This window comes from Capra hircus, chromosome 2, assembly GCF_001704415.2.
Source record: "Capra hircus breed San Clemente chromosome 2, ASM170441v1, whole genome shotgun sequence".
In the NCBI taxonomy this organism is placed as follows: Eukaryota; Metazoa; Chordata; class Mammalia; order Artiodactyla; family Bovidae; genus Capra; species Capra hircus.
In genome coordinates this window covers 19,672,505-19,744,593 of record NC_030809.1, presented here as the reverse complement: position 1 = coordinate 19,744,593, position 72,089 = coordinate 19,672,505, and the positions used below count along the sequence as shown (strand labels likewise).

General features: G+C 41.3%; 1 protein-coding gene across 1 annotated transcript; it reads left to right on the top strand.

The window, feature by feature from the left end:
* On the top strand, positions 41,125 to 68,770 carry DAW1 (dynein assembly factor with WD repeats 1). The gene is made up of 12 exons (XM_018038266.1): positions 41,125 to 41,193; positions 43,055 to 43,199; positions 44,782 to 44,840; positions 45,564 to 45,686; positions 49,977 to 50,076; positions 54,262 to 54,369; positions 56,655 to 56,761; positions 58,449 to 58,551; positions 59,477 to 59,591; positions 64,054 to 64,130; positions 65,927 to 66,089; positions 68,360 to 68,770. Exons 1-12 carry the CDS (start codon positions 41,126 to 41,128, stop codon positions 68,392 to 68,394), a joined length of 1,203 nt encoding a protein of 400 aa, XP_017893755.1. The 5' UTR covers position 41,125; the 3' UTR covers positions 68,395 to 68,770.

Below are 72,089 nucleotides of genomic sequence, written 5' to 3'. Positions count from 1 at the left end.
CAACCTGAACTACGTGGTAATGAACTACCTTCACGTCTCAAGGCAGAAGCTGACACACATGTTCTTCCCTGAAAGCAGGAAGGTTACCATTGAGTTCCCCAACTCTGCCCCCAATAACAAGAGAGGCAGGAAACTCTTTTTCTCTCTGTGTTACAGACCTCAGCTGCCTGCCCTTGGCTCAGTGCATGTCAGGTGGTGGCTCCAGGTAGAAAAGCCAGGTGGCATGCGTCTCCTTTAGGAAACCAAGTCTTAGGCAATTGCGGTGAGTACCTTGAGCTTCTTTCTTCACCCCAGGGGACTCCCTGCATCTGGTGCAGTTTCCTCTGGCCCACAAGATTCCACTTCCTCAGTTTCTACCCTCAGGGTTCCTGCCCACCTCTTTCAGCATCACCACCCTGCTTATTCACTCTGACTTTGTCTGGACTTGAACGACCCACCCCTCCTCTCTGCTCCACTGTGAAAACTGGCTCACAACCTTTAAATGTGAAACCTGCCTGCAAATGAGTCAGCCCAGATGGAAGTGTCAGCTGGAGTAAAGGATGTTTTTCCCTTTTACAATTTGGGGGCGGGGAGTAGAAATATTATCTCCCTTCAAAATAGAACTGTGACAACAAAACCCCTGAATTTCACGTTTTAACCTACGATTGAGGAAGAGGTTTTTTTGTTTTTGTTTGTTTTTTAAACCCATAAAAGCACTGTGTATTAGAAATGCTATGGAAGTTAAGGGAACACATGGGTTCTGCTTGGGACTTGCAGAAGGCATCTGAGATCAGAAAACACAGGAGCTAAGCATGTGAGCACGTGTTTCAGGTGGGGATAGAGACATATGTGCACAAACACCCACATGCTTGTGTGTGTGTGTGTGTGTGTGCGCACACGTGCTCATTGCAGAAATGACTGGAGCTGAGGGTGGAAAAGGAAGTAGTCACTTTAAGAAAGTGACATTATCCCTGAGACAATGAGAAATCAGTAAAGGGATTCTAGCAAAGAGTGATGAGGTCAGACTGGGCTCACACCTCTCTGAGGATGGCTATCTCTCTTCTTGCCACTACTCACATTTCCTTGCATCTGCTTTTCTTTTAAATCTCACCCAGTCCTCAAATTTTTTTGACTTTTATCTTTTCTTTTCTTTGATCATCAAGTTCTAATTCTTCTCCAGTCAGCCTAAACCCCATGACAGTCATCAGAACAATTCTCCTGCTGACATCCTTGTCCTTTTGCTTCCTTGGGTCACATCCAGGCTATAAAACTCCACGTGGGGTTAAGTTCAGTGCTCCATCTTCTTAATTTGCAGATGGCTAAGTCCTGGTGGCAGAGTTCCACCCTCTGTGGTTCAATGCTATTGCAAGTTCATGGTCTTCCAAGTCAGCTGGGCTGTCACTATGGCTGTCAAAGCAAAAATTGCCCTGGACAAAGTTAAATAAGCAAAGATGATTTTGTTCAAGGCTATTGCAATAGGGGAGAGAGAGGGCAGAACTAAAGTCTGCATGCAGTTCCACTGAAACAAATGGCAAGAGGGTATTTAAGGACTGTGTTAGGCTACTACAGTCCATCTGCGTTTGCTAACTGACTTTACCTAGACAATGTATTACAAAGCAGAGATATCTCTTTGCCGATAAAGTCTGTATAGTCAAAGCTGTGGTTTTTCCAATAGTTATGTACAGATGTGAGAACTGGACCATAAAGAAGGCTGAGCATGGAAGAATTGATGCTTTTGAACTGTGGTGCTGGAGAAGACTCTTGAGGGTCCCTTGAACAGCAGGGAGACCCAACCAGTTAATCCTAAAGGAAATCAACCCTGAATATTCTCTGGAAGGACTGATGCTGAAGCTCCAATACTTTGGCCACCTGATGTGAAGAGCTGGCTCATTGGAAAAGACCCTGTTGCTGGGAAGGATTAGCAGGAGGAGGTGAGGGGATGACAGAGGATGAGCTGGTTGGATGTCATCACTGAGTAAATGGACATGAGTTTGAGCAAGGTTTGAGATAGTGAAGGAGAGGGAAGCCTGGTGTGCTGCAGTCCATGGGGTCTCAAAGAGTCAGACACAACTCAGTGACTGAACAACAACCCCCCAAAGTAAGCTTTCTGGTACCTTCATTGCATAAAACAGTTTTGTAACCTGGAACGAGATGCCCACTGAAGTTAGGCTTCATCCTTCCACAGAGGCTGGGAGATAGGGGTAGTCATTGATGATTCTATTTCACAGAAATGGTTCCTAGGTGCTTGAGAAAGACATTCCTGAGTTGTAAAACTGGCAAAACACTTTAAAAAATGATTTATATTTCAAAGATCAAAGAAAGAATTAACAATGACAAGTTTTCTATAGTAGATGCTCTAAGAAAATGGAGATCAGGAGCCTAGAGGGAAGAAAACACAGGTCTAAAATTTAGTCAGACTCAGGCGGAAGTGGTAAGGCCCTCTTTGGTCACTGCCAAATGCCCCTCCTTTAGGCAAACTCAGCAGCTTCTCCTTGGCATGGACTCAAGGCTGGGGCTTGTTTTGGAGCTGCAACAGGGCATATGCTTTCTCACTGCCCTCGCCTCTTTCCTGTGGCTCTCATCACCTAAGAGGTTTTCCAGCCTCTAATCTCTTCCCGTTTGAACATGCCCTGTGTATCGTTGCCACATCCTCAAAATTTGGTTTTTAACATTCTGTGGTTTGTAAACAGCTCGTGGGTTCCCGTCAAGTCCCCCGACTGGGGAGCAAGGCTCTCCATGATCCAGTCCCTTCCTGCCTCTTTGAGAGCATGTGTTCTACATACTGCAGGCACGCTGGCTTCCTTTCCTTTTGGCTGTGGCAAACTTGGCCATTTTCTATTTTCACATCTTTCTCTATGCTTTATTTAGATTGCTGCCCCCATCCCCATCTAGAACAAGACCCAGTCATGGCCTTCCTCCTTCATGGACCATCTCCAGCTCAGTCTAGTTCAAGCTATGCCCTCGTCCCCCTGATCCTTAGCATGCTGAGTCTCTGCCAGTGGTGGAGCAGGCATTCTGTTCTCCCATGAATTGCGCCTACCACGTGTGCGTCATCTCTGTACAGTGCTGGGCTCTCCTTTAGGAAAAAAGTGTCACGCTGCTTCTACCTCTTTGAATTTCTTGCAGTGCCTAATATAGGGCTTTGTACCTAGAAGGGGCTCTTCAGATAACTTTGAATGGCTAGGATCAATATCAAACTCTGAGATCCTGGGACTTCCCTGGTGATCCAGTGGCTAAGATTCCATGCTCCCAATGCAAGGGGCCTGTGTTTGATCCCCAGGCCTAGATACCACAGGCCACAACTTAAAAGAACACGAATGCAGCAACTAAGACTAGGCACAGCCAAATAAATAAGTAAATAAAATAAAATAAAGCTCTTGAGATCCCGATACCCTATTTATCAGATGCAGAATCTGTATGAAGTTGTTAACCATGAACAGAGCCAGATAAGTCTCATGTTATTATTTGCTAATGTCAATTCTCTACCCTAAAGGTCAGATCAGGTGATTTCTGTGGTATTTAACTATATCATTTAGTCATTCAGATTTATAATTTTCAGATAACAATGTAGTTGATACCCAAAAGAGAGGTGAGCTACTGAAAGGAATTTGGGGGGAGCTGTGGTTTACCTCTTTAATCAACTGAAAACAATATTCAGTGAAACTACCAGAGTCAGAATCTTGGAGTGGTTGGGCTTTCCTTTCCAGTTGTTTCTCAGGCTCTCAAAGGTGATGTTCGAAGAGACGCTGCCCATTCAACTTGGCTTTACAATTTACATTCATTGTATGCATAACCATAATCTCTGGTCTCTTTCAAAATTACAGGTGTTTGTTATTTTCTGCTATTTTTTTTTGCTCTTTCTCATCCGCCTTTAGTCAACTTTTCAACTATGTATGTTAGAGTTGGATCCACAGAAGGGATGAAATTAATGACCATCTCAGGTAACACCTCGGTGACAAATAAGGAATGAATAAGTAGGGAAGAAACATAAAGTGGCATTTATTTGAAAAGAATCGTGAATGCCATGTGAAATGCATTGCTCCTTGCTCAGCCAACAACTGAGCAAAAGACCAAGCTCAGGATCTCTGGAGTCACTTTTTTCCAGTGTCATTAGTTTTGAGTTGTACCTCCCACTCTAGATCCCTGTTTTAAAACAGTTATCTTTAAGATTACTTCTAATCTTGTATCTTGTGAGTCCATGATCCTGAGAGATACTGCTTTGAGATCCTGTTCTGAAATATTAACAGTATCGAGAATGTGCTGGAAGCTGATAAAAATATTCTTAAAGAGCTTGATAGTATGCCAGACTATTAAAGTTTAGCATACATTCTGCAAAGTGAAATGTGGAATTTTAAAGCCACAAGTTAGCTTGGGTATTTCCTTTATTGCACACTTTTAGAAGAAGTTATTTCATTCTTTCTGTGAAGTGGCTTTGCTCGATAGTTTCTGCCAGGTTGAGAAATTATTGCAGACTATAATGTAATCTATAGGAGAAGAAGATTGGGAAATATCAAAATGTCAGCACTGAGATTCTTGCATCACTTGGCAGATTGGGTCTCATGATGTCTACAAGCCTTTCCATCTTAAAATCCTATGTACCTGTCCATGGATTTCCATGCTAGGAATGTTGCATCATAATCACTTGGGGAGATTTTAAAAATATAACCTAGGCTCCACCTAGGGAAATGTTTATCCTGTAGTTTCGGGTGGAGTCAGGTAGTTATTTTTTTCTCAAGTGTTCAAGGTGGTTTGCTGTCCCAGATTTTGGAAACCCTGCCCATGGGTAAGTTTCAGTTAAAAATCTCTTATTTTTTTAAGATGCTTGTTTCTCAGACTCATGCAATTTTATTAGTCAGAGTTCAGTGTGGACAATGAAAACCACTCTAGGCATTAAAAAAAAAAAAGACTTTAAAATGAGAAGTTGGGTATTAGAAAATCATTGGAAGGGCTCATAGAATGGGTTCAAAGTTGGATGGCCCTCCAGGAATAATTCTAGAACTGAACAGAGCTGACCCATCACGGGAGCTATGCTAAGATCAAGATTATTGATGGAATCACCAACTGGTAGTGGTAGCACTGTTGCCTCCACTTTGGCCACCTCTGAACTATCAAGAAACTGGGAAAAGGGGAGTCTGGAGCTGCAGTCCAAGGATCTGAAAGCCTCATCAAGAGGTTCTAGTGACTCATTATCCCTTGAAGCTAGAGATGGACCTGGAGTGCTAGCAAAGAAACCTCATGTATTACTCATGGCTTTGCCAGAAAGCAAAAACCAGAAAGAAGGCATGTAAATATGGCCTTGCCTTATTTCTACATGCCAAATATTGAACAAATATATCCAGGAGGCAGATCCCATCACATCCAGCTCCCTAGCTGAACAGGAGTTTGAAAAATGTTGCTTTCGCTTTCCAGCCTCTCCAATTAGAAGAAGGAAGAAAGGGCAGTGGTCGAATCAGTCATCTCCAGGCTCCACGATAGGAGAACAAAAGACCCTTTGATATAAAGGGTGTTTCTGCAAAGTGGAACAAAGTTATTTGTCTGATTATTGTGGGGAATACAAATAGGAGTCTGTCAGAAGGCATGCAAACTTAGGATTTGATTCTAAACCCCTGAAGGATAAATAATATGACCTGATCTTTTCTGAAAGCTCACTTTGGTAAGCTGGATCAGAGTCGACCAGGAGTGGAAGCCAAGTACACTTGTGTTACTCACTGCAAATAGAACCACAGTTTTGTTTATATCTTCCAATAATATTGCATATATTTTGGTTTGATACTGTTATTTTTTTTTTTAATTTTTATTTTTGGCGACATGTAGGATCTCAGTTCCCTGGCCAGGATGGAACTCATGCCCTCTTCATTGGAAACACAGAGTCTTAACCACTAATCTGCTGGGGAAACTACTGATAACTGTCATTTTAAAATTATACTCCAAATTTTAAAAGATTATTTTATTCATTACTATTCATTTCTTTTGTTAACATTTTTTACTATAAAAGCTTTCAAACATACAGTAAAGTTGAAAGACTAGTATAATGAACACCATGTACCTAGCAATTAGTTTCAACACCCATAAACATTTCGTTATGTTATTCTTTTGTGTTCTCGATCTTCCTCTCTCCAAATTATTTTGATAAATTATTCAAAGTAGTTTGCCAACATGGTGTTACTTGACCCCAAGAATTCAGCAAGAATCTCCTAAAACAATGAAATTCTCTCCCATAATGAATAGGTCAATATGATACCTAATAAAATTAACAATCATTCGCTAATATGTCTAGTCCCTAAATCACATTATATGTCCTCAAATTGTGCTCCATTTAAATTTCTGTGCTCAAATTAATTTCAGACAAAACTTCGCACATTACAGTTCTTGACTGATAGCTTTTGTAGTAGAGAAACTGTGCTAGACTCCCCTCTTGCTTCTTTTCATCTTATTGACTGAACTACTGTTTTATCAAATTGTACATTCTGAATTTGACGATTGTTTCTTTTAACTTGTTGTCCGTCTCCTGTATTTCCATTAGACTGGAACTTAAGTCTATAAGTTGATTAGATTCAGATGAAATGTTTCTGATGTAACTTCATAGTTGAGGTTCAATTTTATGCTTCCCTTCGCCAAGAACACAATGCCAGTTTGTTCCATTATTAGTGATGCTAATTTGGTTGCTTGGCTAAGACAATGACACACATCTCTCGTATTTACCTTCAGCAATGTGAACAATCTGTAGGGTAATACTATGACATCATGCCAATATTCCCAATATAATTTACATGGTAGTTTTATATCCACTGAAGATCTTACATGAATCAATTGTTACTTTTGTGGTTGAAAATACCTTATTCTTTGGACTGTAGCCTGCCAGGCTTTTCTGTCCAGTGAATTCTCCAGGCAAGAATACTGGAGTGGGTTGCCATGCCCTCCTCCAGGAGCTCTTTCTGACCAAGGTATCAAACCTGGATCTCCTGCATTGCAGGCAAATTGTTTACCATTGAGCCACCAGGGAAGTATCTCCTCTTTCAATGTTATTAGCTGGAATTCTGCTGTAAAAAGCTTTCTCCCAGTATCTGGCTTGCTATATAGTTCTTCCCCTAAAGTTACTGCTTTTCAGAGGAAGGATTTGACATAATCAACACTGCCAATGATAACAAATGTCTCCTTTTTTCTTTTTTGAGTAGTATGGATTTTTATTTATTCAGTGTGTCGCACCACTTTTTGTGGAGCCCCAGTGTCCTAAAATTTGACACGTGCCAGTCCATTTGTGAGCATTTCTTGCTTTCTGTAACAAGATATCCCAGGCTCGTCTTGCTCTTTCTCTACCTCAGGCTTGGAATTAGATATTTCTTCAAGAAGCCACAGTTATGTCTGGGGTGGGGTGGGGTGGGGTGGGGGCAAAAATTTTACATACAAACCAAGATCTGCAATATATAAGATATTGATTGTAACTAAATGCGCTGCTTCTAATACCTTCTAGGGAAGAAGAGCTGGGAAATGCATTTCTAAAAATGTGTGAGTCCATATTGATGTTTTCAATTAAAATGTAATATCATTGAGTTTTTACTCAGGCTCTCGGATTTTAGTTTTAATCTCTTATCTTTTCACACTATCTAGGACGAGCACCATCAAAGCCCTTGCCCCTGTGCTCTTTCTGTTCTGCAAAGTCTCTGCCATTTGATCATGTTTTTTCCTCTTTAGTGATGACATTCTCTTCTTGCAAAAAGTTGCTTATTCTTGACATTTAAATAATAGCATGGCTGACCAGCTGGGCAAATGTGTTCATTCTGAGTGATGTTTTAAAACTCTTTTTGTTCCATTGATTCAAAACTATAATTCACTAAGAAGAATTCATTTGTTAATTAGGAAAGAATTTGATGAGGTTTGTAAAGGCTGATAGCTAGACAGATTGAAGTGTGGAGCATCTCTCTTTTTCATATCTCAAACATCACTTTTTTAGAGTGCTACAACAATCTACAAAATTTCTCTAATGGCAAGTATTCTCTTTTCCTCTCAGGCTTTGAGGAATTTCTTCTTAAGTGGAATGGCTTCTCTGATAGGCATGCACGTAATATTCAATTTGAAGAACACTTTTAATTGACATTATCCAAAAGAGGAAGTATTAAAAATGAAAAAAAAAACTTTATAGATGAGAATTTTAAACCCACTTAGCACAGAGGCTCTAACCAAGAAACATTTGTAGACTGTTAACTCATACACTCAGTTAACATTTGAATTAAGGGAAACATTTGTTCGTAGGTGGGGAAATTTTTATTAGCAATACTTCACTGGCATTAAAAAAAATCCTTGAACATGAGTTTATAAGTGACAGTTATTTTATGTTTTGTAACTTTATTCCATATCACTTTTACTACCACTCTCGTAAATGATTCCAGAGAAGTATAAAGATCACTTCTTTTAGTGTAAGAAAGTCAATCTATAGGGACTTCCCAGGCAGTCCAAGGGTTAAGACTCCCAGCTTCCACACGGGGGTGTGGGCTCCATCCCTGGTTAGGGAACTAAGATCCCTCATGCCAGAAGGCATAGCCCCAGAAAATTAATCTGAAAGATTGTCATTTTAGAAAAATTTACTAGTGGGCATGTATTAACACTCAGTGGTGGGAGTTAAAGGGGCAGGGGCTTCCTGAGATAGGTAGGGATGCACTGCCTGTATCCTGCCTCCAGATGCAGGAGAATTCCACAAAGATTCCTAGTACATTCAAGTCTCTTGAATCCAGAACTGTTTTGTGATACAGAGACGGAAAGTCCCCTTCTGATCTCAGGAATGGAAGACTAGGTGGGCATCCTTCATCTCCATCTTAGGGTTGAAGTCTGGCCAGGTGATGGACTGCAGTCTCCCTCACTCTGCTCCATACAAACTTTGCCCTATAGTCCAACAGCACTAGTGGACTAAATCTTTTTCCATATGAAAGAAATTTTCAGAGTAGATGCCATTTATAGTTGACCACAGTCCTCCCAAGGTAGATCCTTGGAAAGTTTTCAGACATGGAATAAATCTGTATGATTCATAAACAGAAGGAAATTTTAGGAATTAACAAGTTCTTGGGAGCTCCGGGCATACAAAGATGAAAATGCCCATCCCTGCCCCAGATGAGCCAAGTTTGGCAAGGCTGTGAAGCAAAAGGAATTCCCATAGACTGGTGAGTGGGAATGGAAATTGCTACCACCTCTTTGGGAAACAGTTTGGCAATTTTTTACAAAGCACAGACATAAGCACATGCTGTGACTCAGCAATGCTGCCCCATTCATACCCTGGAGGCATGTGCGCACACGTGTGTCTAGAGTCTTGCCCAAGAATATTCTCAGGAGCACTGATAATAGTAGCGCCAAACTGGTTCATCAACTTTAGAGTGGAAAAGTAAACTGTGGAATATCGTGTGCAGTGGAGATCCAAATGCAACAGTAGCCTAGAATTTTCTTTTAAAATTTCATGTTGTATTGGAGTAAAGGTGATTTACAATGTTGTGTGGATTTCAGGTGTACAGCAAAGTGATTCAGTTGTACATACACATATATCTATGCTTTTTCAGATTCTTTTCCCATTTAGGTTATTACAGAATATTGGGTAAATTTCCCTATAGGGAACAGTAGGTCCTTATTGATTATCTATTTTAAATATAGTAGTCTGTATCTGTTAATCCCAAACTTTCTAATTTATCACCCTCCCCCACCTTTCCCCTTTGGAACCCATAAATTATTTTTTTCTAAGTCTGTGTCTGTTTCTGCTTTGTAAATGAGCTCATTTGTATCTTTTTTTTTTTAATATTCCACATGAAACAGCATCATACGATATTTGTCTTAGTCTAACTTACTTCACTTAGTATGATAATCTAGGTCCATCCATGTTGCTGCAAATGGCATTGTTTCATTCCTTTTTATGGAATAACCTGGACTCAAACATAGCATTGAGTGAAATAAAAAGCACGAGAGAGAGCAATATATAAGATCTATCTACAGATGATCCCATTTTTATAAAACTCAAAAACAGGAAAATAATTAAACTTCATTGTGTAAGAAAGCATACAAAAGCAGTAAATCTTAAAAAAAAAAAAATGAGAAAGTGATTAGCACAAAGGCAAAGAGAGTAACGAGAATGTGACCAAAACAGGATACTGTGGGGTTTTAGGTAATGCTAACCTGGGTGGAGTTTCTATGAATTTTTATTTTTTAATTTTTGGCCGCACCTGAGGCATGTGGGACCCTAGTTCCCCAAACAGGGATCAAACTCATGCCTCCTGCATGAGAAAGCAAAGTCTTATCCACTGGACCACCAGGGAAGGACTTGAATTATTAAAAATAATTGTTCAGGACACTGTATGTTTGTTTTATGCATCCCTTTCGTATGTTGTTATATGCGAATTTTTAAAGGTTAAATTCATCTTTAACTACTGAAATTCAAGTTATGACCAACCTAGATAGCATATTGAAAAGCAGAGACATTACTTTGCCAACAGAGGTCTGTCTAGTCAAAGCTATGGTTTTTCCAATAGTCATATATGGATATGAGAGTTGGACCATAAAGAAAGCTGAGCACTGAAGAACTGATGCTTTTGAACTGTGGTGTTGGAGAAGACTCTTGAGAATCCCTTGGATGGCAAGGAGATCCAACCAGTCCATCTTAAAGGAAATCAGTCCTGACTATTCATTGGAAGGACTGATGCTGAAGCTGAAACTCCATTACTTTGGCCACCTGATGTGATGAACTGACTCATTTGAAAAGACCCTGACCCTGGGAACGATTGAAGGTGGGAGGAGAAGGGGACGACAGAGGATGAGATGGTTGGATGGCATCACTGACTCGATGGACATGAGTTTGAGTAAGTTCCAGGAGTTGGTGATGGACAGGGAAGCCTGGTGTGCTGCAGTCCATGGGGTCGCAAAGAGTTGGACACAACTGAGCAATTGAACTAAACTGAACCAAAATTCAAATGGCCGAATTTTGATTGACCAGGAGGTAAACCGATGAAGTGATAGAAGCATAGAAGACATGTGACTGACTGGTCTAGGAAGGTCAGGGGGAAGGCGACAGAAAAATCTTGGATGAATGGTGGAGGCTAAGCACAAAAAGCAGGAAAGCGTTTTAGGCTGAGTAAGACCAGCTCAGGAGAGTGAGCATGTGGTCTTGGTGGCCAGATGCCAGGTTTCTGTGTGAAGCTGTGAAGAACGGGCTGGTGAGGCAGGTCTCAGAGGCCAGGAGAAGTCCTGTTCATGTTTAGATTTACTGGAGGGTTTTTGTTTGTTTGTTTGTTTGTTTTTCCTCCAAACTTTAAACTTTGTATTTTGTATTGGGGTATGACAATTAACAATGTTGTGGTAGTTTCAGATGAACAGTGAAGGACCTCAGCCATACATTTACATGTATCTATTCTCCCCCAAACTGCCCTCCCATCCAGGCTGCCACGCAACATTGAGCAGAGTTCCATGTGCTGTGCAATGGGTCTTTGTTGGTTATCCATTTAAAATATAGCAGTGTGTACATGTCCTTCCCAAACTCCCTAACTATTCCTTCTCCCCAGGGCAACCATAAGTTCGTTTTATAAGTCTGAATTTCTTTCTGTTTTGTAAGTAAGTCCATTTGTATCATTTCTTTCTAGATTCCACATTTAAGGGGTGTCAAAGGATGTTTCTCCTTCTCTGCCTGACTTACTTCACTCAGCATGACATTCTCTAGGTCCATCCACATTGCTGCAAATGGCATTATTTCATTCTTTCTAATGGCTGAGTAACATTCCACTGTATATAGGTACCACATCTTGCTCATCCATTCCTCTGTCTGTAGACATCTAGGTGGCCTCCATGTCTTGGCCACTGCAAACAGGGTTGCAATGGACACCCGGGTGCATGTATCTTTCTGGAACATGTTTTTCTCTGGATATACGCCTAGGTGCAGGACTGCAGGGAAAGCTCCACTTCTAGTCTTTTAAAGAACCTCCATACTGTTTTCCACAGTGGCCGCACCAATCCGCATTTTCACCAACAGTACAGGAGGGCCCCCCACTCTCCGTTCACACCTTCTCCAGCATTTGTTTGTGGATTTTTTGATGATACTTGTTCTGACCAGTATGAGGCAACATCTCACCTGTATTTCCCCAATAACCAGTGATGCTGAACATCTTCTCATGTGTCTACTGGCCATCTGTGTGTCCTCATTGGAGAAATGTCTATTCAAGCCTTCTGCCCATTTTTTGAGTGGGTTGTTTGTTTTGATGCTAGTGAGGACATTTTTGCTAGGAAGCAAAAATAGGAAGACCCTTAAGAAAAGAAGAAGAAACTGAGGAAAACTTAGAAAACTGAAGCATAGACAGAAAGGAGAAGCGAGTAGAGCGGATGAGTTAGGAGGGAGTTAGAGAGGAAAGATATTAAAGACATAAAATCTAAAAACATGGGCAAGAGCGAGAGTGATAAAAGGGAAGAAGGAGACAGAGCAGATCCAAGACACTGAGTTGTGAAGACCATTTCCCTCTCAGGTGAAGGAAGGGAAAAATAAAAGAGAGAAATTAGGAAAAAAATTTTAATTTTTGTTTATTAAAGTTTTAATTTTATATTGGCATATAGCTGGTTAACAATGTTGGGATAGTTTCAGAAGCACAGCAGAGCGACTCAACTATACGTGGACATGTATCCATTCTCCCCCAGACTCCACTACCCAGGCGGCCACATAACCTTGAGTTGAGTTCCCTGTGCTATACAGTTAGTCCTTGTTGGTTGTGCTGTGTACATGTCCATCCCCAACTCCCTCAAACAGTTTTAACAGAAAAAAAGAGAGAAATTGATCAGAAATGTCTGATGGGAATGTGAAAGGTAAAAGTTTGCAAGGCAAAAATAAAATGAGGCTTATTTTTAGAAGAACAAACATTTATAGAGAACAAAGGAGGCTCAAATTTCAAAGATCGACAAAACCAAGTAGTGGAAAAACCTTTACAAAAGAAACCAGAATGGCATAAGAGAAAAATCCTAATACTTTAATCGTTTAAATGATAAGGGAAATAATAAGGCGAAAGGAGCAAAAAAAAAAAATCATTTGTGTTATGCGGCAGGTGAAGTTATAGACAAAGAAAAAGGGCAAAAACTGTTCAACTGTCTAAATTTCAGGACTCTTTGCATCTTACTCTACTAAAAGTAAAAGAATAATGGAGGGGAAAGATGAAAAACACCACAAAGCCATCCATTTTGAGTCACTCCAAGTCATTAAAACAGGGGAAAACCAACCATTGCAGGAAGGAATGGGAACCTGGTGAAAGTTGGGAGGAGGATGGGAAAATAAAAGCAGAGAGATGTCAAAATCATGAGTTTACTTTTCCTTGGGGGTGTGACACTCCCTCAACTGGAAAGTCAAGTTTCACTCAAGCTAAGGGAACAGCTAGGAACTGACTTCATGAAAGCCTTCCTCTCCTCTGGGGCAATTTGTGCCTTTCATGATTTAACTCAGACTACCACATCATGACCTAGTTGAAAACTGGGTCAGACCATTTTTTCCTTCAACGGAAGCCTAAAAACCACCCTTCTTTAAACAAATTCATATTCTGAACTGTATTCTATGTTCAGTTTCTTTTCATCTTTTTGGAGATGTTAACAAAAGTTGTTTGAGCCAGCTGAAGACCTGGTCTCTAAATGTATAAAGAACTGAAAAGAAATATGGGATTTTACAAGATAGTAGGATACTTACTCACAGCCCCTCCTTGGATAGCCCTGGGTATTAATTTATGTTACACTTAGCTCATCTTTTGGTCCCAAATTTTCTGAGCAATTACAGAGGTCTATTAATTCCATTTTGGCTCAGAGATTTATATGAGGTGCTGAAGGAAGACAGTGTGGAAGAAGCTGAAAAGTGCAAAGTGAGTCATAAATGAAGCTGCAGAAATAAGTTAGGGGCAGGGATTCCTAGGCAACATAAATATGTTTGAGAGGATTATAAAAAGAGTGGTACTATGTACAGATTAGCATTTGGATGCAGATCAGAAAGGAGCTAGAGTGGCTGCAAAGTGATGTGGAAGAAATTTTCCTGAAGGTCGAGCTAGTAATATGCTGTTCATCAGTGAGCAGACTTTCATCCTGGCCTGGACCATAAATGCCCCTTTGAGAATGCTTGTCTATGCTCTTTTCCCTATCTGGCTGGTTGGAATGGATATGATCTGATCCGCAAGGAAGTTTGCCAGATAAAATAGGGGATACCCAGTTAATTTTGAATTTCAGATAAGCAACATACTTCTTTGGCATTATCATGTCTTCTGCAAAATTTGAAGCATATTGATACTAAAAGTATTACGTGCCATTTATCTGATATTCAAAATTACCTAGAGAATTCCATTGACTGTAAAGTCTATGGGGTTGCAAAGTCAGACACGACTGAGCAACTTTCACTTTCTTTCATAGGCTAAATCTGACAATTGTATCATCAAGGAAGTCTAGGAAGCTGAAAGCAGTAGAAGATATAGTCAAAAGATGAATTTCCATTTGCATGGAATACTTTTTCCATCCCCTGACTTTCAGTCTGTATGTGTCTCTAGGTCTGAAGTAGGTCTTCTGTAGACAGTATATAAATGGGTCTTGGTTTTGTATCCATTCAGACAGTCTGTGTGTTTGGGATGGAGTATTTAATCCATTTACATTTCAGGTAATTATCAATATATACATATTCCTACTACCATTTTCTTAACTGTTCTGAGTTTGTTTTGGTAGGTCTTTTTCTTCTCATTTGTTTTCCTTCTAGAGAAGTTCCTTGATTAAAATAGTATGTTTTATTTATATTATGTGACTTTTACCATAACAAAAAATGCTTTTAAACATTTAAAAAATAAATATAGAGTTCCGGGGGTGGGGAGGAAGCTGGAAAGAGTCTGGGTCTCTGAATCAAAGGCTGCGTGATGAATACACAGGAGGACAGCCTAGATTTTAGGACTTCCAACCTCCAGAACTATAAGAGAAAAAAATCATGTTTTAAGCCAGGAAGGTCATGGTAATTTATTACAATGACCATAGTGAGAAAACACATGATCTAATACTCTGAAATTACTGAACCTCTTTTCATCTCTTTTATTTCTTTTTCTCTTTCTTTGTGTATTCCAGATACACAAAGAATGCCAGAGCTGAAAAGGACATTGGCAATCATAAAAAAACAATTTGCTTGTTTTCAGAGGAAGAAACTGAGGACAAAATCACCATTTAATTCACTTGCAGAGTAACTCTCAGCAATTTTTCCCCTCCCTGCTACCTATGAAGTCTCTTCTATTTCACTTCCTTTTTCTCCCCTTCATCTAATTATCTCCTCTTCCCAATTTCTTCTAGTCTTTCTATTTTCATCCTCTTTCCTTTCCTCCTTCAGTTATCCAGGCTCCATCCATCTATCCAACATTCTTTTCCCTGCTTTGTTCATTATTTCAGAGAAGCATTTTTTCAAATTCATGAATCCCTGCTTCCTCTCAGTAGTCATTTTGATGTGTTACTAGTTATAGATCCATTTGAGCAAAGAAACTTCCTTTAAAAAAATGCAGTATCTTAAGGAGTGGATGGGATGAATTGTGAGATTGGGGTTGGCATATATACACTATTGATACTGTATATAAAAATAGGTAACTAATGAGAGTCTACTGTAAAGCGCAGGGAACTCTGCTCAGTACTCTGTGGTGATCTAAATAGGAAGGAAATCCAAAAAAGAGAGAATATATGTAAACATGTAGCTTATCCCCTTTGCTATACAGCAGAAAGTAATACACCGTAAAGCAATTACACTCAAACAAAAATTTATTAAGAATGTATATCTTTGCCCAGTTTTCATATGCAAGAACCATCTGTGGCACTTCTTAAGATGCAATTATTTTGGAGAAACTCATGCGTGTATGCATATATTCATATATTGCTTAATATACGTGTAATATACATTGTCTATTTGCATACTGTTTAAATATAGAGAGTCCATGACTTAACAATGGCTTGACTTGAGATTTTTTTGACTTTACGATGGTGTGATATACACTTATTAGAGACTGTACTTCAAAGTGAATTTTGGTTTTTTCCTGCGCTAGTGAAGTGTGTGGTACAACCCTCTCTTATGATGTTTGGCAGAAGGAGTGACCTCAGCTCCCCATCAACCACACAGTCATGAGGGGAAACAACCAACAGACTTACAGCTTCTCTGGATCCAGACTACCGATCTGCTTTTCCCTTTCAGTGTGGGTTCCATAAACTACACAAGACATTCAATATTTTTTTCATAAAACGGGCTTTGTGTTGGACAATTTCACCCAGTTGTAGGCTATTGTCAGTGTTTTGAGCTTGTTTAAGATAGGCAAGTCTAAGCTATGATGTTCAGTAGGTTAGATGTGTTAATAAAAGCATTTGGACTTCTGTTATTTTAACTTACCATGGTTTTATTGGGACATAACTCCCTCATAAGTTGAGGACAATTTGTACTTTGAAAGGCATTTTCCATAGGCTGCCTTTTTTCCAGACTCTGGAGTTTCAGAAATCAGTTTTTAAAAATTTTTATTGGAGTATAACTGATTTGTTATGTGTTAGTTTCAGATGGACAGCAAAGTGAATCAGTTATATATATAGATATGCTCGGTCGCTCATTCATGTCCGACTTCTTGCGGCCCCACGGACTGTAGCCTGTCAGGCTCCTCTGTCCATGAGATTTCCCAGGGAAGAATACTGGAGTGGGTTGCCATTTCCTTCTCCAAATAACAACAATGCTGCTGCTGCTGCTGCTAAGTCGCTTCAGTCGTGTCCGACTCTGTGTGACCCCATAGACGGCAGCCCACCAGGCTCCCCCGTCCCTGGGATTCTCCAGGCAAGAACACTGGAGTGGGTAGCCATTTCCTTCTCCAATGCATGAAAGTGAAAAGTGAAAGTGAAGTCGCTCAGTCGTATCCGACTCTTAGAGACCCCATGGACTGCAGCCTACACCATGGGATTTTCCAGGCAAGAGTACTGGAGTGGGGTGCCATTGCCTTCTCCCATACTTATACAAATACTGACTCTTTTTTTTAAGATTCTTTCCCATAGAGGTCTTTACAGAGTACTGAGATAGTTCCCTGTGTTACATAGTAGTTGCTTATTAGCTATCTATTTACATGTAGCCACATATATATGTCAACCCCTATCTTCCGATTTATCCCTTACCTAGATCAGTTTTAAAAAAGAAATGAGGCATTCACAATGAAGGGAGGTTGATGAACAGAGTTACCAATCCTTTGTTTTTCAAGGCAAAGTCATCAAAAACAAACAGATGAACAAATACACTGTAATTTTATTAAAGGAAGGATGTTTCCACACCATAAGTATGGGAAGAACAATTTCAGAATACTGGGAAATCCATCTTAAGAAGCATAGGAAGTCAAGTTATGCTGATATCTAAAATTTTTTTAAAAGAATATATTAAATAATTTGTATAGATAAAAATAAATAGCAATGGGACTGTTTTTCTTACTTTATTTGAGTACACTTTGTTTTATACAAGCTTGTCAATTTGCACATCTATTTTTGGTATGGTGTGACATGAAGTGACAATATCCTACTTCGTCCTGGATTTAATCTTTATCAGTTATTGTTGAAAATCTGTTCTCACATGCATATATTGACAGAAATAGATGCAACTTTCTTAAGGCTATTTTACTCAATCTAAAGCATTCAGGAAAATTATAAAGAAGGGACTTCATGGCTCCAGTCATTTCTCCTGGCTTTCTCATTCTCAGTGACAGAAGCTGCTCTAGTTGGTGATTTTTCTGATTGAGAAGGAAAGAGCCCGAGGTTTCAGAGCTCCCTGCCTTCCTGGTAGCACTTCCCCCAGGGCTGGTTCCCCTTGAGGGGAGCTGAGCTTGAGCACCTGGGACCAGATGAGAGGAGTCTGGACTGGGGAAAACATCATCCCTGACAGATACTGTATCTCAGACTACTTTTGGGGGAACAAACTTTTCATCATCACCTTTGGAACAGTGATGAAAATTTGCTGGCCAGTGGTTTCCCAAAGCTCATTGGAATCACCCACATAGCTTTAGAAATGTAGAGGTCCTTGGTCTCACTTCAGAATTGTGGGATCAGAGTCCCTTGGACATCAAGGAGATCCAACCAGTACATCCTAAAGGAAGTCATCCCTGAATATTCACTGGAAGGACTGATGCTGAAGCTGAAGCGCCAATACTTTGGCCACCTGATGACACCTTACTGGAAAAGACCCTGATGGTGGGAAAGATTGAGGACAGGAAGAGAAGGGGACGACAGAGGATGAGATGGTTGGATGGCATCGCTGACTCAATGGGCATGAATTTGAGCAAACTCCAGGAGATAATGGCGACCCACTTGAGAACTCTTGCCTGGAAAATCCCATGGATGGAGGAGCCTGGTAGGCTGCAGTCCATGGGGTCGCTAAGAGTCAGGCATGATTGAGCGACTTCACTTTCACTTTTCACTTTCATGCATTGGCAAAGGAAACAGCAACCCACTCCAGTGTTCTTGCCTGGTGAATCCCAGGGATAGCGGAGCCTGGTGGGCTGCCATCCATGGGGTCGCACAGAGTTGGACACGACTGAAGCGACTTAGCAGCGGCAGCAGCAGCCAGGAGATAGTGAAGGACAAGGGAGCCTGCTGTGCTGCAGTCCATGGATAGCAAAGAATCAGACACTACTTAATGACTGAACATCAATAACAATATGCATGTATCCACACAAGTGATCTCAAGGCAGAGTTATCAGGAAGAAAGGCCTGGACAGTGGGATTTCAAGGTGGTCTTAAAGGACACTTACAGCCAGCTTCCACTGGGCTCTCTTATAGAAGATGGATTTGATATGCTGGGTCCAGTCTCAAGGGCTGAACTGGTAGTGGATGTCAGCTGAGAATTTATCCTATTAGAAGAAAGTTCTCCCTAACTGCCCTGAGAAATGCATCTGTCTACAATGCAGGAGACCCAGGTTCGATCCCTGGGTCGGGAAGATCCCCTGGAGAAGGAAATGGCAATCCACTCCAGTACTATTGCCTGGAAAATCCCATAAACAGAGGAGCTTGGTAGGCTACAGTCCATGGGGTCGCAAAGAGTCAGACATGACTGAGCGACTTCACTCACTCACTCAAGATAAGCTGAACAATTGTTGAGTGCGGGGGCGGGGAGCGGTGGTTAGTACCTGTCAATATCTTTGGAATTGACCTGTGATTCTGTGAAGATTCCCATCCTCATTCAGTGGTTGAACAGGGCTTATTGTCCTTGTACTAGGCACAAGGAATACAGTGGTAAACACAGACTTGGCAAGCAGAGAGGAAAGAAAAATAAACAGCTTCATTCCTACACTTATGATCACTTGCCCTAAAAATCTGAATTGGAATTCAGATTATTTAGCAGTGTGTTTATATCTTATTTTAGACTCACCGTTTATTATATTTTATCTTTTAGACATTATCTCTCTTGGTTTGTTCATATGCCCTATATTTTTCTCTTCTTTGTCTATTTTTAATGTCTCTTTTCCTCCCCCATAACCATCTGTCTTTTTCTCTCTTTTATTCCTTATTTTCCCCTTTACTTCTTCTTATCCTCATTAATAAATAGGTGGAATTAATACATTTATTAAACAATGTCTAAGTACTATACATATAGAGGTATATACCTAAATGTCAATTCATTGTTTTACCATTCCTGGTTATGTTAGGAGCATCAAATGAATATAATCTGGGAAAAAAAAAAGTAGACACGCAACTCTCTTTAGGCTCCTGAAATACTTTAATAAAAGAGAAAATAAATTTCTTCGCTCCTCCAAAGCCATTCTCAAAGGTGAACTTCCGCACCTCACTTTGGGTCTGGAAAGTACTGAACAGTTTAGAACAGAAAATTCATCATGTATTGCATATCTTGTTACTTAAGAGTGAATAGCTTTCTTGTTCTGCTCTGGATTATCAGAGACCAGATATTGACAGAACAATAGCCTCAGCAAGACAGGCAGCCCTGAGAGGTAACTTCGCTTTGTTGTTTCAAAAGTGGTGGTTTCCACTGTGAAGAAACACAGGCAGAATTTTTATTCTTTTCACCTCTGCAGGTTCAAGCCATGGGTGAATTCTGAGAACAAGCAATTCAAACAGTTCTGCTTTAGCATGAAAGTCAACAGCATGTAACAACATATTTTAGGAACTTTAACTTGGAAAGTACTAAAATTAAAAAAAAAAAAACACTCTAGGCAATTGCTAAGTATTAAATGACACTTCCTGTTCCATGAGAGAACTAAGACGTTAGAGGAATCAGGGCACAGGGGTTGGGGGCTGCACAAAAGTACAGTTCTACCATCTGAAAACTACATAACTGCGAGTGATGTGGTCCAACGTTTTAATGCGATATTGGCCCTACATCCTAATGGGGGCTTTTGTCCAGATAAGCTTCTACTTCTAAAAAGAAATCAGATCCTAGCTGGAGAGATATTTCCCCTGGTGTTATGCCCAGTTGGATAATATCATAGTTGCTTTTCCTTCCCGCGATATCGCACATTTTTCACTTCTTGTATCTGGGGAAAAGATATGACCAGTTGCCAAACTGGCAAACAGATCTGTCAATTGTTAGCAGATGAGGAACCAGCCTTTGGTGATGTGTGCCAGGTACTATACTAGGTGGTTTACACACACGATCTGTCTTATTTCTCACAGTAATTTTCCCAGGGAGGGGTTATCATTATACGCATTGGATGTTGAGAAGGTCAGGAGATTGCCGACATTCTCATAGCATTTTGTAGCAGAGAAAGGATTCAAGCTCCCATCTTTCTGACTTTCATCTCTCTGAACTTTCCACTGTAGCTGAGAACATAGCCCAGACCTGGGTTTAAGCACTTCTTCCTACCCTCCCCCACCTTTTTTTTAAACAGAGGGCTCAAGTGGTAAGGTCACGTGGGAAACCTAAGCTAGAAGGATGTCTGGGAAGTGTAGTCGTGGGTGTCTCAGCCCTCAGCTTGCAACAAAGCCTGATACAATCAACACAAGGGGCTTAGAAGCCAATTATACAGAGTGAAGTAAGCCAGAAAGAAAAACACCAATACAGTATACTAACACATATATATGGAATTTAGGAAGATGGCAATGACGACCCTGTATGCAAGACAGGAAAAAAGACACAGATGTGTATAACGGACTTTTGGACTCAGAGGGAGAGGGAGAGGGTGGGACGATTTGGGAGAATGGGAATTCTAACATGTATACTGTCATGTAAGAATTGAATCGCCAGTCCATGTCTGACGTAGGGTGCAGCTTGCTTGGGGCAGGTGCATGGGGATGACCCAGAGAGATGTTGTGGGGAGGGAGGTGGGAGGGGGGTTCATGTTTGGGAACGCATGTAAGAAAAAATAAATAAATAAATAAACATAAAATAAACGTAAAAAAAAAAAATAAAAATAAAAAAAAAAAAAAGAAATCACAAGCAAATTGAAAATATATGTGTTAGAAATCACTAGAGGAAAAAAAGAGACTTGATCAATAAAACACTTTCCCTGTGAAAAAAAAAAAAAAAAAAAAAAAAAAAAAGAAAGCCCTTGCAGGAATCAATATCCGGTTCTTGCCAGCAACAACAGCTTTGATTACTGGACACCCAAGAATTTCCTTCTTCACTCAGAAACTCTCAAATCATAGCAACAGCAACAAAAAAAGCACCCATTATTGCAATGAAACCTTCGCTCATGCCAATAAGAATACAATTTCCCGCCCAAAACAGAGACCCCAAATGTCTTCAGTTGCAGCACTCCCCTCTGGGCATTGATATTTCCCCCTTTAGTTTAATCATAGTCTTGATTGTTATACTATAACATGTGGAGAAAATTAAGCCCCATGTAAAGTAGGAGAGAAAAAGGAGAGAAAAAGTAAAAATACAACTTAAAATGGAGAGAAGGACTATGTTAAGCACAACAGTGTTCATTTCTGCACCACTTTTTTTTTTGTTTGTTTCTTGTATCTTTGTTACTCCACCACCCATTCTGTGTTGGCTTTGTCTTCAGCCAGCCCGTCATCAGGTTCAGTTCAGTTCAGTTCAGTCGCTCAGTCGTGTCCGACTCTTTGCGACCCCATGAATCGCAGCACACCAGGCCTCCCTGTCCATCACCAACTCCTGGAGTTCACTCAGACTTGCGTCCATCGAGTCAGTGATGCTATCCAGCCATCTCATCCTCTGTCGTCCCCTTCTTCTCCTGCCCCCAATCCCTCCCAGCATCAAAGTCTTTTCCAATGAGTCAACTCTTCGCATGAGGTGGCCAAAGTACCATCATCAGGTTAGGATTCTTTGTTCAGAGTGTAACCCAAACCTTTACTCCTAAAGGGTTTGAATCTTAGGAAGGTCCTTGTTACATTGGTTCTCACAGTCTTCCATTGATTTTTATCACTTGACAGGGCATGAAAGGGGGTCCCTGCAGAATTTCTTGGTTTGAGGAATATTTTTCCATTGTTTTCATAATTTAATAGGAATTTTGTTTCCCCTTGATAACCAATCTACTCTCCCCAGTGAATGTGGCCACCCTCTTTTCTTACTAGTTTATCCAGGGACACAGGGGCCTGAAATGGCCGAAGGGCAGCTCTTAGCTCTGGGAATATGGTTGTGTCTAATTTAGTAATTTTGTTCCCAGAACTCAGACTTCTAAGCTAGCAAAACCACACACTTGAAAAGTGTAATAATCAGACTTTTGCAGGTGAATTATTAGGTGGAATATTGAGAGATGCTGCTCTAATTTCCCATCCTTTGTATGCCAGAACAATGGATTCTATGGGAAAGTCAGCACCCTTTATGGTTGCTGGTTCAGGACAGACAACCAAATCAGGAACAAATCCCTCAAGCTAACCAAGTATTGCTTTCCCCTGGTCCTGGAACTAAGTCCTCTGTTCGCCAGTTGCTTCCAGGTGGTGAGGCTGGTATAAGAGCAGGGAGTCCTCTGGCTACTTTAATTCTTGAGCAGGTACATGGTGCTGTGCTCAGTAGCAACATTGTTTGGATATCACTAAGATACATAGTTTATTCTGTTCATGCTGCTATAACAAAATACCACTGACTAGGCAGCTTATAATCAACAGAAATTTATGTCTTATAGAGCTAGAGCCAGGACGTCTGAGACTAGGCACCAGCATGGTTGAATGAGGGCCCTCTTCCAGCTTATAGCTATGTCCTCATGCTGGAGAAAGTTTGAAGGCAGGAGAAGGGGATAACAGAGGATAAGATGGTTGAATGGCCTCACCAACTCAATAGACATAAGTTTGGGCAAACTTCAAGAGACAGTGAAGGGCAAGGAAGTCTGGCATGCTGCAGTCCATGGGGTCACAAAGAGCTGGACACAACTGAGCATCTGAACAACAACGATGCATGGAAGAAGAGGCTTGGGAGCTCTCTATTTTTTATTTTTATTTAGTTTTTAAATTTTAATTGAAGGATAATTGCTTCACAATGCTGTGTTAGTTTCTGCTGTACAACAATGTGAAACAGCTATACATATATCTCCTCCCTCTTGAGCCTTCCTCCCACCCCTATCCCACCCCTTTCTGACTTCTTCGTAAAGAGAATTAATCTCATTCATAAGGGCTCACTATCATGACCTAATCAGCTCCCAAAGTTCCCACTGTCTAATATCACACCTGGCATTAATATTTCAACACATGCATTTTGAAACTACATAATAAACTACAGAAATGCATGAGGCAGGTTGTCCAGCAGGAGGGAGCATGGTTGGGCAGAGAGGGAAAATTCTTACCCAGCATCAGCGTTTATTCCACTGAGGGCAACTTTCTGTCCTGTCCATCCTACCAGTAAGGAAAAACAGAACTGAGTGAGCCGAGCTGTCAGCTCTGCCAGAGTGGCCAGGTAAGAGTTTCAGGAACAAAAGTACTTATCAGCTGATTAAGTATGAGAAAAAAAGAGAACGGAAAGTCTGGAAAGTCTTTGAAGAGGAGCTGGTTTGGGAAAATGATGCCATTACGTAAACTGAGTTGGAAACGATGGCAACGTGAAAGTGAAACACCAGAAAGAGAGAAATAGATCAGAAAGGCAGGAGGAAGCCAAAGAAGTTTTGAGAAGGAAGAGCCAGTGAGGTCAGAGAAAGAGAAGGGGTAAAGATGTGGAAACTCACCTATGCCGGATCAGCTGAGAGTCAGCTACATTTTCCCAGAATTACCCACCTATTAGTGCTGTTCTGAGATGCTGGGGAGGGGATGTAAGGCCTGAGAAAAAAGAACAACAGTGAAACAGAGCAGCACCCTATGTTCCTTGCCCACCATGTCTTCTGTCTGCCTTTCGTCTGCGGAATTTAGCCAAAGAGTAAGTTTAATCAGAGTACTGAGAAAATGCAGGAAGAAAGGAAAACAGTCCAGGGAGACCAAATAATAATTATGTAGTCACTAAGCAAAGTCAAGTACTTTTAGTTCTTTACCAAGGCCTGTAGACAATCAGTTCAGTTCAGTTCAGTTGCTCAGTCCTGTCCGACTCTTTGTGACCCCGTGGACTGCAGCACACCAGGCTTCCCTGTCCATCACCAACTCCTGGAGCTTGCTCAAACTCACGTCTATCTAGTTGGTGCTGCCTTCCAACCATCTCATCCTCTGTCATCCCCTTCTCCTCCTGCCTTCAATCTTTCCCAGCATCAGAGCCTTTTCTAATGAGTCGGTTCTTCGCATCAGGTGGCCAAAGTTTTGGAGTTTCAGCTTCAGCATCAGTCCTTCCAATGAATATTCAGGACTGATTTCATTTAGGATGGACTGGTTGGTTCTCCTTGCAGTCCAAGGGACTCTCAGGAATCTTCTCCAACATCACAGTTCAAAAGCATCAATTCTTTGGTGCCCAGCTTTCTTTATAGTTCAACTCTCACATCCATATATGACTACTGGAAAAACCAAAGCTTTGACTAGACAAACCTTTGTTGGCAAAGTAATGTCTCTGCTTTTCAACATGCTGTCTAGGTTGGTCATAGCTTTTTTTCTGAGGAGCAAGCATCTTTTAATTTCATGGCTGCAGTCACCATCTGCAGTGACTTTGAAGCCCAAGCAAATAAAGTCATCCATTGAGACTGAATTCCATGATCTTAGGTTTTTGAATATTGAGTTTTAAGCCAGCTTTTTCGCTCTCCTCTTTCACTTTCATCAAGAGGCTCTTTAGTTCCTCTTCACTTTCTGCCATAAGAGATATGGCTCAGAATATGGATATAGACAATATTCTGAGCCATATCCTGTGAGCCATTTTATAGATACTGAAACCCCCCACCAGGTGGAAGAAGTTAACTACATGATGACCGGACTGTAACCATGGCATAAGCTGCCACAATTCTGAGAACTGGCCTCAAGAAATGGGAACGAACTAACCCTGGGATTGAAAATTGAAGTGAAGTGAAGTCGCTCAGTTGTGTCCGACTCTTTGCGACCCCATGGACTGTAGCCTACTACACTCCTCCATCCATGGGATTTTCCAGGCAAGAGTACTGGAGTGGGTTGCCATTGCCTTCTCCAGAGGATCTTCCAGACCCAGGGATCGAACCCAGGTCTCCCGCACTGTAGGCAGACGCTTTACCATCTGAGCCAAAGATTAACTGTACCTAAAACAATCAAGATGACTCTGGGCAGAATACTGACAGCCAGTTTTAAGATGATGGTCAGAACTGACTGTGCTGTGTCTGCATGTAGCCTCCTCCCTCAGCCTATAAAAACTCTTGCCCACTGATTGTCAGCCTTCAGACAGACATCTGCCCTCCACCCTGGTTGCTAGCATCCAAAGTGAAGCAAACTTTCCTTTCCATCAAACTGGCCTCTTGGGTGGCTTTTGAGCCATGAACAGCCGAACCCCACTTTAGGTTATAATAGAAATGAGAGCAATAATAATAGCACCATAGAGTTCCAAAGTTTTTGTTTTGAAAAGTATTTTTGTATATACTCCGATGGAAAATGAAACAACATAAGAGAAGATGGATTCTCTTCCTGTTTTAAAACATTACTTTTTATCAACTATGCATTCACTTCAGTAGGCACAGGTAAAGTCAGAAATCCTGGCTGAGAGGTAGGCAAGCCCTCATGGTCTTGCAGTTTTTTTAGATATGATACAGTGAGCCCTGCAGGGACCATAGCTCTTGCGTTGGCACAGACTCAGCTCAGGAAAGTAGTATTATGAGCAGGTCTTCATTTGTGGTGAATGTGTTACTACATTCTTTAAAAAGAGAGAGAGAGAGAGACAGGAGAAAATAGAAATTTAGGATTTTTTAAAAATTAAAATTTTAGACTAAAAGGCAAGCAAAAAAAGTTGGTTAAGTAAAAGGACTATTTTAAAAGGCTATAAACAGAGAGAAAGAAGCTCAAACTATCTTACCATCTCAGAACCTCAGTTTCTTATCTGTAAAATGGGGATCGTTTCCATCATGGAGGTTTTGTGAAGATTAAATCAAGTAATAATTTGTGCAATGCACTTAACCCAGTGCGGCACAAAGCAGGCACTCAGTAAATGTTAACTGTTATTGTTCCATTGCTAGCATATTTGCTTATCATTAACATTGCATAGCATTATCTCACATGTTTTGATTTCTTATAGTTATGCATCTATGGGGTTTCCTAGGTGGCACAGTGATAAAGAATTCACCTGCCAATGCAGGATCGATTGCTGGGTTGGGAGTGGGAAGATCCCATGGAGAATGAAATGGCAACCCACTCCAGTATTCTTGCCTGGAATGTTCCATGGATAGAGGAGCCTGGCATACTACAGTCCACGGGATCGCAAAGAGTCAGACACAGCTGAGCACATACACATGCCACCTATATTTATCACTATCATTTTATTATACATTCAAAAATTGATCTTTTTTGTCACTCTCAAATATATTAAGTGACAAGAATACAGCAGTAACTTATTAGGAAAGTTAAGTGCAATAGAAAACAACAAACGTCTATTGCACCAATTTTGAATATTCTTTCAAGACAAGAACACTTTCAAATTATAAAGCCTCAACAAATAAATACAAAATTATAAAAAGATAAGAGAAATAATAATCTGTCTTCTGAACTGTTCTGGTAAATCCAGAGAATGACTTTTAAAGATAGTTTTCAAGAAGGCAGAAGAAAAGTGTGTTCTTGGCACACCGCTTACACTTTTTTGTTGAACCCTGGCTCTGGACTTGGAAAGGAAGCAAGTGTTACTGCTCATCTATACCATATGTACACTGCTGCCCTCTGCCGCCAATGGCTTGCTTAACAGCTAAGTAACAAGATCATTAAAAAAAAAATCCCTCAAAGAGATATTTTATTCTGAACAGATGGTTGAATATATTGTGTATGTATGTATTCCAGAGTGAGGTAATTCAGTTATAGAGACAGATAACTGTATCATGGTAAGGTTTAAAGAGAAAAAAATTAGGTGCCTACAAATTGAAAGGGGTACACACTGCAATGCATATATTTACATCATTTAGGCAGAAGGAGAAGAGGGTGAGAGAGGATGAGATGTTTGTATGGCATCACCGATTCAATGGACACAAACCTGGGCAAACTCCAGGAGATGGTGAGGGACAGGGAGGCCTGGCGTGCTGCAGTCCACGGGGTCACAGTGTTGGACACAACTTGGCGACTGAACAGCAACAACAATCTCTACAAGAATCCCACGGGTGGGTAGTATTAATGTTACTATCCCTTCTGTAAGCAGAGGAAACTGAAGTTTGAAAACATACTCAGATAGTAAGTGGCAGAACTGCCATTCAGCCTTCAACTCCTCTGACTCCTCTTTGAACCTTTTCTAAATCAAATCTCCCTGAAGAGAATTTTAGACCAACTATGTTCATCGAAAGTGTGACCCTTGGCAAGTCTAACCAAACGGCATGGTGTGCTATTTCCCCCCACTTTCTTTTGCATTGAAAAGGAGCTTGCAAGCAAATGCACTCAGCAGACTACACACCAAGTAGGGAGGTTTAGAGGAGTCAAGGCTATGAGCCTTGGGCAGGTTGTAAGAATCAGCCATCCTCTCCGCACAGATGGAGGGTTGCCCTGGCTGATGGGTTCTGCAGGCAGCCTGGGCAGCCTATGAAGACCTGGCAGGGAGGATGAGTTGGGGGTAAATTCGTCCATGCTTCTCTTGGGTCAGCCAGCTGTGGGAGTGTTTCCTTGAAGCCTGGCCCTGGAAGTCCAGGAGGAGTGAAGAGATACCTTGGTAATCCTCTACCCATAGGTGACATCTATTTTTAAAAAAATATTTATTTATTTCATTTTTGACCATGGTGAGTCTTCATTGTTGTACATCGGGATTTTCTAGTTGTGGTGAGCAGGGGCTACTCTCTAGTTGCAATGCGAGGGCTTCTCATTCCGGTGGCTTCTCTCGTTGCAGAGTACAGACTCTAGGTTCACAGGCTTCTCTAGTTGCAGTGTGTGGGCTCAGTAATTGTGGTGCCTGGGTTTAGCTGCCCCATGGCATATGGGATATTCCCATACAAGGGATCAAACCCATGTTCCCTGAATTGTCAGGTGGATTCTGAACCACTGGACCATCAGAGAAGCCACGACATATTTTTAAAATTTGCCCAAAGGCATGACTTTGGCTGATGGTGGCACTAAAAAACAGCCCTGATGGATGTGTTTACTTGCTTGCTCATTATTCACAAGACAAAGAGGGACCTTTTTCTCAGGCAGGCAGAGAGCATTGGCAAAGTGATCTTAAACCAATCCCATCCCCAGGCCCAGCACCACAATCAAATGCCTATTTATGAAACAATCCTTTCATCTGGGTAAAGAAAGAAGGATGGAGAGTTTATTATGGTGAGTGGTGGGAGGGTAGGGGAGAGCATCTTTGGAGTTTGGGGATCCAAGCAGAATGAAGAAAGATACCAGCTTCCTGAGATGATATTGGAATTCAGCAAACCTCCCAAAGGAGCTTTCATGAATCAATGGAATGGATGGAAATTGGGTAGAAATGGCCTCTCAGAGTAAACTGCAGAAAGCCCCCTAGATTTTCCTGGTCAATCTGGTGAGTCCAGCATTTGCTGGACTCCCTAGTAAGGCATGGAAATTAACAAAGAGCTAAGGGCTTCCTAGGTGGCACCATGGTAAAGAACCTGCCTGCCAATGCAGGAGACATAAGAGATATGGGTTTGATCCCTGGGTTGGGAAGATTCCCTGGAGGAGGGCATGGCAGCCCACTCCAGTGTTCTTGCCTGGAGAATCCCAGGGAGAGGGGAGCTTGGTGGGCTACAGTCCATAGGGTCTCAAAGGGTCAGATACTATTGAAGAGACTTAGCATGTGAGCACGCACACACACACACACACACACACACACACACACACACACACACACACACACACACACAGAGGGCCTCCTAGGTCTCTCTCCTGCTGCTGCTACTGCTGCTAAGTCGCTTCAGTCGTGTCCGACTCTATGTGACCCCATAGACGGAAGCCCACCAGGCTCCCCCGTCCCTGGGATTCTCCAGCCAAGAAAACTGGAGTTGGTTGCCATTTCCTTCTCCAAGGCATGAAAGTGAAAAGTGAAAGGGAAGTCGCTTAGTTGTGCCTGACTCTTAACGACCCCATGGACTGCAGCCTACCAGGGAAAATCCATGGGATTTTCCAGGCAAGAGTACTAGAGTGAGGTGCCATTGCCTTCTCCCGGTCTCTCTCCTAGAGGAAGCAATTAAGAGGTGATGTTTAGTGGGGTCCAGCTGGGACCGAAAGCAGGACATAGTTACATCTCAGTAACTGACTGCAACAAGGTGGGAGGGAATACTCTGACAAGCAGGGGGAGGGTTATACATGTGAGTAGGAGCCGGAAGCCAAGGATAATCAAGACTGAGAATTTTAGACCTTTTCTCCATCCATTTGTAAGAAGTGGCTATGTTGTAAGACTCCTCAGGAATTTAGAATACACTCCACTGGAGACTTCTCTGGAGGTCCAATGGTTAAGACTTTGCCTTCCAATCCAGGGGGTACAGGTTAGAATTCCTGTTCAGGGAGCTAGGATCCCACAGGTCTCAGGGCCAAAAACCCCAAACATGAAAACCAGAAGCAATATTGCAACAAATTCAATAGAAAGGCTTTAAAAATGGTCCACATTAATATATATACATATATATTAAAAAAAAAACTCTGTTGGAGGAAGGAAAAAACAACAGTTCTGAGGGTAATGTGGTTTTAAACATGAAATGACTGAGGAATCAGCGGTTTCTCATGAGTTTACTTGAGAGCGGCAGATGCAGCTTTCCAAATGGGGGCTTGAGGCAGGAATTGCCTGGAGGTAGTAATTCAGAAACTGTGATGTGAAACCCATGCCTACCACTTACTGTTGAAATGAAATAAGTCTGTGCAGAAGGTGATATAGCCTGGTAAGACTTTAGAACATGTGAAGTGGGAGGCTTATCAGGTGGAAGGAATGACAAGAATAAAGTCCCAGAGCATGAATAAGCAAGTCGTGGATGCTGAAGTTGCATGGAATGAAAGAGAGTGATTTACAGATGAGTAACCAAGGGTTGGAATGTGACAAATGACTTTCTTAAAGGTCGCTAATGAGAAGGCCAAGGTTGGAACTTCTGTCTTCCAACTAGTGACCCACCGTGGTTCACCTTTCCACATGCATTCTCTTATAAAAACACATGAGCAGCACAAAATCATGGAATCATGGCATCAAAGGGGAAACTAGACCTCTCTTTTCTAGCCCTGTTCTCAGCCAATTTAACACTGCATTCTGCAGTAATCTTGGCACCTGGGCAAACTGCCTCAGCTAGAACACTTCCTGTGATGGGAAATTCTCAGCACTTTTTCAGGCATTACTGGACACACTGGCACAAAATTCTTTATTTTGAGCTGATCTCTGCCTCCAGGTATCTGGCTTTCTTTACCCTGCCCTGTCTCTGCACATAATCAGCTCCTTCGTCTTGCCAATGCATCCTCCACACTCTTGAGCATCAAGAATCAATGGAAGACCTACTATGGACCAGACATGGAAGGTAGCATCAGGCCCACCCCAGATATCCTTGTTCATGTTCCAAACATTTTCAGGTCCTCTTACAATACCTTCTTGTTCTTTCCTGGACTATCACTGGACTTAATCAGGCATAGAACACTCTCCATACTTCTAAATTCTCACCAGCCATTTCTTTAAAAAGACAAATCTATTTGGATCTACAGAGAAAGTAGTTATTTCTTAAGAAATGTAAGCTAGTTTTAATATTTACACTAATTGCTCAGCCACTCAGTTGTGTCCGACTGTTTGCAGTCCTATGGACTGTAACCTGCCAGGCTCCTCTGTCCATGGGATTTTCCAGGCAAGAATTCTGCAGCAGGTTGCCATTTCCTCCTTCTGGGGATCTTCCAGATCCAGGGATTGAACTCCCGTCTCCCGTGTCTCCTGCATTGGCAGGTGGATACTTTACCACTGAGCCACCTGTTATAATAATGCAAAATATCATAAATAGTAAAGCATATCTATTGTTAAATATCATACAAAACACTCCAAATTGAATGTAAGTGATTGCCAGAGTAATTTTTGATCTAGACGATCAGTTTCAACAGGAACAATATGGACACATTCTTTCCCCAATTTGAAACACACAATCATAGGATAATAAATGCTTATTGTTATCATTACCATCCTTGATAGTTACAGAATGTTTCTGATTGAGCCAGACTCAGCGAGAACAACTCTGTTATTCAGAACCTATGATCATTCCTGTCATTCCAGTGAGGAAACTGAAGCCATAGGGATTATGCGCCATGCCCAAGAGCACACAGCTGGTAGATGGCAGAAAGAGGCTTCCAGTCAAGCAGTCCACACTAAGGAATTACAACTAGCTGCAAAGCTTTGTTGATCGGCCCTGCTGGTATGCCTGCACTTCTCAGTAGTAGCCCATCTGTGAATGTCAGTGTGGTCTCACCTAGAGATGTGCCCCTCTCCATAAATGCAATAATTTCAAACCCATTTGAGGTCTGAGTCTTTCTATGAATGAGTCCCCTGAAGTATTTTTTTTCAGAATTAGATCCCTTTGTAATTGGAATATGCCTGGAACTCACAGGTCCTCAATACACACTGACTGAATGATAAACTTAGCAGACCTCGGCCCCAGCAGTTTTCTGGTCTTAGGAAAGATCAGGTGCTTTGATAGTCCTTCAGTGGGATGGAGGCTGGATGGGAAAAAAGTAAAAAGGGATGTGTTATCAGTGTGTCTGTACCCTAATGCAGTTCCTTGCTTGGGGGTCTGCTGGGGCAGACCGCTGTTAACAGGCTGCACAGCTGACCTCTACTGTCAGGCTCTGATCTTCTGAAGGGATTGTCTTTCTCTCCAGAAGGGAACTGCACTTCTCTTTTTAACCTACCACTCTCAATGAGGACTAGTGATGTAGTTTTTCACTGATGCCATGACTCTCCAAGATAAATGCAGTCAAATGGAAACCACCAAGCACCATTGTAGCGGGAACCCTTCCTGCCCCATCTGTCCCTCATCAGTGCTGAATCTGGATCCCCTAGACCGTCTCCTGCCTCCCTCCATTCATCCTTCTCCCCCTCTCCCATCTGTAGGGATTGCCCTGCTCCCCACCTTCCTTCCCAGGGGACTTCTTCTCCAGCCCTCTGTATGATGTCCGTCCGCCCCTCTCAGGGTCTTGGGGCATCTGAAACCCAAGTATGCAAAGCATTCCCTCTCTTCCCATGTTGTTTCTGGGTCTTATTCACATCTTCGGAGCAACCAGTTTACTGTCCCTGACAACCAGGGAAGATGGTTTAGAATACAAAACAGGCCAGATGGCAGGGGGAGGATGTCCAATTTCACTCAGACCTGGCCAAGCCAATGTCACCTGCTACACTAGTGCAGTGGCTTTCAGACTTCATCATTCATCAGCATCACCAGGAAAGCTAATCTAAACACAAACTGCTGGGCCTCACCACTAGGACTTCTGACTCTGTAGGTGGTGTCAGGTAGGGCAGAAATGTGCATTTCTAACAGGTTCCCAGGTAATGCTGATGCTGCCACTAGTCCAGGGACATACTGTGAGAACTGAATTTCAGGGTGGCTTCAATGCGTTGGACTGAAGTGGTTTGTGGAAATAAAATTGTTCTCATTAACTTTTCAGTTTCTGATCGTTCAAGGCAGCTGTCAGTGGGAAGAAACCCAGAGTTGAATATTACATTTATATGTACAAATCCATATGTGTGGCGATTGCTGATCTAGAGGGTCAGTGGTCAGATCAGCACAGGATGCCATGAATTGATGAAAAGTGTTCTACAACTTTTCATGGTTATTTTTCAGTTGCCAAGTCCTTTGCAACCCCAGGGACAACAACCCTCAAGGTTCTTTTGTCCATGGGGTTCTCCAGGCAAGAATACTGGAGTGGGTTGCCATTTCTGTCTCCAAGGGATCTTCCTGGATCAGGGATCAAACCTGCATCTCCTGCATTGGCAGGCAGATTCTTTACCATCAAGCATCAGAGAAGCCCACAACTTTTAGGGAGGCCTCTAAAGCATTCGAGAAGGAAATGCCAACCCACTCCAGTGCTCTTGCTTGGAAAATCCCAGGGACGGTGGAGCCTGGTGGGCTGCCCTATATGGGGTCGCACAGAATCAGACATGACTGAATGACTTAGCAGCAGCAGCAGCTAAAGCCCTGTTAGAGCCTTATGAGGTTCTCTGCATACTGAGATGAGCACTCATCATCATCACCAGGACAATGTAGGGTTTTTATTAATGTAAATTTCTGTACATCACTCACAACCAATAAGTCTGATCTAGAGGTGACCTTTAGGATTGACTGGTTTGATGTCCTTGAAGTCCAAGGGACTCTCAAGAGTCTTCTCCAGCACCACAGTTCAAAAGCATCAATTCTTCCATGCTCAGCTTTCTCTATGGTCCAGCTCTCACATCCATACATGAGTACTGGAAAAACCATAGCTTTGGCTACACGGACATCTGTCGGCAAAGTGATGTCTCTGCTTTTTAATACCTTCTCTAGGACTCAGACTTTATTGTTTTGGGCTCCAAAATCACTGCAGATGGTGATTGCAGCCATGAAATTAAAAGACGCTTATTCATTGGAAGGAAAGGTATGACCAACCTAGATAGCATATTCAAAAGCAGAGACATTACTTTGCCAACAAAGATCCGTCTAGTCAAGGATATGCTTTTTCCAGTAGTCATGTATAGATGTGAGAGTTGGACTGTGAAGAAAGGTGAGCGCCAAAGAATTGATGCTTTTGAACTGTGGTGTTGGAGAAGACTCTTGAGAGTCCCTTGGACTGCAAGGAGATCCAACCAGTCCATCCTGAAGGAGATCAGCCCTGGCATTTCTTTGGAAGGAATGATGCTAAAGCTGAAACTCCAGTACTTTGGCCACCTCATGCGAAGAGTTGACTCATTGGAAAAGACTCTGATGCTTGGAGGGATTGGGGGCAGGAAGAAAAGGGGACGACAGAGGATGAGATGGCTGGATGGCATCACCGACTCCATGGACGTGAGTCTGAGTGAACTCCAGGAGTTGGTGATGGATAGGGAGGCCTGGCGTGCTGCAATTCATGGGGTCGCAAAGAGTCGGGCAAAACTGAGCGACTGAAATGAACTGAACTGAGGACTATGAGTTAGCGCAGTTTGTGGCACAGCGACCCGATATGTAGACGATCACGCTGAGGTCATCTTTCTTTTGTGGGGGCAGGGACATGAGGGGCCAGGAATGGTAACCGCGAGCGGGAGTTTACTCCCACCCTCCGGATTAGAAAGCCAGTGGGTTAAAGCTCGTGTGGCCCAGGCTGCAACTGAGGCCCGTGGTCCCCGGCCGCGCCTCGCCCCTTGTGAGATCACCCTGACTGAAGACACCGGGGGAGCTCGTCCACCCACCCCGTACACCTGCACCTGCGGATTCAGGCGAAGGCGGCGCGGGCGGGAGTGTTCTCACTGCGCGGCACCCTGAACCCCCGTCCCGCCCCGGGAACCCCCAGGCAGATGCGGGAGGCGGAGGTGGCAGGGTGCGCTCTGCACCCGCCCATGTCCGGGACCTCCCAGCCCAACCCCGGACGCCTGAGCTGCAGGATGAGCCCCAACAGCTAGAGCTCCAAGCCCCGCTTCCCAGGAGCTTGCAGTGGCCCCCGCGCATGCGCCCTGGAGCTGTCCGCTGTTTGGACGTTTCCATGGTGACCAAGTCGGTTGGCTGGTGGTCCCTTAGCGAGAAAATGAAGCTCAAGAGCCTCCTGCTCCGGTATTACCCGCCAGGTACGGGCCGGGCCCACTCTGCTTTCACGTGGAGGTCTGCACCGGGAGGGTCTAGGGCAGAGGAAAAGTGCTGGGGCCCGAACGGTGGTGTCCAGAGCGGGTGATCCCTAGGGAAGCTTGGTGCTTCCTAACTTGCGCTCTTCACTGTTTCAGATGCTGTACTCGGGTTCGCAAAACTTTAAAAACTTAAAAGAAAAAAAGAAAATTTTTTTTTTGAAAAAAGTCCTTAAACTTTTAAATGGCTAACTTGTAATGCTTTCTGGTTACTTAGAAACGAAGTGGAAGGGGAGGGAGAGGGGGCGATTAGTGATGTTGTGGAATATTGTTTCTGAAAGGGAAGACGCTGACAAGGGTCACATTGTTTTTTATTTTAAAGGCACCAGAATGATCAAGTAAAGGTTTATTAAGTATGGGAAGAAAAATGCATACTTAAAAAGCATATTACCTTAGTGACCGAATTCCAAACTGTACATATCAATCCATCGACACGTTTACTGAAGCCCTGCCTGTTGGCTCAGATAGTAAAGAATCTGCGTGCAATGTAGGAGACCTGGGTTTGATCCCTGGGTCGGGAATATTCCCTGGAGAAGGGAATGGCAACCTACTCCAGGATTCTTGCCTGGGGAATTCCATGGCAGGCTCTTGTAGGTGGGGTGGCAAGGGGTCGGACAGGACTGAATGACTAAGGCTTTCCCTTTACTGTGTACGATTTGTGCTCTTGCAACAGGGGGCTTTAAAAAGTTCCAGTGAGCTCAGGAACTACGGAATAAACCCAGAGAATGCTAGAATGCTCTAGTTTTAGAGTAGGGCATTGCTTCTTGGTCTTTCGGCTAAAATCAAGTGTAGAGCAGGACACTCTCGCCTAGTCCTCTTGACCTTTAGAGGATAAGTGAAGTCCACTCATCATACAAATTGACAAGGATAGAAATAGGAGCAGAATTCTTGGCTTCTAATTTGGAACTCACATTGAAACTAAAAATATAAAGTAAAACGTCCTCAAAACTTGCCACAAGGCAGTAGAAGACAAAATACACATGCTTAATGAAAAGTCTGAACAAAAACTATCTTTAAAATGTCAAATGGGCGGTGATATCACTTTGGACTGGTTTGATTTAGTATAACTTTGGGAGGGGTGGGACTTGAAGAATTTCACACTGAATATCTCACTGTTCACAGTAATGCATCCAACTGCTTACTCACAATCTCCATGAAGATGTCGGATAGGCACAGACCTCATGGGTCATTTTCCCCAGTCCCCTCCTAGTCGTGTGGCTCTTTCAGGCTGGGCCCAGTCCATGGATGGCATCACCACCCCGTCCACTTTTTCTGGCAGAACCTCAACCATCCTTTATTTCTCTCTTGTGATTCACTGACCCTCTCTGCACTCCCGTGTCCAGTTCATTAACGAATGCTGTCGCTCTACTTTCAAAGTGTTTCGTGAGCTTGTCACATCTTCTCCTTCCCTTGGCACAAGTCCCTTGACCCCACACACCTTCCTGCTTTCACCTCTATCCCTATCTCCATCTCACCCACCATCGCTTCTACTTCCGCCATCCCTGGGCTTGTCAACTGGATTCCTGGCTTAACTCCATCCTCTACAGTCTGTATGTCACTAACAGCCAGTAGAATCTGGACTCAGCCTCTCCAGTAGTTTTTCATCATGTTCAGAATAAGATCCATACTCTGTAGGATTTAGCTTTCACTCACTACACTTCAGATTTCTTTAAATGCTCTTCCAAGACGTCATGGAAGGCATTTCCCTCATCTGTCTCTCTTTCTGGACTCAGACATCCCCAGACTTTGGCCACTTTTCTTCATTTGGTCTTGGTCAGCGTCACCTCCTCAGAGACCTTCCATTATCACTATTCAAAGAAGCACTTCCCCTCATTGATCTTACTCTCAACCATTTTGTTTTATTGTCTTTTATTATATTTATCAAAGTACATTTCTTGTCTGTGCTTTGAATGACTCCCTCTTTCCCATAAAATGTAAGCTCCATGAGAACTGAGATCTCATCTCTTCTTCAGCTGTAAAAGAGACTCTGGCATACAGGAGGCCTTCAGTGTTTACTGAGTGAGTTTATTAGTAAATGAATGTGTGTGATAAATGAGGTTGATCCAGACATAGAACCTGTAATTTTAAAATAAATGTTTAAAGACACAGGAGATCCTCCTTCTGCCTCCCTGCATGAGTGCAACTTCGACATGAAGCTAGTAGCAAGTTTGTAGTAAGGACACTCAGTTTTTTTTCCTTCTTGAGTTTCCGATTAAAATTAGTTAAAAGAATAACTGGATATCAGCATGTGAAAATGTGGAGCTTAAGGATTTTTTTTTGGTTTTGATTTGTTAAGGCATCAGTCAGGTGGTGGTAATAATACTTATCCCATATGTCTATTGACTCCCTTTAGCTGGTCTCTCAAATCTCTCTTGGGAGTGAACCTCCTTGAAAAGAATGTTGTCCCCAGTTTCTCTTCTCCCTTTTGTCTTGAACTCACTCCTGTCATGGTTTCACCCTCACTGATCCACTGAAACTGTTCAAGATCTTCAATGACTGCCTCCAATAACACTGAATCCACTGGCCACATCTCATCTCAGCCTTTGTCTTTTTTGACCGGGCAGCAGCACTTGATCCACTGGCTCACTCTGCCCTCCTGTGAATTCCAGGACACACATTCCGTGTTTTCTTCTGCCTTGTTGTCACTCCTTGGTCCATCTTGTTAACTTATCCTCTTCTTTCTGGTCTCAATGTTGGAGTGCCCCGAGTTCTGTCTTTGGACTTCTCTCCATCCGTCCATGGTCATGCTCAGTCATGTCAGACTCTTTGTGACTGTTCGGACTGTAGCCCACCAGGCTCTCCTGTGCATGGAATTTCCCAGGCAGGAATACTGGAGTGGGCGGCATTTCCCCCTCCAGGGAAACCTTCTCAGCCTAGAGACTGAACCCACATCTCCTGTGTCTCCCGCACTTCAGGTAGATTCTTTATCTGCTGAGCCATCAGGGACTTCTCTAACTCTGCTCATTTGCTGGATGGTCTCATCTATTCTCAAGGCTTAAAAATCATCCTGAGTAGTCCTAAGCACCTGCCTGCCTGCCTGGTTCTTCATTCAGATGAAGAACATACATCTCACAACATCAACATACATCTCACAACATCAACATACATCTCACATGGGGCCTCTGATCGTCTACCTCCTGTCAGTCAATGGAAGCTCCATTCCTCCACTTAACTTCTGCCAAAACCTTAGACTTGTCTTTTTCTCCTTTCTTGCTCACTCCATGTTTGGTCCAGGGACAAACACTGCCAATTCACCTTCAAAATATACACAGAGTTCAACAACTTTTCTCCAGAATCATGGCCACCATTCTGTCTATTGCTCGAGGCTCTATGCTTGCCCCACTTCTGTGGAGGTGAGTCTGTTAAAGCATAAATCTGATTATGTCACCATTCTTCTCCAGCCCTTCAGTGGCTTTCATTTCTTTTAAAGTGAAAGGGCCATGATGCCCAAGACCATATCAGATCCACCACCTTTGGCCTCTCTGACTTCACTCCCCCTCCAGCAGCACTTCTGTGCTTTGTGTTCCTCAGGTGGGCGAGGCATACCTCCAGTCAGGGTCTCTGCAGTTGCTGATTTTTTGCTTGGAATAATCTTCCCCTGGATATTGTTGCTTGTAGCTTCTTTAGTTTTTTTTTTTTTTAAAATAAAACATAAGTAAAGTGAATAAAGTGAAGCCCCCTCCTTCCTAGAATTTGCAACTTCTCCTCATGATATTTCAGAACCCCCTTCCTTGCTTTGTCTTTTCTTAGCATTATCTCAATTCAACCAAAATAAATTTTACTTATTTATCTTGTTTAGTCTCCCCGACTAGAATATCAGCTTCCTGAGGACAAGGACTTTGCTAATTTCACTTACAATGGTATCTGTAGCTCCTAGAGTAGAACCTCTAAATGAGCCTCTAGGGCTCATTATGGGTGCATAAATGAGGGATCACATATTTGTTAAATAAATGAACGGTTTAAATGAGATGATGTGGGTTAAGCAGAATGTGTAGAATCCACCTTGAAATGTGAGTGGGTCAGATCTGAATCCAGAATTCTAAAAGCAAGTAAACTCAAGTAAAGCTTTAGACTCATGGCTGTGACTATTGCCTTAGTGGTTATCTTATAATAAATAAGATCATCTCACTTAGCATGTTAGATACTTAAATTCTAATCTTTGGCAAGCCACATGATATTGCAAGTTTCCAAGGTACTCCTTGGAAGAAAAGTTATGACCAACCTAGATAGTATATTCAAAAGCAGAGACATTACTTTGCTGACTAAGGTCCATCTAGTCAAGGCTACGGTTTTTCCTGTGGTCATGTATGGATGTGAGAGTTGGACTGTGAAGAAGGCTGAGCGCCGAAGAATTGATGCGTTTGAGCTGTGGTGTTGGAGAAGACTCTTGAGGTTCCCTTGGACTGCAAGGAGATCCAACCAGTCCATTCTGAAGGAGATCAACCCTGGGATTTCTTTGGAAGGAATGATGCTAAAGCTGAAACTCCAATACTCTGGCCACCTCATGCAAAGAGTTGACTCATTGGAAAAGACTCTGATGCTGAGAGGGATTGGGGGCAGGAGGAGAAGGGGACGACCCAGGATGAGATGGCTGGATGGCATCATGGACTCGATGGACGTGAGTCTGAGTGAACTCCGGGAGATGGTGATGGACAGGGAGGCCTGGTGTGCTGCGATTCATGGGGTCGCAAAGAGTCGGACACGACTGAGTGACTGAACTGAACTGAACTGAATAGCAGGTGGGTGTTAAATAACATCAAATAGGAAAAGTATGGCTCACCACTGAATCATTTTCATGTTACCTTTATCCCTTCTGTATATAAAGCAATTATGTTTCACCTCCTTATCTTTTAATTTCAGTCCTCCCACCCTCTTTTGAATAGCATATAGGTCAGGAGCATTCTTTTGTTGGCATCTACTGAATAATTCCTCTCCCTAACCTAGATTCCCGAAGACCAAAGGAATGTAGCAGTAATATGGGTAATCAAACTTGGGGCTTTCCCTTTTTACCTTTTATCCTTCAGAATCCCTTTGCTTTGTGAAGATAGGTGTTGAATACATGCTTTCCAGCTGACTCAGTTATGACAGTCTTTGTTGTTTATTTATTGCATGTGGGCCCCTTGTTCTTTGACCAGAAGCAGGATCTAAATGAGCATTAGTTGAACTGGTTGGCATTTTGTGCACTTTAAAGGTTTCTGTTAATTGAATATGAGCTGGGTAAGCAATACTGTTTTACCTTTCGAAGCTTTGCCTTTTGGTGCATTGCAGAATTTGGGGAGGGGTGAGTGTCTTCTTACCCAAATGTTTTGGTAATCACACATTACCTGTAGTTCAAACCTAGGAGAAGATCAAGAATATTAAGGTACTGTGAGAAACAATCTCTGACGAACAACCTGATTCCTGAAAGCATCTTTATCTATTTTCTGCTTATGCTTTTCATTGCGCATGTCAGAGCCTCTTGCTTGTATTTGAGTTCAGTGAGCATACTGCCTTAGTGTCTTGTCACAGTGAAGCAGTCATATAAATTTACATGTTTCAGATTTTACACTCTATTTTCTAGATTCATTTTTGCATAAACCCAACTAATTTTTAGTAGTTGGCATACAAATGTTTAACATTTTTCATTTTATTAAAAATAAGATAGTTGTGAATAAGGAAAACAATTTTGCCAATTTGCTTGCTAGATTTTGAAAATGCATCTGTTTAGGAAAATGGATTATGCTGTGTGGGCTCAGAAGTGCTAGTTCTTTCCAACCTTTCTCTGACTTATGAGTGATTGTATTACTTAATGTTACATTATTTGTTTACTCAATTATTTATTGAATATTACTTATGTTTTATGTTGAAAATCTTCAAAAATGGAAAAAAAAGAAATAATTGTATCTAAGTAGGTTAACTTTTGGCCTAGGCTGTCATCATAAGTGTTTTATATTTGTTTATTTTTTAGGAATTATGCTGGAATATGAAAAAAGTGGACAATTAAAGACCAAATCCATAGACTTGCTTGATCTTGATCCCAGGTAAGGGAGCTATATAATGCAGCATGTATTTCATGTCCAAAATCATTATTGGAAAACCCTGACATAGGATGGTGCATAGATAAGCTCATAAAACTACAGACAATACATTACTAAAAAAATTGTTCTGGGTGTATTATTTCCTGTTCGTTTCAGTGAATTTTATTTTAGTGTCTTGCTGAGTGGGCCTCTGGGGTGGCTCAGTGGTAAATGCAATGTAAATGCAAATGCTTGTAATGTAGGAGACTCAGGAAACGTGTGTTCGATCCCTGGGTTAGGAAGATCCCCTGGAGGAGGGAATAGCAATCCACCCCAGTATTCTTGTCTGAGAAATCCCATGGGCAGAGGAGCCTGGCAGACTATAGTCCACAGGATCCCCAAAAGTTGAACATGACTGAAGTGACTAAACACGGCTCTTGCGGAATGAGGAGGGTGTGGGAAAAGGATTATCAGTCTGTCCTTTTCTTCTTCCCAAACCAACCTTATTTTAAAAAAATAAACCTTTTGGTTTGAAAATCTGTTTTGATTCATAACATTTGTTGAAAATCTTTCCATAACATTTGTTGAAAATCTTTCCATTATTATCTTTTGAATTCTTATGCAGGTCTAACTCTGTTGACCCCTGAGTCTTTCAAAGTCATTGTTAGGAACCACCTCTGATTCATTTCCATTCCAAATATTCATTCTTATTCTGAAAGACTGTATTGCTTGAGAGCTGGCACCATATCTTGGACATTCCCTGGGCCTAACTTATGGCAAGTAATCAATGTTAGTTGAATGAAGGGTCTCCTAGTTCAGCGCCTTGCACAAACCTGGAGCTCAGGACATGTTTATTTATGAAAAGAAGGATGCCTATTAAACAATGCATTTTTAATGCATTTGCTGAGACAGAAGTAAGCGAGTACAAGGTTGTTGGGAGGTGACCCCGGGACAGATCAGAGAATGAGGGAGGGTTGGGCAGAAGGGGAAATGGCCAAGCTCACAGGGCAGAAGTGGCCAGGCTCTTGTGTGGCCCTCTTGCTTAGCCAGGGGCTGAGGGCTGCAAAGAAGAGCAAGCTCTGGGCTCAGACTCTGATGTGAATCCTGAAGGAGCTGCAGCTGGAGGTGTGTTTTGCAAAATGACCCTATTCTTGATGTTTTGTGGTATACAGACATTAATATTTGTCTTGAATTAATATTCTGAACTAGCAAAATTTACTAGAATTGCTGCAGATTATTTGAATGCTGGGGAAACTTGCATCTGTATTTTTCACACTGATTCACTTTCAGGGAGATAATGTTATAGCATTAAGAAATTAATAATCATGATAGTTCTTTGAATGTCTGTTTTAGTGAGGTACTTACTCTTTCCCCCACAATACAGCAAATTGAAACTTTCTGAACCTCAGAGTCTTCATCCCCAAAATAGTTATGAAAAGCATTACATTTTAGAGAGTTGTTATAGGATTAAATGGGAGATCATAGGTAACATGGAAAGTAAAGTAGGATTGGGCAACTTTAATATATATTTATTTTTTAAAAAAAGAGAAACAGAAAAAAAAAATAAAAGAGCTCTTGTTCAGAAGCAGCACTTGGCCTTCTTAGATGAGCAAATCAGAATCTTTGCACACCTTCCTCAAGCGAAGTCTCAGGTAATGGAAAGGCATTGAAGAGAACCCAGGCAGCTTTCATCCGTGCCAAGATGCTCTTTATTGATTTCTATGATTTTTTTTTTCCCCTGGAAATCTCTTGGTGAACATGATGATGCTGTTGACAATTTATAAATCTTGAACTTCATAAAGCAGTGCAATCCTTCATGTAGTGAATGTATATGCAATTTCTGACATAGAAAAAAGTAACGTTTTTTTGTGTGTGTGAATTTCAGTACAGATGTCAGTGCATTAGTAGAAGAGATACAGAAAGCAGAACCTCTCATCACAGCTTCACGATCAGACCAGGTTAAACTTTTAATACAGAGATTACAAAATAAACTTGGACAACACAGCAACCACAAATTCTATCTTTTTAAGGTAATGCATGTTTAAAGATAGCAAGTAGAAGAACTTCAATGAATTACTTAATTCTACTAATCTAAAATAAAATATAAATCATGTTTTCTTTCAGGTCTTCCACATTTTTGCTAAGACTAAATCTTAAATGTTTGTTGAATGAATGAATAAAATTCAAAAATTGGTTTCTTGACAGGTTCAATAAAGATTTGCATTAGTAACTTTAACTTTTCTTTATAATAATAACTCTAAAGAATAATCATTAAAGTAGCTCTAAGTTATTGAATAATTAAATTTTTTTCCAGTTGGAGTAATATTAAGATGTATTTCATGGTGTATCAACATTTCAAATTTTCTGCTTCCATATGAACTAAACTGCATTTCAGTACATTATTTATTTATATGGATTGTAAATAATTTTAATTCCATAAAGAAATGCTTATTTTCATCTATAATCTTGGCAACTAAATTAAAATAAATGTCATTTATTGCTTCAATAACAGCTTTCATTTTTCTTTATGATTTAACAACATTTAATGGTTTATTATAGAAATGATTTATATTACACTGATTTCACTTTTTGTGACTTATATTACTTGTTATTTATATACTCAGCATATTTTGTCTGATGTGAAGTATTCAACAATTTTCTGTATTCCTTCTTTCAACTTACTGAAAGATGGTCATTCTTGTAATAATTCTTTTTCCAGCAGGTGACACTATTTTACTTCAAATATGAGCTCTATAACTTATATGATCTTGTAATTTACCTTCCAAAGGGAATATTTTGATAGTGAAGGAGGACACTATTAATAGTTACAGTCTGGTGGTAGTAGACATAATTAGGACTGTTCCAGTCTGGCCAGTCATCCTAACTAAAAACAGATGGTCCAATTTAAGTATATTCATCCAATAAATATAAAGCATCCACTATGTGCTAGACAACATACGGATGGAAATATAAATTCCATGATATATTCCAACTCTAAAGAAGCTTTCAGATTCAAAAAGTAATAATTCATTGTTAATCTGTATTTGAAACATCTATGGTTTATTTCCTATATATATTGTTTATGCATATATACAAACCATGTACAATATGTGAAAGAGAATATAAATTAGTGAAAAGACCCTGGTGCTGGGAAAGAGTGAGGGCAGGAGGAGAAGAGGGCAACAAAGGATGGGATGATTGGATGGCAACATTGACTCGATGGACATCAGTTCAAGCAAACTCCGGGAGCTAGTGAAACACAGGGAAACCCGCCGTGCTATAGTCCGTGGGGTCGCAAAGAGTCAGACACAACTGAGCAACTGAACAATGACAGCTATTTGTATCTCATAGCTATAATCTATCTAAAAGCACATTGATAGAAAACATAGATTTGATCATGCTTCTGTAATTATTTGTAACCTCCAGATGTATTATTGGTCTTAATAACAGAAGGTCCTATGTGTTTTCCTCCTTTGTTCAAATATTGGATACTATCCATTTATTATATATAATTAAGATGCATTTGAATGTCTTCATTGGTTGGAAGTTAAAATGAATGAGCTGAGTAATTTTGTTCGAGTTTGAAATGAATGGTGTTTTCTTTTATTGAAGGTTCTCAGAGCACATATACTGCCACTGACTAACGTTGCACTTAATAAATCAGGCTCATGGTAAGGTTCTTTGTTTATTAAAAAAAATTATTGGACTTTATTTTCTTAGAGCAGCATTAGGTTCACAGCAAAATTGAGCAGAAGGTGCAGAGATTTTCTCTCTGTGATAACTTCTGCCTTGCATCCCCACCCCGCAGCAGCTTCTGTCCCTATCGCCATCTCCCACAGAGACCTACATCTGTTGCAACTGTTGAACTATATTGACACACCATTATCACTGAAAGTTCATGGTACACATTAGGGTTCACTCTTGGTTTTGTACATTCCGTGGGCTAGCAAATGTATAACGACATCTATACAGTGCTATGTTATCACACAGAGCAGTCTCACTGTCCGAAAATCTTCTGTGCGTTGCTTATTTATTTCTATGTGTATGTCTATTTTTTTTTAAATTTCTAATTTTCAACAACCAAGGGATACAAATCTTTTTTAAAATGAAAATTGCCTACCCATAATGTAAGGAGGGCATAGCAACCCACTCCAGTTTTCTTGCCTGGAGAATCCCCATGGACAGAGAATCCTGGCAGGCTACAGTCCATGGGGTCGCCAAGAGTGGACATGACTAAGTCACTTTCACTTTCACTTAACTCTTTGTTCTGCATACACAATTTTCACTGTAAAAAGCAAGATAAACGAGGCTATAGTTTTGCAGGCAAAAACATGCGGTTTTTATTAACACGCTGCTGGTCTCACCTTGTGCTGTATTTCTACTGCTTGTATTAGCTTTATCACAGGAAGCTATGATCGGACGTGCAAGCTCTGGGACACTGCCTCTGGAGAGGAGCTTCACACCCTGGAGGGTCACAGGAATGTGGTGTATGCCATAGCATTCAACAACCCTTATGGGTAAGAAGACACCCACTCGTCCAGTGATTCCTTATTAACCCACTGGTTCTTTTATTCATCTCTTCCTCCATCTATTGGGGAAGGAAAAGTGGAAGATGAACCCAAAGTTGTTGAGTGTCTGATGTATGCTATAGTGTGTGCATGCTAAGTCACTTCAGTCATGTTCCACTCTATGTGACCCCACAGACTGCAGCCAGCCAGGCTCCTCCTTCCATGGGATTCTCCAGCCAGGAATACTGGAGTGGGTTGCCATGCCCTCCTCCAGGGGATCTTGCCAACTCAGGGATCCAACCCATGTCTCTTATGTCTCTTGCACTGGCAAGTGCGTTCTTTACCACTAGCACCACCTGGGAAGCCCAGCTCAGCCATGGAAAGAAATGAAATTGGGTCATTTGTAGTGATGTGGATGAATCCAGGTCTTCCCAAGTGGCGCTAGTGGTAAAGAACCCGCCTATCAACGCAGCAGATGGAAAAGATTCAGGTTCGATCCCTGGGTCAGGAAAATCCCTGAGAATGAGCATGGCAACCCACTCCAGTGTTCTTAACTGAAGAATCTCATGGACAGAGGAGCCTGGTGGGCTATGGTCCATAGGTTCGCAAAGAGTCAGACACGACGAAGTGAGTTAGGATGTTTGCAGGTTCAGATGAACCTAGAGCCTGTCCTACAGAGTGAGGTGAATCAGAGAGAGGAAAACAAATATTGTATATTAAGGCACATATATGAAATCTAGAAAAATGGTATGAATGAACCTATTTGCAGGGCAGGAATAGAGAATGCAGATGTATATGGACACTGTGGCAAGGAGAGGATGGGATGAATTGGGAGAGTAGCATTGACACACATATATGTATGTGTGTGTATAAAATAGATAGCTAGTGTATAAAATAGGGGCTTCCCTCGTGGCTCAGAGGTTAAAGCGTCTGCCTCCAATGCGGGAGACCCGGGTTCGATCCCTGGGTCGGGAAGATCCCCTGGAGAAGGAAATGGCAACCCACTCCAGTATTCTTGCCTGGAGAATCCCATGGACTGAGGAGCCTGGTGGGCTGTAGTCCACGGGGTCACAAAGAGACAGGACTGAGTGACTTTACTTACTTAGTGTATAAAATACATGACTTGTGTGCTGGATAGCACAAGGAGCTCAGCTCGGTGGCCTGCGGTGACCTAGAGGGGTGGGATGGGGCAGTGGGAGGGAGGCTCAAGAGGGAGGTGATATGTGTATATATATAGCTGATTCACTTCATTGTACAGCAGAAACTAATTCAACTTTGTAAAGCAATTATACTCCAACAATAAAATAAAAAAATAAATTTAAATATCTTCCTCAGTGTTCAAAGTAGCTTTGGGAGAGGTATTACTGGCCTCACATAACATAGATAAAATTCAGGCGCCCCTCCCAGGATCACACAGTAGTAGAGTGGTGAGCTAGAATTCCCGTTGATGCAGGGCTGACTCTCTGCCCTTGGGAGTTCTCTGACCGGAAGATGAACCCTGACCGGAAGTTCCTGCTGATGTTTCTAGCACTGGACCGCGAGAGAATAGCTGTACATGCATGACACGGTTTGTTTTGTGTAGAAGTTAACGTATAGTCTTATCAGGTGGAAAACCGTCTATAGTGACATGCTAAATAATAGTAGGAAATGTGCCAGAACCATTTTTAAGCTAACTTCTGGTTAACCCATTCAGTAGATCTTCCCAAGGTCCTCTATCCTTCTGAATGACATACTTCTTATACCTGTAGCTGTCTGAATGCCTGCAGCAACTACTCTATCCACCAGTACCCTTAACTTCTCTTTCCACTGGGGGCGTTTTCAGCTTACCAAGAGTTAGTCGTATTTGTCCACAAACTTGCTTGTAGGGGGTTGTGCTTTCAATTTGTAATAATCTAATTTAATTAGATATTGCTTAAGCTAGTGAAATGCGATGTGTGAAATTAAAGCTGTTGTCTCCTATGAAAACACAGATAAGGTAAATATTTGAAAAAGTTGTTACTAAATGAAGTTGTAGATGAGACCATTATAAAAATTAGAGAAGACATTGCAGAAAGGACCCTCTTTTCATTTAGTGTTAGAGACCACAGGAGACCATGTGGGGGCACTGAGAACCGAGGAGAGAGTCAAGGCATGAGAGTCTGGATAATTATAAAGTCTGCAGCTGTCCTGAGCACTTACAATTTTCTTTGGGATATGTATTTTGGGCCATAGGACCCCTCACATTTTTGTTTTACAAAGGAAAAGACTGATGGACTTCAGTACATACAACTCAACATATGCATGTTTAAAAAATTAATACATAAAAGAAAAGTCAAGTGATCACTGTGAGAAAATTTGTAACATATGCAACAAAGAGTTATTATGGAGAACATGTAAAGAACTCCTTTACAAATCAATAGAAACAATGCTTTGAGAAATAGTCAAAAAATATGAATAGACATACTTAGCTAGGCAAATAAGAATTTTAAAATTATTTTTATGTTTTGGCCATATGAATGGCAAAAATTAAGAGGTTAATAAATTACGTGTCATGTTGTTGAAGAGGAACTAAAGAGCCCCTTTGATGAGGGTGAAGGAGAAGAGTGAAAGAGCCAGCTTAAAACTAAATATTAAAAAAACTAAGATCATGCCATCTGGCCCCATTACTTCATGGCAAATAGAAGGGGACAAGGTGGAAGTGGTAACATATTTCCTCTTCTTGGACTCTAAAATCACTGCAGACAGTGATTGCAGCCATGAAATCAGAAGATGTTTGCTTCTTGGCAGGAAAGCAATTACAAACCTAGACAGTGTATTGAAAAGCAGAGACATCACTCTGCTGACAAAGGTCCATATAGTCAAGGCTATGGTCTTCCCAGTGGTCATGTATGGCTGTGAGAGCTGGACTGTAAAGGACGCAGAATGCCAAAGAATTGATGCATTCAAACTGTGGTGCTGGAGAAGACTCCTGAAAGTCCCTTGGACAGCAGGGAGATCAAACCAGTCAATCATAAGGGAAATCAACCCAGAAAACTCATTGGAAGGACTGATGCTGAAGCTGAAGCTCCAGTATTTTAATCATCTGATGTAAACAGCTGACTCCCTGAAAAAGCCCCTGAGGCTGGGAAAAATTGAGAGTAGAAGGAGAAGAGAGAATCAGAGGATGACATGGCTGGATGGCATCATCGATGAAATAGACATGAACTTGGGCACACTTTGGGAGATGGTGTGAGACAGGGAGGCCAGGCGTGCTGCCATCCATGGGGGTCATGAAGAGTTGGACACGACTGGGAAACTGAACAACAGCATTGTTGAAGATGGGGTAAAATGAACACTTTCCTACACTTTTGAACAGTGAGCTTGCACTGCAAGTGATGGCCCGACTGTGTGAACTTTTGATGACTTGTTATTAGTACAAAAGACAGACAGGGTTCAGGGTGAAGGAAAAGATGTTTGTTAGTTCCCTGATTGAGGGTTGAACAGGCTAATTTACTCTTACTTGTTGAGTGTTGATCAGTAGCCCTGATCCACAGTAGATGTGTGAAGCTTCTTGCTTGAAAGGAACTGAAGTCTTTATCATATTTCCTCTCCAAATCCTCTTTCTTCTTTAAAGACCTTACAATTGGAATAATACAGATTTTACTTTCCCAAGGAGACACTTACTGTCTAGCTTCTCAAAACCTTATCTAGCCACATGTTTAATTGGATCTATATCTTTCCATTTTCCTTCTTTTAAATTTGATATTACTGTCTTCAGTATATCTAACATAATTTTTCCATATTCCTGTAACCATATTACACATTATTAATTTCCACTTGTTAGTAATTTTCTAAACTAAATCCCTTACCATATTCATTAATGAAAAAATTATTGCAATCTTAAACACAATTTATATTTAAAATGTAAAATATTTAAAATTGAACACATAAAGAGATACTATTCAAAAATTAGAATAATATTTTGTTTTCCACTGCAACAGATACAGGATTGTTTATTATTTTAGTTTATTAAAAATTTTTATTTTACATTGGAGTATAGTTGATTTACTGATTGCTTATTATTTTAAAAGTGAAATAAACTTTTTTGTGCGGGTGGGGTGTAGAGGGGCGCTTCCCATCCTCAGGACTCCTGAGGGAAAATAAATTACTGAGTAATAAATTACTTATTTATTTTTTAAGATTAATTTTTATTGAAGTATAGAAAGTGAAGTAGATTTCTAAATAGAGATCCATGTATTAATATCTTGTCTTAATTCAGTGTATCAAATACTGTGATTGACTTTGTTTTCAAATTCCATATATATATTTTTTAAATCTTAGTGACAAAATTGCCACTGGGTCCTTTGATAAGACTTGTAAACTATGGAGTGTAGAAACTGGAAAATGTTACCATACCTTTAGGGGTCATACGGCAGAAATAGTGAGTATATTTATTTTATTATATTTTTAGTATATTTTTATGTTGTCATTCCTTTTGTTTTTGCTTTGTTTTATTTTTATCTTTTTCAGTAGATCTTATTTTTTAGAGAAGTTTGAGGTTGACAGAAAAATTGAGTGAAAAGTGCAAAAGTTTCCCATATATTACTCCACCTCTCCTCCAAAGCATGCCCCATTGTCAGCATTCCCACCAGGGTAGCACATATATTGCAAGTGATGAGTTTACACTGGCTTTTCACATAGTTGTTGTTTCTTTCTAGGATTCCATTGCAAAAGTAGTTGTTATACCTTTATAACTAATTTAAAAATCTGTTATTTTAAATTTCTCTATATTATATATGATGGTATTTATATCATTTCATAAACTACTCTAGCTTTAATATCTTGCAGATACTGTCAAAGACTCATATCCTGCATTGACTAAAAATAATGGGAAAAGTATGAGTACAATAGCCAATCTGATGTCTTTTTCATTGACTTGCCTTTAGCGAATTGACTTGATTGAGGGTTGGCGAACTTCTTAAAATAGCTTTTAAACTAACTTTTTTATACCATGTAAAATATCTAAGCTGATTGTTTCCTATATAAAATTAGAACTCAGATTTGCATAAGTGGTTTGACACTCTAAATTGCTTTCACTACTGGGAAGCCCTCATCCTTAACTCATTCTGTATTAAATGTCTTACAACAATTAGTGAGATCATTTGCACCCTGTGGAACAACTGGAAGCTTTTAAAGAGTTTGCTTATTTTAGGAGTAAAATTTATTCATAGTCATTCTTCATATTTATTATATTTTCATCCAACAAGAGCTATGTTCAAGGTACTTTGCTGGGGATGCTGCAGTGAAAAATTATAGTTTTTTTTTACATGTATTAGCTTAGTTGTTCCTCATAACAACCCTAAGGGGTAGCTATTTCTCCATTTTTCAGTTGAGGATGCTGAGGTAACTCGCACATGGTCATAAAGAAAACACAATCATCATTTTCATAGTGTGGCCGTGTTTCCACACTCCCTTGGAATTTTGAAGGTTTTCTTTTTTTATAGTTCCTAGGAAGACATTCATATTTTGGAATCAACGACATCAACCCAATGAATATTTGCTAAGTATTGACTGTGTGAAGCCCTGGTCTATGTGTGGGGGCCAAATTGTACTTCTTGGCCCCCAAAGATTTTGTAGTTTTCTAGAGGGAGTAGAGGTGTCCATGGTTAAGTTCAAAGATGTATTGTAGGTGGGCTAGAAGTTGGTGTGAAGTTCAGTGAGAGCACAGAGGGAATAGCCAAGACTCCTTGTCCAGGAGAGATATTCAGGGAAGACTGCAGAGAAGTGGCAGGTACATTCTGGGCAGAGTGAGCTGCACCAACAAATGCGCAGAGGAGGTGTATAACCATGGCACATGCTTGAGAACTTGAGTGGCTGAGTGTCCAGAGCACCACTCTCCCAGCTTCACTGCACAGAAAGTGCTTATATGGAAACACACACACTTGTAAGCACTGCCTGCCCACAGTCAGAGGTGATGGGCAGGGATCCCAGGTGTTGCCCAGTTGTCTGGGCTAAAGGTGTCAATGACTTGGCTTATGTGTTGACCCACAAAGCTAGATCCCAGTCTTTGCGTGATGGAAGTAGAGGAGGCAGGAGAGGCTACACTGCAGATTTATAGAGGGTCTTAAATGCCATGCTAAGGAATTGAGACTTTATCCTGGAGATATTGCCATACTGCTGAGAGTTTTCACCTGAGAAAGGCATGGTCAGGTTTTGCATTTGGGGAAGATGGTTCTTTTGCCATTGTGAAGGAGACATGAGGGGAGGATAATATGGGAAGTATGAGCCAGTGGGGATCTGGTAACTATGCAAAGAAAGATATCAAAGCCCTGTCGTGAGGAGAGTGTGAGAGAAGTTAAGGGGTGGGAGGGGTAGGACTGGGTTACCAGGGAGATATGAGGCATGAAGGAAGAAAGTATTTAGGATGATTTCCTGATTTCAGACTTGGGCAACTGACAGTACCATTCACCAAGTCTGTGCATAAGAGAAAAAACAGGTTTCTTCATTTGATTTGCATGTCTTAGAGAAGGCAATGGCACCCCACTCCAGTACTCTTGCCTGGAAAATCCCATGGACGGAGGAGCCTGGTAGGCTGCAGTCCATGGGGTCGCTGAGAGTCAGACATGACTGAGCGACTTCACTTTCACTTTTCACTTTCATGCATTGGAGAAGGAAAAGGCAACCCACTCCAGTGTTCTTGCCTGGAGAATCCCAGGGATGGCGGCACAGAGTCGGACACGACTGAAGTGACTTAGCAGTAGCAATAGCAGACAGGGTGATAAAATCTCCCTGTGTGATGTCCAAAAAGAGGCATCCATTTGGCAGTTGGTTCTTTGGGGCTGAGCTGAGCAGTGAGGTCTGGGTGAAAGACATGGATGTGTGAGTCACTGGCATCTGGGTGGCAGTAGAAACCACCAAACAACTGAAAAGTTCCCAGTGGGAAAGGTAGACTCTGAGGAGAAAACTGGCGGGATGCTGGGAAGATGGAGAAGAGAAACTTTGAAAAGATACAACAAAAGAGATAAGAAGTAAGAGGGGAAAAGCAGAGCATTATCAAAAGAGTCAAGAAGGAAGAAAATATCAGGAACCTCAGGCAGGTTAAGTGAGATGACCAAGACAAACCAAGCCTCTCAGCTGGACGTTTATCCAGAGTGGTCCCAGCAGACAGGATGGGAAGCGAGTGCTGGGAGACTATGTTTCCAAGGAATTTGGTTGTAAAGGGAAATAAAGTTAGTTTAAAAAGGGACAGACAGAGTCAAGGGAGAATTTGTTTTCATGTGGGAAGAACTCAAACATGTTTATAGGCTATTGGGAAGGATCTAGTTTAGAGTGAAAGGAAAGTTGGTGAGATCATCTCCCCGTGGAGCGCAGGGAATGCAGTGTCTTAAAATGGCAGCGATCTCTCTGAATCTGAGGCTGGGGGAGAGGAAAGTGAGGGTCAGGGGAGGAAGTTCCCATCAGACAGGTAAGGCTTTTTCAGGGAAGTGTTAGGAGGCAAAGTTATCTGATGAGCAGGAATAAAGATGGGAGTGGAGTCAAGAGTAGGGAATGGTAGAATGTACTGAGTCAGAGGCATGTTGGGCAAAGTAGGCAATGGTACTGAGGTCACATCTGAGGATGGAAGGCACAAATGAGCAACGCTCGTTGTCTGCCGTGCTATTTTCTTAAACTACCTTGGTCGAGTGATGAGGTAGGGCTGGCAAATGAGTGGATAAAATCCCAGGCTAATACAAGTTGTTAGGAGATTTGTGAAGGGTGCAGGTGGAAGATGGGGGTAGGAGTTTTGGGCATGCTGGCAAGAGTGATTCTCCAGGTGTCAGTTGACTGGGGCATGATGGACCAGGAGAAAAGAGAGGGGTTTACATGAGATGGAAGTCATCCTGCAGCGGGCAAGGGGTCTGGGCTTGGTGAAGAAGACAAAAAGCAGAAGTCCTGGGAAATTGTAACTAGAGACTGGTGTATCAGGGGTGAATTTCCTAGAGGAGGTGACGCCAAGGTCAGGGTGTTGTAGCCATGGGGGTGATTATAAAAAGGAGTCTGGGACCATGGGCCCAAGGGTGTTGGATGAATGGCCCACAGGAAGGGTACTGGGGACTTGGAACTGAGACTGTAAGCCAATAACCAAAGTCCTAAGCAAGTGAGGGGATGTGATTGAGAGGAAGATGGGAGCCAGAGGGACTTCTCTGATGGTCCACTGCTCTTCCACTGGAGCTGGTGTGGGTTCAGGCCTTGGTTGGGGAACTAAGATCCCACATGCCCCGAGACATGGCCAAAAAGTTAAAACAAATAAACAAAAATGGAAGGGAGCCAGACAGCTTGAATCTCAAAGGAATGGGCTTTGCTTTTGTTCTTGATCTTCTGTGGTCTAGAAGTGACTAAGGGGAACCAATGCGCCTCCAAGCCTGAGCTGGGTGACGTGGAGAATAGCAGCCTCTGCTCAAGCAGAGACTGCTTTCAGGTCAACCTGCAGATTGATAGCTACTCATATCTGGTATTTTGCCTACTTATTTGTGCAAAGAATTAGGCTGAATCTGCTAAGGGAGTTGCAGCTTCAAGCTTCTGTATAATAGGATTAACAATCTGAAACTCTATCTTTCTAAAATCTCTCCCATTTCATGTAATTCAGGTATGTTTATCATTTAATCCTCAAAGCACATTGGTGGCGACTGGAAGCATGGACACGACAGCCAAGCTCTGGGACATTCAGAGTGGAGAGGAAGTTTTCACCTTAACAGTATGTTGCTAATGTTAATAACTTTAAAAGCTTCACATCTTCATTGGCTGTTCCTTTGGATAAGCTTTTTACCTGAGGTTTTTTTTTTTTTTTAAATTTGTACTTTTATTACAAACTGAACTCTAAGTTAAAAGATGTTTTTGAGCAATTGGTTTTCAGACTGCAGTAAAAAAGTGTTTCAGTTGGTTTGCTGGCTATTCCCAAAGACTTAAATGGACACCCTGGGCTTTTGGACTTTTTAAAAGCCCATAAACAAGCCTGATGGGCTTTTTATTTCAACTAGCTTCAGTCTAAAAAAGGTAGTGGCTATTGCTTAAAACCTATGGTCATCTACCTGGTTAGAAGCAAAGGTTGTGGAGGCTGGCACCTTTTGGAAGAGGCAGAACTGGAGGAACCTACCAGAAAATGTCTTAAAAGAATGACTGTTAACTCCCTTCTTCTCTAACCTCCAGTCCCAGAAGCTTCCTGTATCACAAAGTCTGAAGCATAAGGGGCAAGTGGCAGGAGGTGACAAGGTCAAAGGGCACTGCCCAAAGAGTGGATGCTGATGTTGTATCTCAGTGGGGGTCCTATCTGTCTCCACCACAGGTCCATTCAGCACTGTCCTCCACTTCTTCCCGCCCTAGCCAAACAAAAAAGGGTGATTCCCAGTGGCAATAGGTGGGAACAGTTGAATGGGAAATCACGTTATCCTATTTTTCTGATTTATAAATGGATTTTAAAAATAGAACCCATTTTATAGGTGAGCTTTTTCTAAGAAAGTTTAAAAAAGGACTAGAAAAAGAGAGGAAAAACAGTGCTTTTAACTGACAGCAAGAGTTTTTCTTTATTAAATGGGTGTCTTGTTCTATTACATAGGCATTCTTTTTCACATCTTCACCTTCATCAGTTCTGTGCATTGGGCTTCTTCATCACCTCTTCTTGCAGGCAAATGCCTAAGAGCATTGGAAGGCATATGTCCTGCTCTGCACACTGTCTGACACCAGGGAATATATCTGTGTTCTCAGAATTTTAATGTTCAGCTCCATTTAATCTTTGTCATTTGGAACCAACCAGAAATTTAATTTGTAGATTAACTTTTTTATTATAAAGAAAGTAACTAAGTGAATTTACTGAAATTGTTAGGCAAAACGAGAGCTACATCCAAGCAGGATCTACAGCAGCGGGGGGCCCATTCTTCCCACTGTCTCATACAGTTTGATTCATCCACCCCAGAGGACATCCAGATGAAAGTCAGGCCAATATTAATCTATTTCATGTTAATTCACTATAAGAATTTTAGTTTTTAAAACACTAGCTTTATTTCACAAGCTTTTTGTCTTTTGCCCGTCACCTATTATTAGCTCATAAAGCATACCGGGCACTTTCCTGGTGGCTCAGATGGTAAAGAGTCTGCCTGCAATGCAAGAGACCTGGGTTCAGTCTCTGGGTCGGGAAGATCCCCTGGAGAAGGGAACTGCAACCCACTCCAGTATCCTTGCCTGGAAAATTCCATGGGCAGAGGAGCCTGGAGGACTGCAGTCCACGGGGTTGCAAACAGCTGGAGATGACTGAGTAAGACTTAAAAAAAAAACAAAATTAGCCCATAAAGCATACAGACCTTTTTAGCATTTCCACAACAGTATGAATGAAGTCCTTTGATTTCCCAACACCTATCCTTTTCTTTTCTTTTTTTTTTTGTAAAACAGCTTCAGTTCAGTTCAGTTCAGTTCAGCTGTTCAATCATGTCCGACTCCTTGTGACCCCATGGACTGCAGCACACCAAGCCTCCCTGTCTATCACCAACTCCCGGAATTTACTCAAACCCACGTCTATCCAGTCAGTGTTGCTATCCAATCATCTCATCCCCTGTTGTCCCCTTCTCCTCCCGCCTGCAACCTTCCCAGCATCAGGGTCTTTTCAAATGAGTCAGCTCTTTGCATCAGGTGGCCAAAGTATTGGAGTTTCAGCTTCAGCTTCAGTCCTTCCAATGAATATTCAAGACTGATTTCCTTTAGGATGGACTGGTTGAATCTCTTCAATTTTTAGTAAATTTACAGAATTGCACAACCATCACCAAGACACTAGCATTCGACCATTTCCATTACTCCCCACCCCCGACCCCCCAAAAAACCCTTGTGCCCTTGGTTTACAGTCTTTCTCTATTCCCACCCCCAACTGCTAATCTCTCTTCTCCCTGTAGAGCTTTGCCTTTGTGTAGTGCTTTCTTTCAGACTGTTATGTGATCCATGGGTAGAAATTGTTTCATCTATAGGTATGTATGTGGATATCTGCTCTTTTCCTAGGGACACTCAGCTGAAATCATCTCCTTGTCCTTTAACACGTCAGGAAACAGGATCATCACGGGCTCTTTCGATCACACAGTTACAGTGTGGGAGGCTGATACTGGAAGGTATCTTGGATTTTTAAGTTTTTTTTAAACCTGCATCAGAAGATTAAGAAAAGACTTGCTACTGATCAGCTTAATATTAAACCTATTAACTGTGCCTTGGATTTCATAGGAATAGGACACATTGGAAGCAAATCAGTTCATTCTTTAATGATATTTCTTTTTTATTTTAATTTATTTTTAATTGGAGGATAATTGTTTTACAATATTGTGTTGGCCTCTGCCTTACAGCAACATGAATCGGCCGTAGGGCTTCCCTGGTGTCTCAGATGGTAAAGAATCTACTGGCAGTACAGGAGACCTGGTTTCTATTCCCGGGTTGGCAAGATCCCCTGGAGAAGGGAATGGCAACCCACTCCAGTATTCTTGCCTGGAGAATTCCATGGACAGAGGAGCCTGGCGGGCTAAAATCCGTGGGGTCACAAAGAGCCGGATCTGACGGAGCAACTAACACTTTCACTTTCATGCATGTATCTCCTTCCCCTTGAGACTCCCTCCCAACCCCCAGCCCATCCCACTCCTCTAGGTCATCACTGAGGACTGAATTGAGCCCTGTGTGTTAATACAGCAACTTCCCACTGGCTATCTATTTTGCATATGGTAATGTATATATTTCAATGCTACTCTCTTAATTCGGCCCCCTCTCTCCTCCTGCTGTGTCCAAAATCTCTTCATTATGTCTGCATCTCTATTCTTGCCCTTCAAATAGATTCATTGATACCATTTTTTAGATTCCACATATATGTGTTAATATATAAAATTTGTTTTTCTCTTTCTGACTTACTTGGTATATATGCTTCCTCAGAATTCTGAGCAAATAATGGCAAAAAGCAACATAAAGGAGAATGTTAGCAATAGCCTGGTTATATAACTATTATTTATTCTATGTACTGTGTAATCAGATTTCAGCGGCTTGTCTTTAGGGTCAGCGTGGATATCATGAATAAATAAAATCACAGCTAATGATGCAAATTTAATTTAGTCCAATAACTTTAATTTTCTCCCTAATTATTGTTGCTAAGAAGTTAACTAAATTAGCTTATTTGTGTTTAAAACTCCACTCAGTTTTCAGGGATCCCAATTTAGATGGATGCATTGAGAAGGAAGGGTTCTTAGACAACTGACGGGTAGTTTCTGAACTACAGAGGGGTCCACCCCCTGTAAAATTAGTTCCCGGATTCAGATTATCCATGCCTTTCAGAAGCATCATCTTAAGTAATGTTGTTATTTTGGGTTGTTTAAATTTTAATTATGTGCTTATGTGAGGCGCTCAGTCGTGTCCAAGTCTTTGCAACTCCATGGACTGTGGCCCACCAGGCTCCTCTGTCCATGGGGATTCTCCAGACAAGAACACTGGAGTGGATTGCCATGCCCTTCTCCAGGGGATCTTCCCAACCCAGGGTTCGAACCCAGGTCTCTTGCATTGTGGGCAGATTCTTTACCGTTTGAGTTAGCCAGGAAGCCTACTTGAGTTTCCGAGGAAGCCTGCTTAAGCCTAAAATTTTAAGTATATTTTTGTTAAGATGAAATTAAGAGGCTAGTTGACTCTTTATGAGTTACAGTTAAGCCATCACAGATATTTTGTGAAAACTGAAATTCACCTTGTACACTGATGGCTTGACATCTTTCTTTGTCCACATATCCTGAATGAATGCATCTTTCACCAGTCTGAACCATTTTCGTTTTGTAGGAAGGTGTATACCTTAATTGGACATTGTGCTGAGATCAGCAGCGCCTTGTTCAACTGGGATTGCTCTCTGATATTAACTGGCTCTATGGACAAAACCTGCAAGGTAAGCTCGAGAAATACCTTTGCTTTATAACTCTTGTGTCTGGGCTTTGTACTGTGTCAAGTATTCCTTGCAGCATTAACACATTTTAAAGGTGCTAGAAAATTAAGATCCAAAAATTGGTAATTTTTAAGTTTCAAGTTGATGATCCTCCAAGTTTGAAGGATTTATGATGTAAAATAGCTTTGATGACTCAAATGTATTGAAAGATCTTTTTTTTCAGAGAACATTTGCTTCATAGTGTGTGTTTGTTTCTGCTATACAGCCAAGTGAATCGCCCAGACATACACACATATTCCCTCTTTTTTGGGTATCCTTCCCATTTAGATCACCACAGAGCACTGAGTAGAGAGTTCCCTGTGCTAAAATATCTTATTTTATGAAGGCACATTATCTTTGTTTAATGTCTCTCTATTCCTTTATTAAACTTCCATTAGCATAAACTTCAAGAAGTCTCAACATGACGTCTCCCTGCCTTTGTGTTTCTGTTGCTGAGAGCTTATGCTCTAGAACTACTATTAGATATATAGATTGTATATTAAATGTATTATAATATGAGTGTAGTTTTTATTTCCTAGCATTGTAGTTTTAGATCAAGCTCTTTATTACTTGACCTTCATATGAAAAGAGGTTGCTTCTACTCCATCAGTGAAGCACGCACTTTGAGATTTTTTTTTTTTTCCTAAAATAGTGACAGATTTGTATTCTGAAGTCTGCCTTTGATCTTCTCTGTGTCAAAAGCATGCCTTGTTATATGGTTGGCTACAGTCTCTAGCTGTGAATCAAAGAAAATGAACAAAAAGTGAAAATTATACACATGATTTTGGTACAGTTTATTTAATCAGCTGTAAACATGTCATAAAGACTACTGGCCATCTTTGTGTGTTAGAGAGGAAGTCATAGTCTTCATCATTTTTTTAAATTGTAGCTTTGGGATGCTGTAAATGGAAAATGCGTGGCAACATTAACGGGCCATGATGATGAAATACTAGACAGCTGTTTTGATTATGCCGGAAAGCTTATTGCAACTGCTTCAGCCGACGGTAGGTAATCTGCCTGTTCATTTAATTTATGGAGGGATTTATGTTTTGTTTAATAAACATAGGTGAGTCTGCACTACAAGTCATCTCCTTGATGACCAGCTATGATAGAAACAACATGTGCCTCATCTCTCTGATGCCCATGCATGTCACTACACTGTGTCTGTATCATATTCTTGATATCGCATGCGATGCTGTAGAAGGTTTGTATCGCCTCCTTGACAACCACATATGATGTTAGACTATATCTCTATCATCTTCTTGATAACTATATATATGCATGTACTTTATATATTAGTACACCTCGGGTCATCTCCCTGATGACCATGCGTTATGCTACCCTATGTTCTCATCAGCTTGACCATTATCAATGGTGACATAATAAATCTGCATTTTCTCCTTTATGATCACATGTGCTGCTCTCCCATGTCTCGCAAATCTTCATGATGAAACTTATATAATGCTGTGCTACCCCTCATCTTCTTGAGTACCATCTATGAGTCTATGCTATGCCTATGCCATCTTACTGATAACCAGTCAGATGCTACCCTGTCTAATCATCTTGACAGCATGTATAGTTTTATTCTTTGTATCATTTTGTTGACAATAACAAATGAAGTTATGCTATATATAGTGAAGTTTCCCAGTCGTGTCCGACTCTTTGCAACCCCATGGACTGTGGCCCACTAGGCTCCTCTGTCCATGGGATTCTCCAGGCAAGAATACTGGAGTGGGTTGCCATTTCCTTCTCCAGGGGATCTCCCCTACCCAGGGATCGAACCCAGGTCTTCCACATTGCAGGCAGACACTTTAACCTCTAAGCCACCAGGGAAGCCCATATATGCTATATATACATCCTTTTAAAATAATTTTGTATGTTGTTATTGTTGGGCCTTCCCTGGTGTCTCAGTGATAAAGAACCCACCTGCCAATGCAGGAGATGACGGTTTGATCCCTGGACCAGAAAGATCCTCTAGAGAAGGAAATAGCAACCTACTCCAGTATCTTGCCTGGGAAATCCCATGGACAGAGGAGCCAGGTGGGCTACAGTCCAAGGGGTCGCAAAAGTGTTGGACAATGAAGTTATGCTATAGCTACACTCCTTTAAAAATAATTGCGTATGCCACTATGCTGCTGGCTGTCTCACTGATGACACTAGATTGTGCCGTAAGATGTTTGTGTTGTCACCTTGACAACCGTATATGATGCAGTGCTATGTGTGCAAAGTCTGTTTAGCAAGCACGTGTGATGCTGTATTATCTCTTTGATAACTATGTATGATCTTTAAAGTGAGGCTTTTCTCTTTGATAATTCCGCATGGTGAATGTCTGTGTGCATGTACTCTCCTCAAAAGCTCAGTGTGATGCTTTACCTTGTTTTATCATTTCCTTCGCAATCATGTGGAGTGCTGCCCTATTTTGCATCATCTCCTAGATGACTGTGTGTGATGACTCAGTTTGCTTCATGTCCAGGAAGGCCATGTATGGTGCTGCAACATATCTGTGTCATCTACTGATAACCACACATGTTGCTATGCTGTATATGTGTTATCTCCGTACAGTGCACAGATGACTATACCCTCTGTCTCCATTATCTGCTTGATGGCTTGTATGATGCTCCCCTATGTCTTTTCATCATCTTGAGAAGCACACATCACGCTATGCTAAAGCTGTGGTATCTCTATGGTAACTACACCCTCAATGCACACCGTGTCTGCATCAACATTCTGACTGCCGTGTATGACCCTACATCACGCTTGTATCATCTTATTGATGGTCATGGATCATGCTACGCTACGTCTGTCTCATCGCCTCGATTCTAAACTGTATCCTTGTGATCTTATCAGTAATCCATGACACTATGCTGTGTCTAGGCCATCTCCCTGATGAACATGTGTGATGCTGCACTCTATCTGTGTCATCCTTCTGATCACATTTGATCCTAAACTATGCCTGTGCCATGGCCCTCACGATACCATCAAGCCTGATGCCATCCTATGTCTACATCCTCTCTGTGATAACCACAGGTGACTCTGAACCTGTCAACCGCTCTGAGTGCGTGTCCTGCTACTCTATGGCTGTGTCATTGGCCTGACAATGTAAGCAAAGCTTTCCCTCTAAGCCACCTCTCTGACAGTCATGTATGATGCTGCACATATGTTTAATTCCCTTACTGAACATATGCGATTGCATCATGCTTGTGTAAATTCCTTAATAGCTTTTTAAGAAATTCCGGCAAAAATCAAATGCTGTTTCTAGGCTGTTTCCGTTCATTTCTTTGCCTATACTTGCTCCCTGTAACTAGCATACGTTTAAGTAGCTACTTTGTGTTATAGTCAGTTGTAGAATTTTGCCTGTGATTCATTTTAATTACAGTCTTTATTACTGTCTCACTCTTTAAAATTATATTTGCAAGCTGTTCTCTTACTCATTAGGACTTTTCAAAGGTGATCCTTTGATCATACACACACGTCTTTTTTGCATCCTGGAATACAAACACCCTGAATCTAGAGAATTTTATTTTTTAAACTAACTACTTATTTTCTCATCTTCTCACAGATCTTGGCTTTTAAAAATCACCCCTTGAAAATAATGAATCTGCCCTTTTCATTTTAAATATCATTCTCATTTATACAAAAGAATCTGTTTATTAAATATACATGGAGTGCCTACTTTGTGCCAGGAATTCTTTAGGAACACAGGATATATCGATGGAAAAAAGAGATGGGCGTCTCTTCCCTCCTAGAGCTATGTTTCGAAGGGGGAGACCACAGACAATAGTATACATGTATCTTACATAGAATATTAGATTAAATAGAATGTCAGGAGTTGTCAGTGATATAGGGGAAGAAACAAGCAGGGCCAAGAGATCAGGATGCTGAGAGATGGAGGAGAATAAAATACAAGCGCGGTTCTTTTAGTTTTGTCCTTCCCATCAGCTGCTGCTTTCTCTGGCAGTGATTCTGCTCTTTCCTCTCTCCAATAGCATATAACTTCCAGAAACATCTTTCTCTTTTGGTTTGTGTCGTAAGCCTGTGTTCATTCTGTTCCTCCTAAGAAGTCGTGATGTTTAGAGCCATTTTTGATTTACCTTTGGCCTTTGCTCCTCATTCCCCTCTTAAAATCTGATCTCATTCAACAGTTAGTTGTCTGTGCAGCTACAAGCTGTGTCTTTATATTTATTGCCTCTTTCGCCTTCACTGGAGTTACTCTCAAGGCTGAATTTTTTTTGACGTCTTATTCATATTTCTATCTTATAAAAATTGCAATTTCAGGCTATATCATTTTTGTGTTTTCTGAAACTTAAAAATACTTTTGCAAAATTTGATGTATTAGTCTATACTGCATATTTTTGTCTTATTCACAAACTCTTAAAACAAGTGGATCACTTTCCTTTAAAGCTTTTGAAATATGCAATGAAGTAGCAATATTACATTTTAATCATATTAATTCTACTATAGCAATTTTTGTCTACTTCCTCCTGAAGTTGTCAGAGAGGAAAGGTAAAAATTAAGATATTTTGCTTATCTCTAAATGGAAATTAAGTAAGCAAAATTCCCTATCTTTGCGAGTTTTACCTTGATTTTATACTCTGTGTTGAGACAGCATCCTTCACCTGGCCAGATAAATTTTAATTTTTTTATGGCAGCAATTTCATTACTTCTGTTTTTCCTCCTTCTATGCTTGGGTAATGACTCTATTCCTTAATTCTAAGGAAATGTTATATCTATCCATCCATCCATCCATTCATCCATTTGTCTATCCTTCATCCACCTACCCATCCATCCATCTATCCATCCATCCTTCCTTCCATCCATCCATCTACACATCCATCCATCCATCCATCTACACATCCATCCATCCATCCATCCATCCATCAATCCATCCATCCATCCTACATCTATTTATTGAGTGTTTAATATGAGTTTGGCATTTCTAGGCACTGGATATACAGCAGGGAACAAATCATTCTATTTGCCTTTTCTGTTGAAAAGGTTTTCCTAGCACCTATTCTTCATTCTTTGTAAGTAGTGGCTGCTGACCCCTCTCAGAAGGCCTCTTGTGTCTTCTGTAATCTTAGACTCATATTTGGTGTATGATATTAGTCTTGCTATTTATTTCTGTAGGTAATCAGAATCATCAAAACTTGTTGTGATTCTCCATTTTTTCTCTTTAAAATTTGATTCTTTTTGATTTCCTGTCCTTGCACCTCCATCTATCTTGGAACCTAGTGTCTCTTCTAATAAGCTGGGGCTAGAGAGATGCTTCTTTCCCCCATTCTTCTCCTGTAGTGGGATCAGCTTGCATTTATAGTATAAAGTGTCTGGCTCTCACCACAGGCAAGAAGACAAACTTAGCACAGAGCTTAGGTGTCAGAGGGATAGATATTTAGATAATTCAAGTCATGTGGTTCAAAGTCCTGCATTTCTGATGAATTTATATATATCTCCACTCCTTTCAAAAAGGAACAGCAAGAATTTTCAGTGCGGCCACAAGAAACTGTGTTACCAAATTGGAAGGCCATGAAGGAGAAATTTCAAAGGTGAGTTTCTTTTCTTGTTTGGAGCAATTTATTTATTTTCAAAAATAAGCATCAGGCTTAATACAAATCGGTCTATTGTCACTGATAGCACTGAGGTTTTGCCCAGTTATCTTATTCTTTGTAGAAATCAGTTACCTGAAGAGTAACTTTTCAAATGTGTCCTCAAACTCAGTGTAATAAAATGATTTCTAAAACTTTTGATAAAGTATAAAACAGCATTCTCCTTAGCCATGAAAAAAGTTTCAATTAGCAAAGCATACTCATTAAAGCTATTAAGAAGCTAGTAAAGTGCTTTTCCTGGTTCTAGTAAACACACCTCTTTTATATTATGCAAAAGAACAGGCTGCACAGCAAATGTCAAGTGTCCTGTAGATCCCATGCCATTGAGGAAGTATTGCCTAGAAATATTCACTGCTTAAAAAAGTTAAAAATGACCTATCTTGAAACCTGAAAGCTGTAGTTTAGGATTTCATATGAACTCCTCCCAAAAGCTTATCCATGCAGTACGGCCATCTAGTCAGTGATCTGAGGTTTAGAGATGTCCTCAGAAAATTGTAGAGACGGCTGGGACCAGTGACTCTCACCCCCAGCTCAGCCCCGTTCCTTGGTCTCGTGCCTAAGATGAGATTTTTCATTCTTTTTAGTGTATCAGCTCAATGGATTCATGTCTCTGCAGGCTCCCCTGCTATTGGTGGCCCTTGCCCTCCTGCCATCAGGGTTGGTCTCTTAGACATTGCAGAGCACATCCTCTGTGTTAGGCTGGGAGGCCCGGGAGATTGGTAGTACGAGGGATGAGGGATGTGGCCATGGGATACAGGCCACAGAGAGAGACTGAGCTGTGTTTCTGAGTGTCTGGTGTGGCACACTCAACAAACACACTTGTTTTTGTGTGTGTATGAGTAGAAAGAGTTCTCAGACTCTACATTATTGCATTTTATGCTTGTTAACTGATATATTCCTTATTGAATTGCCATCCAGTAATGGCATTTCTATGGGGTGCCAAGCTAAAGTATTCTTTCATTCATTTTGAGAGCTCCCACTATGCTAGGTATCATGCTGGGCCCTGGTGACACTGTGATGAAAAAGCCATAATCTTGGGGCTTGCCCTCATCAAACCTATAGTCACAGAGGAAGTGACCCACATCACCATCTTCTGATGATTTAGAAAAGGTTATAAACACGACCTCTAGAGAAACTGAGGACTGACACTTTTCTTTGCTGCTCACATACCATGTGACAATGCCTGGCCTGTTGGGGCTGTCAAGCCCACATGAATGGAAACTGCTGCACGTTAAGTAGCAACACAGACAGTCCTCTCCTGTGGACCCTGACATTCTGCGCCATAGACTGAAGGACCATCCTTACGTTCATGATGACAGAAAGTTGGTCTGTAGAGGTGACACCAAGGTTTGGGTGTGAAGATGCCTGACTTGTGTTCTCATCCACACCAGGGCTCTGCCTCTTGGTTTGAGTGGAGAGATTGGTGTCAACAGCCTTTGCTCCTGAAATGAAAAGAAGCTGGGTGGGGAACACTCAAAGTATAAGGGAGCTTTATCCTTATTTGTATGTGAGGGGTAGGCAGTCAGACATCATTGTCTAGATCTTAATTTTCATGTATTAGTCTCTGCAGTTTTTTTCCTACCCTGAAGGAACTGTTCTAGGTAAGAATAAGTACCAGGCTGGGAAGGTGAACAGGTAACTTTGTGATGTCCGCTTTTTACTGATGAAAAATATACTGGGAATCAAATTACACCAACCTGTGATCGCTTCCCCACCGACCCCTTGCTTGCTTGTAGATTTCTTTCAACCCACAAGGCAACCGCCTTCTCACTGGGAGCTCTGACAAAACAGCCAGAATCTGGGATGCTCAGACTGGTCAGTGCCTCCAGGTTCTTGAAGGACACATGGATGAGATCTTCTCCTGTGCTTTCAACTATAAAGGCGACATAATCATTACAGGTAGGGGAGAAATAAACCCCATCAACTCAGCTTTCCTTTCAAATTGGTTATTAGAGTTTCTGAGCTGAATACCAAAAGGAGCCCACTCCTATCCCCACCCTTCTTCCAGGGTTCCTAGCTCACCTGGGGTCCATTATTTAGGTTTAGCTGCTTTGCAGGACCACAGGAATAGGCTCTGCCACCAACTTTAAGGCTTTGTGAATCCTGAATTTCAATTGCCCCAGACAGGGTAAGAGTTTAGTAGCCTGCCTTACTGTTGACTACATACCCCCAGGCATCATCCATCCAGTGGTTAATATTCAGTTGATGGCAGTAAGTCTTAGTAACTAAAACAAGTCAGGATCTGAATTCTCCAGGGTGAGATTTACAGCCAATTAGAGATTTATTCTTTGAGCAAAACTGTTTTCTCCTTGGATGTCCCCTTGTAACCCGTTAATTTATGGGGAAAAGAGCACACATTGAACATTTTTTTCAACCATTAACAATTTATTGTGAGTGAATTATATCAGCAATGTTTCATAAGAACTGGATTAAGAGCAGGTTAGCTGAGGTTGTAGAAAAGGGAGAAAATGCCAAGAATATGGCATAACGTGAGTAGGTGCCTTTGGAGGAAACCCTGGCAAGGAGCAGAGTGCTAAATGATAGTGTGGGGTGGCGATACCCAGAGGGGAATGAATCTGCTTAACTCTCAATGATTCTCATTGTACTGAGAAAATTTTTAAATTGCTTAACTGGTCTAAGGAGTTTAATGTCGCATATGCAAACTTGGCTTCATATGTTGGCTGATTTTCATTTTAATCAGACAACTTCAAAGGTACTGAGAATAATCTCTGCCTTTGCCCTGAAATTCCAGTCCTTTCTACTTAATTATGGATGATTTCTAAAATCACAGATTACTTTCTTTGGGCCTATGGTTTGTAAGTGTTACTATAATGTAGGTATTCCTAAGACAATACCATAGTAAATAGCATCAAATCCTTTCTCTTGATGATGAAGGATGTGAGTGGTTGTGACGGAGAACACTGGAGTTGGGGCTGCTTTGTCAGAGGACCAACCTTTCCTAGTCCACCCTGTTTGTGTTAAGCCGGGCCAGCCCTGCAATACCTCTTTCCTCATCCACAGAAGGCCCTGGAGTATTTAGGGAAGGAATATTAGTTGTTTGTGCCTTGTTTTAATGCTGGCCTTCGAAAGCCTGAGCTCTTTTAAGATATTATTAGTTTATTTCGTATTTCCCAAAACAAACTCCTGGAGATAGTGAAGGACAAAGAAGCCTGGCATGCTATAATCAATGGGGTTGCAAAGAGTTAGACACGACATAGTGACTGAATAATCCCAAAAATAAATAAATAAATAAAAGCACCAATATGCTAAATACTGGTCCACTCAATGACAGCGTTTATGAGAATGGGAAGTGACATGTCTTCCTTGCCATCAGCAGAGCGCTTTGAATATGAATCTGCCCTGTTTCCCTGGTGGACCCTGGTGTGGTTAACTGCATGCATTTCCAGTGGACTGCCTGAGGGTTTAGAATCCCAAAATGGAAGCAGACTGTCCGGAGTGGTCAGGACACTTTCAAAAAGATGAGATACCTTTGGGGACAATGTGCAGTTTGCACAGGGTTTTGCAGCCCCACACTGCTTGTGCTGATGATACATGCCTGGCACCTGAGGTGGAAAAAACCAGCAGAGCCCAGCAGTGCTTCATACTGGGGCTGCCATTCCCAGGGCCTGAATGTGGATGGGGTCCCTCCGGCAGGAGTATATCAAGGCTGCTTTGGAAGAGTGTCTATCGCTGTCCCGGGGAGTGCAGGAGTTTCACATTTTGACTGATGAGGAGAAAAATTCACTGTAATATTGGAACAGTCCAAAGTGGAATGTGCTGCTTCCTCATAAACTGATCACTCAAACCTGGAGATGTTCAAAGCCATCGTATTTGCCACTTGGTGGCGATGCATGAAGCGGGACGGGGATAAGCAGAGGGGTGGGTGATGTGGCTGCATTCTCAGGCCCTCTCTAATCCTACAATGCCATGAATCTTACATAGGGGAGTAGAATGTGAACTTGCCCAATTTATGACCAACGGGCAAGACAAACAAACAGATCCCCTCTCCACAAACACTGGAACTGCTAACGGGCTCTGAGCTGGACACCCAGGGGCTAGCATATTGAGCACATTGATCATCCACAATGACCCAGAAAATGTCAACCTGCAAACATGGAGTTAAATGAGTAAAACAAAGAAAAATAACTTTGCGAAATTTGTTTTATTAGGCAGTAAGGATAATACCTGTAGGATATGGCGGTGATTGAAGAGAATCAGTCAACAAAGAAACTTGCCAGCCATGGTGATCAAAAGCTGGAGCGTCACAGCCAGCCAGCAAGCTGTTTTGATATTTCAAATGTTTTCTCTTTGTCCACAAGTCAACCATTTGTATACTGTCCTTAGTTTCACAGATATGACCATTAAAGTTGATGAAGATATAATTCCTTGATGTCTGATAGAGATGATAGGAGTGAGCATACTGCTTGGCAATTGGTTGTTTCAATTTTCTTTTATTTCTTGATAGCATCTCCATACTGACAAATGAAACCAGAATGATTTAACAATGTGTCTCCTACATTCTACTTTGCAGGCTATTATAATTTCTGTTGAATAAAGTTTCTGGAGAAAATTTCTGTGAATTTGCATGTCTGTATGATGTATGCTTTCTTTCTTAGGATGAGAACTTTAATGACGTACTCTTTCAGCAGCTTTCAAATATGCAGTACAGATTTATTAACTATACGAACCATGATGTACATGACACCCCCATGACTTACTTATTTTATAACTGGAATTTTGTACCTTTTGATCCCCTTCATCCATTTTTGCCTCAGTTCTCTGTATAAGTTCAGTGTTTTTTTGTTTGTTTTAAATTCCACATATAAGTAAGATCACATGACATTTATCTGTCAGACTTATTTCATTTTAGTCTTATGCCCTCAAGGTTCATCTGTGTTGTGGCAAATGAAAAGATTTTTCTTTTTTTATGGCTGTATAGTGTTCCACTGTGTGTGTGTATGTCTGTGTGTTTGTGTGTGTGTGCATGCGCACACACGCACGCATTTTCTTTATCCATTTTTCCATCTTGGCTATTGTAAATAATGTTGCAGTGAACATAGGGATGGATATATCTTTTTCAGTTAGGGTTTTTGTTTTTTTCAAATATATAATCAGAAGTGGAATTGCTGGATTATATTATATTTTTAATTTTTGTGAGAACCTTCCATGCTACTTTCTGTATTGGCTATACCAATTTACATTCCAGCATTTTTTAAGAGGATATGTAAGTTTGATTACAAGTTTTAATATTTATTTAGCTATTTTACTTTTTTCAACTCAGAAAAAAAGAGGCACATAAGAATAGAAGTTTTATCTTCCTTCCCTCATATTCAAGAATATACCTACTCCTCCTTCCTCCAGAGAAAAGGTTGAGAAAGGACACTGAATAAATTATAGGGAAATATAGAAAAACATATAGGGAAAATAAAATGGATCTCACTTAGTAGCAAATGTATTCAGATTTCATAGCAGACTGGACTGTAAAAAATGCAGACATATTTTTCTCTGAGGAGAAGTTAAATAGAATATAAATTCAGACTATTGCACTTAACAATCTGGTTGTTAAACAATTGAGGTACCAGAGGAATCATCAAACACTAACCTGACTGATGCTGAAATACTAGACAATGTTTTAAAAAGACTTTTCTATGTAAAAGTGCCACAATGCATTTAAAAAATTAATGCTCAAAGATAAAGCACAAGATTTATCTCCACAACTGTCATCTGTTGCAATGCAGATAGCAGTCCTGATTTTACACTGAGAAAGGTATATCACAGTGAAGTGAAGTGATTTACTAAAGACATCAAATATTGGGTAGTGAAGTGGGATTTAGAGCCCAGGGATTACACTCCATTATATTATGTTCTCTGACACTCCCTGGTGGTCAGGAAAGCCTTCCCTGATGGTTCAGATGGTAAAGAATCTGCCTGCAATGCAGGAAATGCAGGTTTGATCCCTGGGTCAGGAAGATGCCATGAAGGGGATCGCAGCACACTCCAGTATTCTTACCTGGAGAATTACATGGACAGAGGAGCCTGGCAGCCTACAGACGATGGGGTCACAAAGAATCAGGCAGGACTGAGTGACTAACACTTTCACTTTCATATATTACGTTCTTAAGTGAAAAAGTCTTAATTATGGCCAGATGGTATCAGATGTACCAGTAGGAAGGTTTGGGGTAAGAATTACCTCTCAGATCATCTGTGGATGCCTCAAGAAGAAAAAACTAAAACTTTGGCTTCCCTGGTGGCTCAGAGGTTAAAGCATCTGCCTCCAATGTGGGAGACCTGGGTTCGATCCCTGGGTTGAGAAGATCCCCTGGAGAAGGAAATGGCAACCCACTCCAGTATTCTTGCCAGGAGAATCCCATGGACGGAGGAGCCTGGTAGGCTACAGTCCACGGGGTCTCAAAGAGTCGGACACAACTGAGCGACTTCACCTCTTAGTGCTGGAAAAGAGTAAATAAGTTTAGAGATGGAGCAGCCAAGGAGAGCTTGAATTAGAGAAAACCAGGCCAAAATTTGGGCTTCCCTTGTGGCTCAGCTGGTAAAGAATCCACCTGCAATGCGGGAGACCTGGGTTTGATCCCTGGGTTGAGAAGATCCCCTAGAGTGGGAAAGGCTACCCACTCCAGTATTCCAGCCTGGAGAATTCCATGGACTGTATAGTCTACGGGGTTGCAAAGAGTTGGACATAACTCAGTGACTTTCGCTTTCAGGCCAAAATTTAGCTGCTGCTTTGAAAATTCTAAAGAATCAGTGGACCTTGAGTTTTCCTTCTAACCCTTTGATAGCTTTGGGAAGGGTGGTGATAAACAATATTTTATGCCATATCAGTAACCAAAGGATATCGTAGTCATCAGCAATTGCAGCCATAGCCAATTGTAAGCTGGGGGGCCTAAGGGCACTCAGCAAGGAGAAGAATAGCTGCTATTTAGTAGTCATCAGACTGTAGCCACTCTCCGAGGTGAGCCCTGAAGAAACTCTTGATGTGAGAACACAGGATACTGGCCCCAGATACCTGAGGTGCATATCAAAAGAATGATTTCAGTGAGTCCAGACTCTTGCATCTCCCCATGAGTAGAAAAGTGATAAATTCCTTGAGGCTTTTCAGTTCAGTTCAGTTCAGTTCAGCCGCTCAGTCGTGTCCGACTCTTTGTGACCCCATGAATCGCAGCACGCCAGGCCTCCCTGTCCATCACCAACTCCCGGAGTTCACTCAGACTTGCGTCCATCGAGTCAGTGATGCCATCCAGCCATCTCATCCTCTGTTGTCCCCTTCTCCTCCTACCTTCAATCCCTCCCAGCATCAAAGCCTTTTCCAATGAGTCAACTCTTCGCATGAGGTGGCCAGAGTACTGGAGTTTCAGCTTCAGCATCATTCCTTCCAAAGAAATCCCAGGGCTGATCTCCTTCAGAATGGACTGGTTGGATCTCCTTGCAGTCCAAGGGACTCTCCAGAGTCTTTTCCAACACCACAGTTCAAAAGCATCAATTCTTTGGCGCTCAGCCTTCTTCACAGTCCAACTCTCACATCTATACATGACCACAGGAAAAACCTGAGGCTTTTAGTTTTCTTTAATTAACAGTAGTCTTTTGTTACTACTACCTGCTTTTTGTTGGAAAACTGTTATATATCCTAGTTTTCAGCTTGCCTCCTTGCAGCAGTTCTCAGAGTTACTTGAGATGCTGCCTCCTGGGCTTGAAGTCCTAAAAATTCCCACCAAATAAGACATAATGCTCAACTTGTAGACTGTGAATACATACTTTCAGTCCACAGTGATAATACTATTTTGCTAAATCATTTAAAAGACTCAGGCAATGTGCTAACTTAGGTTCATGTGCCTGACGCACTGTGAGGCCAAACAAACTGAAGTGTCAGAGTTTGGAGCAGACAAA

Coding starts and splice junctions, on each gene's coding strand:
- DAW1 (XM_018038266.1), top strand. CDS start 41,126: ATGCTGGAATATGAAAAAAGTGGACAATTAAAGACCAAATCCATAGAC. Junction 43,200..44,781: donor ACAAATTCTATCTTTTTAAG/GTAATGCATGTT, acceptor CTTTTATTGAAG/GTTCTCAGAGCACATATACT. Junction 50,077..54,261: donor GGGGTCATACGGCAGAAATA/GTGAGTATATTT, acceptor CATGTAATTCAG/GTATGTTTATCATTTAATCC.